The sequence below is a fragment of the Phaethon aethereus genome, assembly GCF_964289735.1.
Source record: "Phaethon aethereus genome assembly, chromosome: 1".
Taxonomy (NCBI): domain Eukaryota; kingdom Metazoa; phylum Chordata; class Aves; order Phaethontiformes; family Phaethontidae; genus Phaethon; species Phaethon aethereus.
In genome coordinates this window covers 109781481-109853569 of record NC_138575.1, presented here as the reverse complement: position 1 = coordinate 109853569, position 72089 = coordinate 109781481, and the positions used below count along the sequence as shown (strand labels likewise).

Below are 72089 nucleotides of genomic sequence, written 5' to 3'. Positions count from 1 at the left end.
CACCTGGACGATGGACAGAGTGCACCTTCAGCAAATTTACAGTCCGTGCAAAACTGCTAGTCGTGGCTGATGCACCAGAGAGTTGTGCTTGCCCATCAGAAGGCTTTTAAGAGAATGGAGAAATGGGCAAACAGGAACTTCTTGAAGTTCAATAACGAGAAATGAAAAGTCCTGAACATGGGAAGGAATAACCCCTTCTGCCAATACAGGCTGGGGGCCAACTGACTGGAAAGAGCTTTGTAGAAAAAGTCCTGGGGGTCCTGGTGGACACCAAGTTGACCATGAGCCAGTGATATGCCCTCAGAGCAAAGCAGGCCAACATCCTCTTAGGCTGCATTAGGCAGAGCATTGCCAGCAGGTTGAGGGAGGTGATCCTTCCCCTCTGCTCAGCAGTGGTAAGCTGATCCACCACATATGGGTTCTGGGTCCGATAACTGTCTATCCAGTACAAGACAAACAGGGAAAATACTGGAATAAATCCAATGAAGGGCCATGAAGATCATCAAGGGACTGGACCATCTGTCATATGAGTAGAGGCTGAGAGAACTGGGACTACTGGGACTGTTCAGCCTGCAGCAAAGAAGATTCAGGTGTACAAACACCTGATGGGGCTAGTAAAGAAGACAGAGCCAGATTCTTCTCAGTGGTGCCCAGTGACAGGATGAGAGGCAATGGGCACAAACTGAAATACAGGAAATTTCATTTGACATAAAGAAAGCACTTTTCTACTGAGGGGAAGTCAAACACTGGAAGAGGTTGTGTAAACCCAGGGAGGCTATGTAAAGTCCATCTTTGGAGATACTCAAAACCTGTCAGGGCATGGACCTACACAACTTGCTCTGGGGGACCTCCTTTGAGCAAGGAGTTAGGCTAGACAATCCCCAGAGGTGCCTTCCTGCTTAAGCTGCTCTGTGTGAGTCTGTGATTCTATGAGACATGGAAGAGCCAAACTTACAAGCAAGAGTAAATAGAATAGATTAATATTTTACCATTTTTCCCCTCTCTCAAAGAAAAAAAAGAATAAGAAAAAAGAAAAAAAGAAAGCAAACAAGCTTTCCTGAGTGCTTCACAAAAATTTTAATCCCTCTTCATTTCCTAAATAGATGCTCATTTAATTTAATTTCATTTCATTCCATTCTTTCTGTAAGTGCTGGAAAACAGGGGCTTGGAACAGAAGTACAGGTTGAGGGACACAGCATGAGCAACACTGTAATAATTGTACCTTACCATAAAAAATAGCTTTACTTTCTGCATTTATTTTTCATGTCTTTGTTCTTGTTTGTTCATGTCTAGCAGGGCTCCCTTGATGGCTCAAACCCTTTGTAGCATATTGGGAAGGACATAAAATATGAAGTAATGCAGTCTTTGGGCTAATACATTTTCAAAAATGTTTCATGCCTCATTTCTCACGTAAATTCTTAGGTTGCATTCAGCCTTCAAAGTGTCGTTCATATTCATGAAGAAAAAAGGCCAGTGTTCATTACTTTCACTGATAAGCTATAAGCACTGTCAGGCTCGCCCACTAGGGACTGCATCAGCGCCCCAGGGAAAGTGTATTCTCATGGCGTTCCTATCACGAGGACATTGTGACCAGGAAACGGATTATGGGCAGAGGATGAAAGTGTATATAGTCGTGCCTTTGCTTAGTTCTCAGGATCCTCCCATTTTCTCTGCATTGTTAACCCAATTCAAGCTCACACCCTTGGGGCTCAACATCCCAGGCAAAATGAGGTGAACTGAAGAAGACCCGTTTTAGAAATGCATCAGTGACACTTGCTCCTCAGCTGGGGGGTTGCTGCTGAGGAACGTCTTCCATGGCTTTCCTGCTCATTGAGAAAGAAGAGCCAAGATCTAGGATGAGACCCAAACATCCCATGATAGAATGCATGGCTCTGCCACTGTACCACATACACTGTGATGTATCCAAGTTGTTACTGACTCCCAGATAACTAAGGAAATTAAGACAGCTCAATATCAAACTCACTTCAGTGGGTGTCAGCTGGTGTGTGTCAGCCGTTGCTTTTATGTGCGTGCAGTACTGGGTTGAAAGGCTGCTGAGCTCTCAATCTGTATTCAATGACACGATACTAGTTATGTTGATTCATCTTATTTATGTTGGATTTTTTAGTTTTACTTTTCTTACCACCTAGGTGATAAACTATGAGCAGTGGATTCCACCACAAGTTCACAATCAAAGTGTGGCTGGTAGCAGTGAAATGGTGAGTTGCCATGAAAATTGTTAATTTTTTTTCATCAGCAGCTAGCAGCCTGGGAGAACATGCTCTTTTAGTTGGATTTCCTTTACTGTATGTTGCTTCCCCAAAAGCTGAAAGATCTTCATCCATATCCGTGCTATTAATCATGATATCTCTTTATCTTTCATAGAATACCTTATTATTGCTCTGCTATTAATCATGATATTTCTTTATCTTTTATAGAATATCTTATTATTGCTCTGTGATTCCCAGGGAAAAATCTGCCTATAATACTAGCCTGTTTAGTTTGACTCTGCAGTCATTTTTGAGTAGCTGGAGTACCAGACTAAAATAATGGGAATATTTAAAGGTCAGATATGTACGGGCAGGAGTACATGAAAGAAGTTTGTACAGTGCTTGTCTGTATATTGGTTGACCATGGATTTACTGACATTTTAAAATATAAAATTTATCGGAATTCAGTGCATTTTACAGAACTAACTCTTTGTATAAATAGAGCAGAAAGTTCTCTATCACCATGTCCTATTTTAATATTTACTATGTGCAGCAAGGGTATTTCTGAAACTTTCCAAAAATTTCTATGGTACAATAATGATAGCACCATTGACACAGTAAACACACAGTGATTTGTGTCTTCTCACTATTACACTGAATTTACTCTGAATTTAAGTGCATAGGTAATCATGATTAGATCATTGCAGTTCTTTGGGAAAGGCAAACCAGTTGAGGAAAAATCACAGAGATTAGACTCTGCCATGACTAAATTCTTTTTATGCTGAGAAGTGACATGCTGTGCAAGGACTTTTATTGAAATTAATGCAGTTACACCCAGGAAAGAGAGTGCTCAACAGGACTGAGATTGCTGGAATCTGACCAACAGTGTTTTACACTTAGCTTCCAAATTGCTGTATTTCTGTCATCAGGTTAATCCTTATAACATTTCAGTGAGCAAAGATTTCTAAGGTATTTAGAATATCTTAGGATAAAGTGGAAACTGTTTCTAAGACAAAATTTAGGTCTTTTTTTTTCTGTAATACATTTTTATAAGTGCATTTATAAAATTTATATTTTTTGTCCATATGTATTCATGCACGCTTCATGCAAATTATTTGCAACTAAAGGGCAGCCTGTGATTTATTTTCTTACACAATTCATTTTTATTTGTAGTGTGACATGATTTTGCATGACTAACACCCGTTAAGCAGGGAAATAAAGAATATTCTTGTTCATGAGGGAATTCTTTCCTTATAGATAGCTTTGCTTATAGATTGGGAAAAATACAAGCACAGCTATAATATTCAAGTGAGCAAATGCTCTGACCCTAGAACATAGAAGGGAGAAAATTTTGAAGTTTTCTAATGTGTTTCAAATGAACAGCTTTTTATGAGTGGAGACTTACTGCTCTGTGCACTGGTCTTCAACATTCCCCCAAAGTTCCTTTTTGGAACATCGTTCCCCTTCCACAGAGAAGAAAGGTACTGGAAAGGAGCGTACTCTGAAGTAGTGTGGGTTACTGGTCCCACCAGTGCATCCTGTTACTGCATTTCCTTCTCTCGTACCCTGGGCAGCGGCAACCAGAGAGATCAGATTACCGGTAACAAAAACAGCAAGAAGAAAATTGCCTGAAACCAGAGCATAGCATTTAACGGGTTTTTCTCACTTTCATGCATGCTTTCACCAAGCTGTGGCTGAGGGGTGCCGGGAAAATACACCAGAAGTGTGAGACCAGGATGGTCAGTTCACCTGATAGCCTGGTTTGTACATCAAAGAATGTTCTACCTCTGTTTGGATAGGCAGCTAAACTTCTGGATTTGGATGCTTAGGTAAACCAAATAACACACCGTAAATTTAAAAGCTGTCCCGTCACTAACTGGTACTGCATTTTTTCTTTATAAAAGGGGGTTACTCTATTTATTATTTAAGACATATGACATTTCACTAACAACAGACTCTACCAAATGAGTGCTTTTAAGGTAAAGAGGATTAGAGTTTGCCATTAATAAAATTATCTGAATAGATTATCTTCCATTTTTCTTGATGTCTCCATGATGGAAATCCCAGATCATAACTCAGAGTCATCATGTTGCTTTTGTATCGTTACTTATAAGTGAACAAATGATTATTACTACAAGAGTTTTTATATTGGAGCAATATTGGCATTTTAAACCCACTGTGATTTATTTTGCAAAGACATCTCACAATGAGAGATTGAAAAATTACACCTCAATTTCTCTTTTTAGCTGAGCTAAAACTGCAGTCCTACTACCCTGAATTTGGAAGAGGGGAGAGGGAGCTTGAAATACAAATCATAACATGACTAATGTAAGGATGCTTGGATTTAGCCCACAGTGGATGATTAATACTCAGACACAAGCTGTAAAAGAACTCTAAGCTGACTAGAGCTTTCAGGTGAATCCGCTGAGCCTTTATCCTACAGTGAAGATCCTCAAGAAAACCTAAAGGGTTTTAAACTCCAAAATGCTAGGTTTTATTAGTCTACAAAATAAAATAACTAATTCTTCAAATGACAGAAATTGAAAGCATCAAGGTTTTTTCTATATTAGTAACTAGCACAGAGTAATATGCAAGTATCAACACAGCAGAATTGTTGGTGTTGATGACTTAATGTCCACGCTATATGCATTATGGGAGATCTACCTGTGTTTCGATCCTCTCTGTTGGACATCTAATAGTAGTTGAAGTTCATCAGTTGAACTTCTGGAAAGCATCTTTCCTCTTAATTTCATCTGTGATGAATTCAGATTATGGCACTTTTTGAGACCGATGCACAACTTACAGGGATAGCTGTGAAATTCACTTAAAATATATGCTCCTGACCAAAACTAAAATATTAATACAGCCATAACTTAGAAAAGACACTGGAGACATGAAAAGGTGTTTACACACAACTTTCTGGCTTCCTGCTGTGTTCTGGTGGTTGAGTCCGGGTTCCCACAACAGTCTGCAGACTTCAAGGGATGTAATATGTTGCTGGGAGTTTAAACCCAAGAGAACTTCTGCATTACTCACTGTGTTTAGTAAGAGGAGGACTCCTAAGGCCCTATCCTTAAGGAAAGAAGTCAGCATAGCTCCATCAGCGTGAATGGAATCATGATGATTTGTATCAGCCATGAAGGAAGCCATTAAAAGTGTATCTAGAGTTAGATTGATTTATAATAAGTTCTTACATAGCTAACAAGCTTCATCAGAACAGTGCCTGAAAGAATAAAATAGTTTCAGATTTTTTTGTGTGTAATTTTACACATGTGGGCATATGTTTATTCCACTAGGTCATGGTTGTTTCAAGACAATTTCTAATACTCTGTTAGTCCGTCAGTCTTAACATGAGGAGGATATACCTGATTCTGTAGGCTATTAATTCCCCATCCCAATTTATTGCTAGATCAAGATGAACTGGTGGTGCAAATCTTTTGATACAAACCCTTTCAAGGTTTGAAATCAAACATCTGAATATACAGGGGAACATCTCACCTATTCTCACTTGGCTTTCTCTGCTTCAACTTACTACAGTTTCAACACAATTGTCTTGTGGCACAAAACTAACCAAATGCACATTAAAAAGTCCTTTGCCTGGGCATAGAAGTCCTGAACGTCTATTTCTGCTTACAGAACCTCATGTCTTTATAGAAAAATATCTGAAACTTTGGCACTTGAAGCACAGCCATCTTTATAAGCAGTTATCTGTCAAGTGAACAGTGGTCTTTTTTTAATCTGAAATTAACATACACCATCATCTCCCTTACCATTGCTACGGGGGTGGATGTAACTTGTAATATGTGAATGCTGGGGCTTCAGAAGTGCTTCATGCTAAGACTTTGCAAAAAGCCTTTAACCCAAATGGAAGCTGGGGAGTTCAGCATCTCTTGAGACCCATCCCTAAGCAGGCTGCCCACTATACATTAGACTGTGCTGGCAAACTCCCTGATTACTTTGTCTTAAAGAATTATGCATATGAGGAAGCAGAAAGGATCTATGATGTGTGACCTATCTGCTGGGGAGAGTGCCATAAAGGTCTCTGCATTTCTACCTTCTGGTAACATCAGCACTAGCACTTAATGACTTGTAATATCACCAAAGCTACGTTGCCACAACAGGCCAAATTCATTATCGGTGTAAATAGGTGAACATCCATGGAAGCCAGACAGTATTGTTCCAAAAAGTAGCCGCTTGCGAATTACAGTTTTACTCATTGGTCATATATTTATTTTTCTTGGTTTTTAACAAAAAGCAGATATCCTATGTGAAACACAGCACACGACTATGGAAGAGAGGTTATTTGCTGTCAAAGTATGGAATTTCTCTCTGAAGCTCACAGAGAAGGTCAGAGTCAAACTGGAAGAGAACTCAGGTGTTTCTGGATTAATTTGCAAGATAGCAGCTGATTTAACATAAGTGAAAGCATGTGAGATGGATGCATGTTCACAAAGTTCCTGCTCTAGGAGCCTGCAGTACCCAAACCTTGAGTTTCTCCAGTAGGACGTTGTTGGAATGTACAACAACAGATTTCAACTGTCATTTACATTATTGCCATTTAATCTAGGAAAGGAAATAAGGCCTTGATTTAAGGAAGACATCAGTATTTCAGAACACACTCCCATACACATTTAAATTCAGTAGCTCACCACATCTGGGATTTCTGTACATACCTAAAATGCTTCTGGATAATGTAGTGGATGCATATATTAAAATGTTTTCTGGAACTAATCCAGAATTAAGTATTAAGTAACACTAGGGTATTATGTAATATGTAAACAGCAATATGAACACTGATCTAAGTTTGATGCCTCTTGTGCCTTGCCTTTTTCCTTTTTTATATCTATTGGTCCCAAGCAAGGAAGTGCTTGACTTTTAAAGAATTGTGCAGATGATTAATTCTTCGAAGCTCAGACTTTGTCATTCTCAAATAAGCACCATGTTATCCTTAGTTTTTATTTGTAGGGTTTGAATACTTTTAATGTCTTTGGGTTTTTGCCAGGGTACAGATCCAGATGATAAAGCAGAGTCCATGGGAACATTAAAACGATTGCAGAAATTGGTCCGAACCAAAAAATCAAGTACACAAAGCTTGGAGGATGTCAAACATGTTTTGCTCCCCCTCAGTAAGTAAAGCATCATATCAGCATTCTTTCCAACATTCGGCATATGACGCTCTATTGAACATAACTGTAAACAATCCTGTCCTGGTCTGTCATTCACCACCCACGATTTTCAAGCCCCAGCTGAGATGTTACTGTGATACCACTTCAGTGCTGACTTCCTCATAGTGTGAAAACCCGTTTCCTGTCACACTAGCTCGAGTTTTGTAACAGTATATCTTGCAAGTAGGGATTTTAGCTAAATAGAATTGTATAACAGTGGGGCCTCCATGCTGGGGACAATTGGTTTTAGAGTAGTTCCTTGGTTTGTATCATGTTTCAGATCAGAAGGGCAAAACTCACAAATGCAAAGATAACTTTCAGTGTTAATCCATGAGTCAGGAGCAGCTGGCAGCGCAAGAGGGTCTGTGGTATGATAAGCAAGTTGTCCTCTCATCATACCTGATTGCCTAGGGCCATAAGACACAGGAATTCTAAATTGATGCTGAGCTCAGGTTATTTTCTCGAGTCTCCTATAGATCGCTGATCTGACAGTGCAGCAGCTCTTCGTCTGAATTCATTTTGCCAACATTAGTTTAACAGCGCGTGCATTTGTTGTACAATGCATTTGTGTATATGATTATTTTTAAACCAATACTAGCAAAACGAGTTTAAACTACCTGATGAACTACTACTGCAGCCAAATCATTGCTTGGGTTGAATCACATGAGGAAATTTAGATTTCAGCAACTACTTTGTAACTACAACTTACAACAGAGGAATTATCCAGAAAAGCTTTCCAAACTTTTCCAGTACTTTAAGCTAAACTCATGTTCTCTGGAACTATGCAGCAATATGACATTTAATTAGCAAAGTTTCATATTCAGTGCAGAGCTGGTACAATTTTCCAGGCTTTTGAGGGAACAAGACAAATTTACCAAATGGAGAATAAATCTTGCTTTTGGCTCAGATGTCTGATCCAGTACAAAATCCTTTCCATCTCACTAATTATCATTATTATTTGTTTTTTATGGAGTCCTTGGTTTTTTCATTATGTAGAATGCAACTGACAGCATTTAAGACAAAAAGTCTGTTATTTTTCTCTATGAATTGCAACATATTATAACAGAGGTATTTGCATTTTTAAAGATACATTAGAAGACACTTACCTCTCTGAAGAGGACGAAGCACTGACTTCTTGCATGAAGCTGACAAAACCTCAGGAAAAGAAGACCTGCAAAGACAACGTGAGGAGAAAAGAAGAGACTGAGACTAGGGCAGATTTTATTTCTGCATCTCTGGGCCGATCATACACTTCCAGACTGAATAACTTAGGAACTATTTCAATCCGTTCGGAAACTGAATTTCACTTGTGGAGTGACTGGAAGCCATTTCCTGATAACCAGCTCTGTCCTTGTGACTTCCTGATTTCAAAACTAGAAGAATGGGAAAACTGTACTTGTTCTTCTCATCAGCCACATCTTACATATTCCCTAACTGATATGGATCTACAGTACTCCTGGGTAAGTGGAAGTGGTTTCTTTTGTGCTGATATGCATAAAAAGTGGAAACTTCTTGCTCTGATTCAGCATTAAAGAGATGTTGTCATCTTCCATGTGGTAATGAAATGCAATAAACCAAATTTATATTTCAGGTAAATGGGTGTGAATGCATCGTTCAGGCTAACACCAGGGGTTCATACAAGCCTAGGTAGTTCGTTTTTAACCATGCAGACATCAGCAGCAATGAGCAGAAAGGCTTTAGGCTATTCTATTTTTCAGCAAACACACCGTTTTTTTCATCTGTACATTAAATACTCAGCCTTCCAGGCTTAGAAAACTTTCTGGAAGATGAGGGTAAGTCAGTAAGGGCCAATGAAGCCAGTGGGCTTGCATCAGGCCCCTAGAGGCCACTGCAATACGAGTAAAGGACACTAGAATTATTTAGACAAATGCCAGCAGTTGAAGAGGCATTGATGTTTCTGCCTTCTTGGATCAGCTCAGCTGGTGGAGCCTATTTTTGCAATTACCTTTGTGGCAGCAAGAAGTTCTTAGGGCCAGATGCAAAGGAGGAAAGTGTGATCTTGGTCTGAAATTATCTTTCTGGGTAGCTAGCTGGCGGAGGGTTTTCTACTTTAATTGCTGGCCTTTTTTAAAGGGCTATTTAAAACTAGAAAAAGAAAACCAAGGAAAACTTTAGTTGGTGAGATATACAAAATATGGATGTTGCAATGAGGCTTTTCTCCCTCTCCTCACTGGGCACAACAGGTCTTCTGGCACTCCACTGGCACTCCACATTCAGTGCTTTCAGTGTAAGCACTGAAAAATATCAAGGAAGAAGTAAAGAGTAGCCTCTTTTCCCTTCATGCCCATTCCTGCTAGAGTGCTCCAGGGACAGAGCTGGTTCTCATCGTGCAGTAAGGCCCCAGGAATGTGCATCTAAACCACAGGAGGCAAGATACCTGCTGAAATCTGCCCTGGGTATTCACATGGAGACCTGAGCGACCAGAACCTTAGATCAGAGAGGCCTCTGCTGAAAACAGGATTTTCTCTAACATGTACTCATGTATCATTAGGAAAGGTACACGCACATAGACATGTGAGGGACAATATAGAAACCGTACTTCTGAATACATGGAGGTAGTCATTCAGTTCCTTTTCAATGACGCAGTAGCTGACAGAACAACAGGCAGTACCTGAAACATGGGATTTACCTAGCTGAATGTAGCCCAGAAGATTCTCCTGGGATTTGACGTAGAAAAAAGAAAGGCTAAAGCTTTGATTGAACGGAACTGTAATTTAAAGGGAGACAAAGCAAACTATCCCTAAAGAAAGCTCAGAACCTTGTGAACCTTGTGAAACCCTGGACAGCCTCAGCACTGCAAACTCCCAGGGAGAGCCCCTGGAGACAGAGCTCTGGGGCAGAGCGTTGGCAGCAACAGGCTGGGAGCTGCGAACAACGACTCTGCTTTGTCTGGTGAGTCCTGTCTGCCAGTAAATGGGACTCTACAGAAATCGAATTGTGTCAGGGATGCTGGGCTCCATTGTATGCCTGCTTCTAATGAAAGCGACTTTCAGCATCCCAAGCTAAGGCTGAAGTCCCAGGGCAAAATAGTAATAATAGATGTGTCGGTCAGATTTATGACAGCGTAAGTATCAATTCAAATAATTTTATTTCATTTTGTCACAAACAGGCTGTTAACGTTCTCTACCCTGGTGAGATTTGTCCTACCCATGTTACTATTAAATGCCAGCAAGAGGTTTAGTGCTTTTTTTTCTGCATTATTGTTTATTTTGCCATCTGCTTTCCTGATGGGCTCCCTGACTTTAATGTATCTCTGTGAGCTTAACGTCTTTAGATTTAGATTACAGGCAATAGCAAGACATCTCATTCTTTCCATTTACATTCTACCAACTGGCTCAATTGAAGATTACAAAGACTGGATTTTCAGTTTTGCTTTTTAAGAATCAAACAAGCTGACACTGGTGGTTTTGCTATGAGAGGATCAGACATCAGGGAAGATGCAGATGTTCTTTCTGGTGTTGATTTACTTACTAGAGTAAAACCAATATATTCCTTAATACTCTTTCTGATTCTACTGGTAAAGTATCATTTAATTTTCTTGGCTGATCTTGTCTTGGCTGCTACTCTATTGTCTTTGCTGTAGCATGATGTGGAGGAGATAGCTTGAGACGTACTACTGAAATGCTAGTTAGTACGTCCTGAATTGAGGCAAACGGGCAAAACTGGTAGATGCAAGACTAAGATCCAAGATGCTGCTATTCTATCAGGAAAATGTGGCTGATCTGATTTGGCGGACAGACATATACCTAGGTTGAATGTGTATTATCCAGACTTATCTCAGCGACTATGCAAAGCTAACTGAGCCTAACGGTAATTAAAGCTTGAATAGCAGATAGTAAATTAAGAAGTGCTCTCCATTGCTTTTCACAAGGAAAAAGATCTGGCTCTCTTTATGATAGATTGCTGTTTAGAGAGATAAAATGTGAGTGATCCTTATTCCTTTCCTCCAGTTCCTTCCCTTGAGTCCTTTCTTCCTCTTCCCCTCTTCCTCCCCAGCACTTTACATGGCTTCCCTTACGGTGCTTCATGTTGCCATTGTTTGTTTCACCTAAAACAATTCAAAGGCTGAGAGAGATCATCCAAGCTGGTTGCCTAAACAAGAGCTGTGAGAACAGACTGCAAAAGTCACATCCATCCTCAGCTACAGCAGGCTCACCAAACTCCTCCAGCCACTCTTCCTTCAGCCTCCCCCAGTTAAGCACACAATAAACTCCTGCGTTTGCTGACCGCCTCCTGCGCAGGGATGTGGCGGCAACTCAGATCTCACCCATCCTGCCCACCTTCAGGTATCATGAAAACATTTTAGAAGCCTGTATTTCCGTCCTTTAATCAAATACAGAACTGAGTGTGCTGCGTTACCATTTGATAACCACCATTAGCAACTTTGTACAAAGTTAACTTAGGCATAGGTCATTTTTTTTCTGCATTGTTCAGCTGTTTACAATATAATTACTAGTTGGTCAAAATTTTGCTAGGGGCAACACAGAGCATTGTTTTTTTTGGTGTGTCAAGATTGCCATGCGAAATTATTGTTACTGATATTCCTCCTAAGGAGATGTAATTTGTAAATAGTTCTGCCTTAGAAAATAGAAGAATATATTTAAGAAAGTACTGAATACTTCAGAAAAAAAATAAAAAAAAATGCCTGGATAGGAAACTACTATGCTGCATATTTTCCTATTACCACAAAGTGATCCAGGCTGGTGTTTGAAATGTTATGAATCAGCTGAAAATCAGGCGGAGGATGGACAAAAAGATTGTCCACATACCACTTTAACAACCACTTGACCTTAACATGAAATGTTAGTGGTTTTTATACTTCTTTTTATTTCTCAAGCTTAGCCGTGCAGAAAACGGTTCTGCTGTCTCTCAGACTTCTTTTTTTCCTTTTTTTTTTTAAACTGTGGTTACTAGAAGCTGCCCTTCTGTTATCGGTATGCTAAGATCTTCACCACCCTAAAGTAGTACACTTAGAAGTGCCATGTCCATCAGCAGAGAGCTATTGGAAGTGGGTTTCTCTTCTTGCAGTATTTTAGAAGCATGGTTAGGTTTAACAGAAGAAGGATTTAGTTGTTGATACCATAAGAGTATTTGCCTGTTGCAACCTGTGTTTGGTATTCAGTGAGAATGAAAAGACGAGGGTCATTTCCCAAGACGAGAGAAGACCTAGGATTTTGATGAGGATAAGGAAAAAATCTAAGGGTGCTGCAGAGCAAGATATCTTTTCTCTCCAATTTTCAGGTTAAGAGGAGAGTAGAAAGCTTCAAAAGATTGGTTTCTATGCCATATAATGCATTACATTGCGGTGGAATTCATAAGTTTGGGAAAACTGCGAGTGAATTTATACCAATATCTGTGTTCATTCTCTCCATATTCCTCTCAGGAATGTCTTATGGTCTTATCGTGGTTACGTTAGCCCTGCTGTTATCGCCATTACAATGACCTTGGGGCTTTTTGCTTTCCTCCTGGTCTGACTTGCTTTCTTGCCCCGACAAGCCATTTCTCAGCACCTCCCTTTGACTCTTAGTAGACATGTTTAGTTTGACTCTCATTTGTTTGTTGAAGAAACACTCTTCTTCTCAGCTCTATTTTTGGACATTTTCTTGTCCTAACTTTTCCTGACATACTCTACTTAACAGGTTCTGCTTCCTGGTTGCCCCGTAACAGCCTTGCTTACTTGCTGTGATTGCTTTTACACTGCACTCTCTATTGCCTCTGCTGCTCCTGATCATCTTGGTTCTCAAAGAGGTGCTGTATATTGCCTTGAGGTTTACACGGGTTATTTGATCTCTTGTCATACCAGTGACTGATCATTGCTCTCTAGGTTAGTAGTGTGGGGAGGAGGAGTATGGACAGCCAGTAGGGAACAAACAAGACGGAGAGTGGTCTTGTGCTTCAAAGCTGAAAGCTGCATTTGACCATTTGCACAGCCCAAAGAATGGCTGTGGGAAAATTTCGGCTTCATTTCAGCCAGCAGTTTCTCCTGCGCACTAGAATGTTGTGGGCTTTAATGGCCTTTCTGGCTGCTGAATTTTCTTAAGCAATTTGACTGTTTTCTGCATTTTTTTCTTTCTTCAACTAAAACCTTTCTGTTGAGGAACACCTGAACATGCCTTAGATGAGCTTTCTCAATTACATTTTGAATTCTCATTTGGCACAAATATAGCACTAAAAAGAATGCCTGGAAATCCCCAAATTGCTTTTCTGAGACACCAATTTTCAACTGCTCCAGTCACTCTAGCTGCTTCAGTGTCAGTAATAAGTGGTCCTTTTAAAATCTGTCTCTCTTACTTTTTCCTATTTCGGTGACAATGTAGGAAGACAGATACTCACCAAGTATAAATCTATTTTCTACTGGTGTTAGGAAGTCCTTCCCAGCTGTACCCAAGCTGAGGCCCAAAGTCTTTGCCCAGGGAAGAGATGAAGAGCAGCTGAAAGGGTGGCAGTAAACAAAGCAGTCGAGACCTTAATGATGGGTGTTCAGGTGATAAGCTGTGGCTGAGACATGAAAACAAGATTTGTTTTCGAAGATATGAAACTCTCCCCAGCTGCTTCTCTTTCGTCTTATCATATCTTCATTTACAAGCCCCCCGACAGGTTTCATGTTTCTTTTTATAACATTCTAGCTAATTTCACCTGTTACCCTGCTCTCCCCATCAGTCCACCAGCTCAGCCCTTCACACTGTGTACTCAGCACCTCTCTTGCAGGGTAAAGAGGTAGCTAGAAACCTTCCCATGCTCCCCAGACTGCCGAATCTGTGAAGACAAACGGATAGACAAAAAGGAACAGTGCTACAGCTAAATCTAGCACATGGTTAAATTCAAAGGCACTTGTAATTTCCCAGTTCAAACCCTGTCCCAGAACCTTGTGAAAGCTTATTTTGAATTTTAAGCCTTGTGAGGGGGTGGGGGTTGCGATATATTTACACGTGTCTGTTATAGTCAAGTGCTGGTGAAATTTGGATGGCTTTGATTTTAGAACTGGGGAAAAGTCAAGATCCATGACTAAATTTTCAGTGTTTACGTTTCCTGGAAATGCCAAGCAAAATATGGACCCAGACAAAAAGATACAAATGTCAGTGAACTTAAGAGCACTCATTTTCCTGATGCTTTGGTGTCTCTAGGGTCTTACTTTGTTCCTCCTGTCGCAGGGAGCTTTATTTAAGAAACTATTACATCAGGAAGTTGGTAAATATTGTACGGCTTGCTTCAGTTAAATATAAAAAGTGAGAGAAAATCATCTCTTAAAGCACGAGGCTTCATCTCTCAATCTTTGTGCGTGGAAGAGAGGAGCCTGGGAGGGCGTCCAGCCTCGCTATAGCTGCACCACTGCACTGTGCTGATAGCAAATATCTGCCACTGCCATTCTGCATCCTACAGTGACTTTTGCTACTTTCTGCATAGTAATGTGAAAAATCCAGAAATGTAGTGTCTTCATCTGTGGTGACTTTGACCATGCAGTCTCAAAGCAGTTTTTAAAAGATATGAAAAATCTGATGCCACTGCTCTTCACTATGGTAAGTCTTGTCCTATTGCATATTTTTAATACTTTACTAGCATTTTCATAGCTATATATGAAATTATGTCACATTTTCCATTAATCGTAGAGGCACGTATACCTAACTCTGTTAAAAAGCTTAACAATTCCAAACTTTTCCCTCCAAACATTGATGGGCCGTTCTGTAAATTTGGATTGCTAGCACTTGCTACTACATATGAGGCAGATCGATAATTAAGTGAAGTTATTTGCAGTAAAAGATATTTTACATTACCACAACATCTTTAATATGGTAACAGATAACTGCAGAAGAACATTTCAATTCACCTCAGCAGATTTCATGGGTTTGCTTCTGATATAGATGCTAAGTACTGCAGAGCTATGGCTAGAGAGAGAAATGAAAAGTTATTTTGGATTACTGTCATGAATGTAGTATGAAGGGGAATATAATTGTTGAAAGTGCAGGGAAAATTGAGCATTACATATACTTATTCTTTGTAAATGGCATATGAATTCTTAATAGAAAAAAGGAATGCTACCTCCCTCATGAAACATGACTAAGAGTCAAAATATAATTAAACTAAATGCAGTTGTTGATAACAAACTGTCTGATGAAAGGATAACTTCCTGTTAGCATCCTTTAGGAACGTCAAAATGATGCACCTTTGCATACCGAAAGAAATAGATTGTGTCATCTGTCTGCTGCTTTATATACCTACGCTGCGATAATATTATCCTTCCATGGACCTGCTGTCAGTCCAGTATTTTATAATCGACATTTTTCTTCTTTTTTTTTTTTAATATTAAAAAAAAATTATAAAAGCTATCATTTCTTCCCCCACACCGTATAAAGCAAAAAAAAAGTATGCATTATTCTGCTTAAGCAGTGCTCCTGCCGAATGAATCAGCTAATACAGGGTGTGTTTTCACCCTGTGTTGTGCTAATGCATTAGCTCCTGGTGCTGGCAGGAACGTTTCGACCAATGAAGCCATCGGGTGCCTTGGGGTCTGCCTATCCAAGACTGCAACATTTTAAGTGCGATTTATCTCCTCACACAAAGTAATGCCATTTTACTTCTGCATAGATTCACTTTTGAAACCTAAACTTTGGCCTGATCTTGTGCCTGTTGAGTTGGTGACAAGCTTCCCATTTGTAGTCAAAATGTTTAATCTTCATTGTGTTTGCATTAGCTCATTACCTTTTATGTGTGCTCATCTTTATTCAGGAGAACAAGCAAGCTTAGCTTCAGATTTCTTCAGTGTCCCCGATGAAGTTGAAATTAAAGTGCTACCCACATGACTAATTCGGTAAGGATTTTGAGGCTAAGGCTTTGGTAAGGAAGCCACAACCTAAGATGACTCAAGGATCTTTATCTACCTTAAGTTACAAGAATACGTAGGTGGTAGGTAGCAGTGCATATATCAATGCCTGATACTCCTTGTCTTCTTCCCTAGCTAATTCACTTTTATTTTAAGGCAACATTAATTTTCTGGAAGTTATGAGATGGTTCAGGAGCTGATTATGTTTGCTTGCTTGTTTCGTGAGTGTAGATTGAGCTAGTTATTCTCTTTGGTAAGTCATTTTTGTATGCTTTAAAGTGTTCCTGTAAAGCCCATTTGTGAAATAAGCCTTCCATAAATCAGAAGAAATTAGTTCTGTTTTCATCTCCCTCACAGAGAAATGTAGGAAAAGTCACATGATACCAGTGCTCAGCAATGGCATAAATGGAAGAGTGAGGATTTTCAGTGCCAGAAAGGCATTAAGATTTCCAGGGCTGCAGCATTATTCTAATGAATGTGTTTCAAAATCCAGTAAAAAAAGTACTTCTGTTGTGACATTCTCCAAAAGTAGGGTATGTCTTGTATAATTGCAAATTTGTTTTTAGAAACTGAAAATTTAATTTGAATACTGGGTTTTCAGCCAGCTTTGAAAAAATAATTGTGGGTAAAATGAATAAGAATAGGGCCTGAAAAATAAGATTGGAAGTGAAACAATGGACACATAGTGGACACACCTGTAATTCTATTAAATACTTTCAGGTATATGAACAGATCATTAGAAGACAAAGACCAGGGCTTTTCAGGAAGAACTGGACAATGATTTGTATTTGAGTATTCTCTTTTATTTTGAAAAGAATTCACCTATGGTAATGAAACTTCTGGACTGACTTTTGGTAGACATTTAATTGATTGAAGAAGTTCACCTTCCCTAATACATAAGCAAAGCAACTTGGAAACTTGAACATGACATAATTGTTGCTGGAAGTGCTTACACTCCAATCCATTTGAAGAAATCTGGCTGAATGTTTTTTGTGAAAGGACCAAATTAATTAGATTAAATGACATGAAACTTCTTTTTCACTTCTACTTACAACTTACGTTTGATAGCATACCACAAGAAATGACGACAGTGAGTGGGAAGTGGGAAAATCAAGAGTTCAAATAGTTTAAGATCATGAGACAGAAACTTTTGCAGATATTTTGAGGGTTTCTATATTTAGTTCCGGATTGTGTAGGTGTTTTAATATCTAGATTTCCTTCCTCACAGATCATCCTTGCTTCCACATAACCCCCCTAAAAATTAATCAGCATGGCAACACAGCAATACATGTGGCTTCCGTTACAACAGGAGGACTAGGGTGTTAGCTGCCATCCTAGCTCTCAAGACAGTTCTTGCTCTCAGGTAAATACAAATGACAGATCACATCCTACAGCAAGATGCGTACAGGTGGAAAAGGGAAAAATCAGTTAATTCTGGTGGCCATTTTAAGATAGGCAGGATATTATTCAGATTTTTTAGTCTGAAAGCCTTAAAGTCCAACTCTCAAAATTTTGCTTGCAGCTATATTCACTCAAATTTTCTGCACATCTAACCACAGGGTCAAAACCTGAGGATTGTGTGCAGTCAGTGATCAGCTGGAAAGTAAATAAGTTTTAACACAATTTCTTAGCATTTTACTCAACTATGACAAAATAAATCCTTATTCCAGTTCTTCATAGCAGCATAGCTTCCTTAAATCTGTGAATCATGATCCAGCGATTGAGGATGTAGATAATGCAAGTTCAATTCCCTGCACTTCTACAGACCTCTTGTGTGATATTAGACAAATCACTTAACTTGTCTGCCTCTGGCTTCATTTGCAAAACGGGCACAGTATGTTATTTTACACATCAGACAGTTGTTGCACGAACAAGAATACACATACCAATTTGTGCGCCATGAGGGCAGGAGTTAAAACAGTTTATTTGAATGCTCTGGCACCTCCATCCATATTAATCCTCTGCACTGGATGAGACAGGCATCCAGGAGAGAAAATGTGGTAAATATTAAAGCTGCATCATTAAAACTGCACTGTAAAACATACATGCATAAGGGTGAGATTCAGGTAACACCGATAGCATTAATTCTGCCTTCCCTTGGCTTTAAAACTTTTTCTTAATCTAATGAGTTTGCATGTGTATGGTACGTGAGGGTGCTATTTTTTAGGAGTTTAGATATTATTCCTTAGTTTATAGGGGTGTTTGAACCCAAAGATGTTTCAAAGATTTTTGTGAACTGTCACTCCCCAAACTAGAGGAGCATAACAGTAACATTTCTCTTCACCAGTTTGTACAGTTATTAAAAAATTACTTGCTGTAAACTAACAGGCCTATATCTAGCTTTCAGAGCTTTGCAGCTCCTGGAGTGAGACTCCTCCCCAATTTGCTGTCTTTAGGTCAGTAGAACCTTTAGCAGATGATGGAGCTGTTGGAGGGAAAAGTTTTGTTGCCTTTTCATCAATCTCTGTTTTCCATGGTAGGAGCAAGGCAAAGGAGACAGAAAACACACAAGAGAATACACGTGAAAGAAGCAGAAAAGATCAGATAGGTGAGAGTAAGAGGTCAAAAAAGACTCTCTAGAGAAGTGGTATGCAAGGAGTGAGTGAAAATCTCATATATTTTCTGGGGAGGTGGGAGGGAAAGGAGTTTGAGAATACAATGAAAAAAGATCACTATTGGTGGAGGGAATCTTGAAGAAAAGTGGGGTGTTTGTGAAGAGGCAAAGCATTCATCTGTCTTTCCACAGAGCACAGAGACAGCCTCCCCTTTCCATTCCCTTCTCTCCCCAAAGACAAGTTACTGACACATAAGTAATTACCTTATACCTACAGAGTACCATGACTTCCGTGTGAGCACTTTTAGCCCACAGCCTGAGATAAAGCCTGTTATCTTAAATCCTTAATTAAATAAATTCATGTGGCTGTGCTTCACTTCATCTTGGTGATGGGCTAAGAGCATGATCCCACGCTGTTAGTGAGGCTCAGCTGACATGGGGCAACTTGCGTGACCATTCAGCCCCAGCCCGAAGAATCCCACGAAACCCCAAGCGAGGCAAGCAGGGCACTAACCATGACCCACACAGGGTGCAGCAGTCACCTGGCCAGCCCTCCCCAGTGAGGGACTCGGTGCCGAAACCCCACGGGAGAAGTCCTCCTCTTCTCTATGGGGGAGCTCAGCGTTGGCTGCAGCTTGCCCACCCTCCATTACCCCTGCGCTGAAGCAAGTGGCTGATGGATCAGGGTAACCACCTACACCTGCCAGACAGACGTACAGAGCAGGAGCCAGTCCTCTCTGCAGTGAGGTTCAGGTCTGCTGACAGAGCTAACCTGACCCACATCCTGCTTCATTTTGAAGGTATTACCATTAATGTTAACACCTGAATCAAGTGTTGCAACACGTAAGCCCACAGCTCTAGTATGGAGTGTTTTAAGAAAAGAAAATCGAATGTAAGATTGACACTAATCACCTATTCTTGATGATGAAGCATTTTTGTGTTTCTGCTGTCTATCAATCAAATATCATATCAGTTAGATGGGTAGAACAGAAGTTTTAAAACCAATTACAAATAAAGCCAACTTGTCCCTCTCCATCTCTTCCAAATTTCGATTTTCACCTACTTGAAAACATGTTCAAGGAGAAAGTAAGAAAAGCATTTTACTCCAGCTGCAAAATGAAATCGAAGCCCTGCAAGTGAATATGCAGTTTACCACGCTTTATTCCTTTTCATGTTAGCATTTGCACAGCAGTCCTAACATTGTGGTGGCACAGTGGCTTGACACTCTGACATCAGTGAAGAAATTCAGCAGGAGATGTTTACTGTAAAAGATGGCTCAAACTACAAAGCATTTCCTGACAGCAGGCTGCGCATTAGAGTTAATCAGAATTTACTTTTGTTGGTCTTGATCCTAATCAGAGATAGGCAGGCAGACATCATGTGTACATACCTTGAAAAAATCCCCTGCTGCACTGCCAGTGCTTGTGCATTAAGCTGGACTTCTAAATGTTGAATGAAGCATGTCGTGTTTTGTGTATGAGATTAAAACAGAGAGCCTACATTTATTTTTATATCAGTTCCCTTCTTTGAAAATCTCGTATTGGGGTTTTCTGAATAGATGTGCAAGGCAACTATCGCTCTTCATCTGTAAATGCATTTCTGGGAGGCTGAGCTTCAGCTGGATAACTATAAAACAAGTCATATAAATCTGCAAATTACATGGGATAAAATGCCCTTGTAGCTGACTAGTAAACACAGTGTTCACTAACAGAATCCATTGAAATGTTCTAGGCATGAACATTGTGATGTAGTTTTGAGCTACATTTTAACATCACTCTGAGAAACAGCGTGCTGTTCACTATGTGTCTGAACCCACAGCAGCATCGTCCCACCAGTTACTTTCTGTTATTCAGTATTCTGCTTACAATAAATTGTACAGGAAAACCACCAGTGACGCACATATTTCTGTTGGAAATTATTACACAGATGCTGGATAAGCCCGTGGCTGCGTTTTACAAGACACCAACCTTGCTGACTTTGCGTTTTCCCAACAGGAATACCTAGAAGATATAGATACGACTTTGGCTCTTACTCTTTAAGGTAATAAGAAAGGGATTTGTTCAACAGGTGAGAGCCAATCTCCTTGAGAATCCTTCTGTCACAATAGTGTAGATTTTTATTAGCGTTGGTGCTAACCTGACACAGTGTAGGTATGACTGATTTGTTCATCTGCTGCTAATGCAAGAGAATGTGCTGGGATCAAAGTTTGAGATAAGTTCTTGGTACTTCATTTTCCCTTTAGGCCAGATGGTGTTGGGAACATGCCAAGGACACAGTCTGAGGGCCCGGCAATGAAACACTTCTTCTTATTCACAGAGTAGCAACTGCTTTTTGTACCAGACACATCTTTAAATTCAGTAGGAGCTCTGGTAGTGACGCTCCATAGCCTGTCCCTGCCATATTTCTTTCTGACTCCATCGACCTTAGTGGCAAAGGATTAACATAAGAGAAAGAAGAATCACAAAAAATATTTTTTCAGGAAAAGAAGGAAGCCAAACAGTCTGAGAGAGGCTGAATTCACAATTCCTGGGATTTGGCATGATGAGGGTTTTCCTGCTGCTCTGCACCCTGACAGATGCTTAAACAAGCTTAGATTCCGCTCTGTTGTTGTTCCCTCATGCTGTTTCAGTGGATCTATTGCATTAAAAATCCCCTCAATGTAAATTATTTAGCAAAGATCAAGTTTTGAAGCAAACTTCAGAAGTCAGTTATTAGCTTTGTTGAATAGCCTGTTTCTGCAGGCTTCGTAAGAAATACACCTTGTAGGGGATAGGAGTCTTCTTGGTATAGTGTCAACACTACAACCAAATCAAGGATGTAAGCTTAAAATATTCTTTAAACCCCTCTCATCTCTCAAAGACTCTGAGTTTCTATAGCATCTTCATTTTTTATTCCAGATGAAAAGCACATAGGAGCCTATTCAATAGGAAATGACACACCCGGTTGCATGAAGCCCCTAAGCATTTTGGACCAATTTTCAGTACTAAGTTCTGGACGCTCGCAGTGATGAGTTTGCAGTGAGTTTGGGAATTTCAAAGATGGGACCTTAAGCATCCATTCCCCAGCATCCCAATGGAAAAACACAGCCTCAATCTTTGGAGTTAAAATTAAAAGTGAGTGTTTAGTTTAAATGGTTATAAGGACAGTCCAGCCTGCAACATCTGGCTTCTTTCACGGGTTGTTGGCAGGGGCGGGAGGGCTTAACTTCACTTTTTCACACTTGTTCCTTCCTTTTAGTTTCTGTACAGTCTTTGCCAGGGTAGTTTATGGAGAGAGCTCTGCTGAGGAGTAGCAGTGACTGTAACCATGGCTGGCCCTTGCTCAGATTAGACCAGGAGAGGGAAGTATCTAGCTATGTTCTGGACCATAATTAATACATATGAGGAAATTGTGTTCTGCTCATGAACATTCCTTGAGGAAATAAAGATTAAATTTGTTAAGTAAATTATTCACTGCAAATTATTCACTCAGCTCCACTTGCTATTCTGAGATTTCTGCAATATCTGAGAGAGCTAGATCATACAGGGAGAGGCATGGTCATAAAAGCAGAGGCTGAAGGCATGATTCCTTTCTTGTACAAAACACAAGTCTTATTTTAATTAAAATAAACAGACTAACACACTCTGGGATTGCTTAGCATTAGGGGAAGCAATGTACAGCCCCAAGGTATCTCTGAGTCTCTGGTTAAACTTGGACCCGATTTGTCTGACAGACAGTGAAAAAATGAGCTGCTAATATGAAAAAAGTCCCATTTCATTTGCTTTTTTGACAGGTGACCAGTATGCTAAACCCTTCAATCTACTTTGCACTCTTCTTTTTAGTTTTATCAGAATAATCAGATATTGAAAGGATAAGTTTACACGCGCAGTTTAGACTGGAAGTGATCTCTCCTTTCAGGGCAAGGTAACGGGATGGAGCCGCTGAGGGGATAGGGCACTGTTGTGGCACTTGATATCATGTGGGAGGGAGGCACATAAAGCACTTGAATATCCAGGACCATTCATCATGGTCCATTCATTAAGACTGAATAATGATAATAATGAGTTATAAGGTATGTTGCCTTTTATAAATATAATGACAGTGGGAATCATTCTCATGGGGTCATCTTAATTATTTTTAAGTGGACAGCCTTTTTACCCCATAGGACTTCCCAGAGAGAAGAGTGACATTGCCTGGGTATTTCAGGATGGAGAAGACAATCCAAGCTCCATAAAATTCACCTGAAAAACTTATATTGATTTCACTGGGGTTTGGATCAGGTTCAAAGACCAGCAAGGAAATGGAATAAGTCACCTGCAGTCATTCCAACAGAAAACTTAGTAAGGGAATTTTTCTTTTAATTTTACATTGATATTCATTCCCCTTTGAAAAATTGGCTTCAAATACAGAGGATATAAGCACCAAGCTTACTATGAATTTTTAATTCAAAAGATCTCCTTTTGAAATGTATTGGTTAACTAAATTAAGTGAACTTAATGTTATATATGTTTGATTTTCTTCACTTTGTTACGTTTTAAAACTAGCGTGGGTCAACCTTGCAAGGGCAAGATCATAATCAGGTCAGCTTTCAAGCTGCTATAATTTTTCTGATATGTGGATGAGGAAAGGAAATAGATATGGGTGCGTACTATATGTCTTGAAATGGCCTCTTTCTTCCTGTTTAACAATAAATATTCTACAGAAAGGAAGCTCATACATTACTCTTCAGATGAGTTCCCATTTTATTAATCATGAAGATTTTAACAGTGGCCTGAGACAGGAAATCACAGTCTAATGATCATCAGAGTCTGATTTAATCTTTACATTTGGATCAGATTAAAAAGAAAAACAATATACTGAAATGTACATCTATGTAGATAAATAACAAGGTTTAATTACTATTAAGCATACATCCAGCTGTTATAACAACATATGGCCCTACTGAATTACTAAGGCTGATTAAATATCCATGGTAAAACCTCCTTACAGTTAGAAATGGACTTTTCAGGTGGTGGTATCAGATATAGAAAAGAAACATGTATCTCACTGTTCATAATTATTAATAATTATTGATTATTAATAAAACAATTATTGATAACTCTATTGGATATGTTATTATTAATAACAACAATAATAAATTCACTGTTCTAGATTAGTGTAGTTGTCATTAAAATGCGAAGTGAAACATCCTGGTTAATGTGTTGAGGTTCACACGTACTCCACTGCAATCAATAACCTAGAGAATAATATTGCATTATATTTGGCAGAATTTTAGCACCTTAACCCCAGTTCCTCCTCCTCTTCTTACCAACCTTGTTCTTAGAATGTCTGGAAAGGAAAACCTCATGGTATACCATTAGCATATAATAATTATTCTTTCATCAATCAGTCTCAGTCCATTCAGTTGCCCATCCCTCAGAATCCAAGGCGGCCTCCAAAACTTTTCCTAAGCATTTAAATAGAAGTCCAAACAGCAAACTGAAATGGGAATTCATCTGATGAGCAATGCCTTATCTGTCCCTGGAGTATTTATCACACAGAGGAAGAAGAGAGCAATTCAGCCAAGAGACTACCTGCCTATCTAGCATTGTCTCCTCATGCACACTTCAAAAAGATAGAAGTGTTTATGGGACTGGGAAAGGCAATTCTAAGAAATAAGATCTGTGCATTTCTTACCAGCTTTCAACCATCAGTTCTTTTGGTTTTCAGTTTGGATGGTTTCTTGTTTTAGTTTTCCTTGAAATTTGAGTTCAACCAGATCTAATATTAAAAGAATGACATAGAGAAAGAAAGGTGTGTGCACTGAGTATTTGGATTCACAAGGACTTCTGAATTTTTATTTGGTGCAAGGGACCTTCACAGTGACTTGCTTTTTTAAAAGAGCTTTTATCTATGCAAAACTTATGAGTAAATGTTGCTTAGAATAGATTTGTTTGAAAAAATTCATTTTGAAACAAATAATTTTGAGAAAGTATTATCAAAATTTTGGAAAAAATAAAGAATTTTTAACGAGGTTTTTTTTCTTGACACTTGCTGTTGAACCTTTTTCTTGCAACTTACTTAGAAATAGATTCCTTTTTCATTTGTAGTAATGTTAAATTAAGATTTAATTGAAGTTCTGTGGGTGGCCCAAAAGTTTGGGGGTTGAAATCGAGAATTTGCCTCCATCTTTCAGCAAAAAGTTGGGAATTTTTCATGGGTTCAGGTTTTGAAGCTCATGACTCACAACAAATAAGTTTGACTTAGGATACTCAAGACTTCCGTTTGTTTGGCTTTGCAAATAATACCAAGCAAAATGAAGCAGAAATTCAAAGCTATCCTAATACCTCCACTTTCGCTTAGCCTCTGGGCTGTTTTTCAAGAGAGTATAAAGGACCTTTGTCATTCTCCTCTGTCTCTTTGTTGTAAGTCTTCTGTTAGACTTGCTTTTCCTCCCTGTGTCTTTGCCACCAAATCAAGGACAACAGAGGACTGAAAAGTGCTACTTCAGGGAGTCCAAATTCTGTGATGAATGGCAAAAATTACTCCACCATGCAGAAGAAAAAGATGGCTTTATCAAACTTCCCTTCTCTAGCAAACAGCGACCTTCAGTCTCGTTGCTTTTATTGCATTACTGTAGGGCTGAGAGAGAAAGGGAGGCATTAGGGGCCAGCTACACCGTGTACCACAGCACAGTGCCCATCTCCTGGGGAAAAATATCCCTTGGTCTTCTGAAAAACAGCACGCCTTCTTCACATTTGAGTCACAGCAGCAGTTGAAAATGAAGGCTGCAGTTAGTGCCACAAGGCTGAATGGAGAAAATGAGAGCAGAAAAGAGGACGATTTTCTTGAGGTTCCCCAAAGTCTTACTGAGGCCTGATGGCGACGTAGGAGGAGGTAAAGTCTGAAAGCATTTCTCACTCTGAACCCTCTCCTCATTTGCAGCTTAGTGCACCTCTCTCGTTCTTTTCCCCGTCACTTCCTCCCCTCCTTCCCCGCTCCCTCCCCACACGAAGGCTTCAGCTCGCTCCCATGCTGCTAAGCAGCTGCGTGAAGTCACATCCTGATAGAACGAGGAACCACGTAACCGACGTACACTTGTGCAGTGTGCTGCGTTGTACTTAGTTGGGTTACGAGCCAGTAGCAGTTGCACATCAGCTGGATAAACCCGAATTAAAAATGTTGAAGAGAAAACCATCTAATGTGTCTGATAAGGAGAAAAGTCAAAAGCCAAAGGTAAGATTGTTTAATTTTTATTGTCAATGAATAATAACAGGAATTCTTAACAATTTTTAAAAGGAGGATTTCCTTTTAAATCCTAACTTCAGGATTTTCTGATGTGCTAGCAAGTGCCTCACTGGTATAATCTCGGCAATCTATATACTCACTTTATAAACATAATGATCCGATTTAAGGAATCATCATTGTGAAGCTGCTCTAGCTATGCTAAAGAGTCCTGGCAGTGGACTTTGTCTATTGTTATATGTTCTGTATCAGTCTTTTAACAGAGGGGCTCACAAAAATCCCGTCCCTCCCTTTCTATCTGAGAGATGAACAGACGATGTCCCACAAAAGAGTTTGAGAACGAGTGAAGAATTAGAAAAGCTATTAAATTTGTTCCTTATTTTAATGAATTTGCTTCTGCATCACCATAACCAAAGGAGGAGAGGGAGGGTACTTGGCAATCAGGGTTTGTCATCTTCACTTTTCTGGGAATCATTATACTTTCGGCCCAAAAGAAATACGCTGAATAAATTGATAATATGCTACACTGGACACTTTCCACAATCTGGAATTGCAAGAAAGAGAGAGTTTTGCAGGATGCATAAGGATGCTAGAAATTTATTTTCAGCCCCTGGACTGGGTGCAGAATGACCTTTGCAAGTATATTGTAAGCCTGAAGACAAATGGCTACTGCTAGACCTGAGTGCTTCAGTATCCATTTCCGCCTCAAACTATCAGTGCTGAAAATTTAAATAAGAGATTAGAGAAGTCTTTTAGTGTATCTCTGCTCTCAGTAGCTCACTCTCCCAGTTTACAGATCCATCTTCTCATTGTTTGGGAATACATCTCACTTTGTGATTTCTGGGTCCTAAATATTATTGCAGACACTATTTCAGCAGGAATGTCTTCTAGTTTTACTCAGCATTGGCTTTTGTGTATTGCACTTACAGTTTTAGACTGTGACTCATTAACAATTAAAGACAATTAATACGTTTTTTCCACGTATTTGAAACAATTCTGAATTTCCCATGGATATGAATGTTTTTTTTTAAACAGTTCAGTAGTTGGTATGGTATGTATTTTCTTCTGTTCAATCATCATACTGTTTTTTAAAGACAGGACAGAAGTACAACTAATATCTAATTACACTATACATTAAGCAAGAAATGACCACGAGAAACTCTGTGGACAGGCTTTGTTTTTGTTTTCCTGTCTGTTAAACAATTGCAAAAGCAAATTTTGGTCACTCTCTTCTTCCAGAATAATACATTCCTTAACAACCAGGACATCACCCCCCCAGTTAGTTATTCATTCATGAATGCCCTCCATGCTATTAAAATGCTGGCATTGTGGCTTCTCGAAAAATATACATATATATCATGGTCATGGATTTGATTCACTGTATCTGTAAAGCAGGAATAAAATGTTTACAAAAATGGAAAGGTCCTGGTGAAGTGGCTCAGGATGTCTTTCTGCCTTATGAAACACTTGACCTACTGTAGCCCCACTTTTGTGCAGAATTGTGTGAACTTTCCATGACGAGAATGTTTTTGCTGAATGTGCTATTCACAAATGGGAGGAGACAGCCCCTCGTCGCACTGAATAGAAATCTTAGCTTGTTTCAAAACATGCCCCGCGGAAGCAACGCAAATACTTAAGTTGCTTAATACAGAATTGGGTAACATGGGGCGCAGGTCCTTACCTCCCGACAGAAGTTACAGGATTTCACAAGCGACTTCCCCAGATCATTTCCTGGCTGCCTCTGATCTGCACAGGCAACATTTGGTACCTCCTCATACTTGCAGGGCAGGGTGCCATTGTCTTGGGCTAACTCACCTTGCCTCTAGGTGGCCTAGATGACCCAGGGTCTCCAACACATCCATACGGGGCTGACACAAGACCTATGGGAAAGCCATGAGGTCTCAAGTATTAAGTGAAAATCAGGTTTGCTACCTTAGACCCACAAAGAGGACATCAAAAAAGATCTTTTTAGGTAAATAAATCTTACCCATATTGACTAGTTGTTTTTATCACAATTGGATGAACTTCTGTGCATTAATTCCAGTATTTCACCAGGATTTTCTTTTTAATCCTTTTTAATGTGAAGAATATCAGCATCTAGTTATGCCTTTTGATAAAGATGATGGAATACCATGCACAGCTGGTGTTAAAAACCTTCTTAAGGCAATTCTCTGTCCCTGTATAAAGCCTCTATAGTGGTGGGCAAGTCAATGACCAATGCAGGGATAATACAGATTTTCAGTATCTAACTGACAATTCTCTGTGTGCAATGCATTTACTTTACTTTATTGATTGCAGTGGTGTTTAAGGGACTTCTGCAGATGCATTAAGTGCTCATAGACAAAAAGTAGCATCTTGCAACTCTCACTGTCTGCTGTGAAAGGGTTGATACTTTTCCATTGCCATGAAATAGTAGTGTTGAAGTTTGTTTCATTATACAGCAGGATTTCTGTAGTGCTGCAGTCATGTTGATAACGACTTTGCATATCTGGCAGCTTTTGCATATGCATGGGTATATATAACTGTATGCTTTGTATGTAAACTAAATAAATAAACATTCATTACTAGGCAAAAAAAAAAAAATATCTACACCTGGTGTCATCCCAGAAAAAATAGGGAGAGAAATGTAAGAAAAATGTTTTCAAAAGACATACTGGTGGGATTGTGATCCTTTGCCAATGTTTATCATTGTAGCTGCACGTACTGCTGTGGAACTGTACATTTTTACCTTGTACATCAGCTGAGGACCCAGATAGCTGAACTATAAAGGAAAAGTCCCAAGGCTTAAAAATACCCTGTTTAATATTGAAGAAATGAAACCAATTGAAGGCTAAGCTCTCTATTTCAAGCCTCTCTAATCTAACCTATCTGTCTATCCAGGACCTTAAATGACTTTCTGTCACAACAGAGCCTGTGCACCTCCCATCAGGGCACCCACCAAGAGGCAGCCCTCTCTCGGCCCTTCCTTTCCGTCCTCACCCGACCCCCTTGCTTTTCGGTCAGACGAGACATGGCTTGGTTTATGCGGTGTAGCTCTTCTGAGCTGCAGCGTCATTCGTGGGCAGTTGAGGTCAAACGAACAAGGTCTTGCGCCCAACCCTGAGGTTCGTGGTCACGCCGATGGCTGAGTCAGCCCAGCCGTGGCAGCTCACTGCAAGGGAGAGCGTGTGTCTCCTGCACTGCTGCAGCTGCCGTTGCAGAGTGGGAAAGTACTGTGGCAAGTGGGGAGAAGGGTGCTTTTACGAGATGTGTTTCAGCTACGAGTTTGTGCAGTCTGTCCCACCAGCCTTTAGAGAGCTGGGGAGAAGGAGAGCAGTTGACCTAGAGGATGAATCGAAGACCCCTAAAATCACCTGGATTTTGGCCTCTTTGGGCCTTACGACGTTACAGACGTCAGTATATCTGGGGAGTGGTATGAAGAGGATTTAGAAAGATGGTAAGAAAAAACTTTCTAAGAAATTAGACAGGATCTAGTCTTCTCTTTTCTATATGCTTCAGGCAGCACCATATCCTGGCACTGTAGAAATAAAACACCATTAAAGCATTTCGCAGCTACTCTGCATTCCACTTTGCACTGGTTTACACATTTGACCAGGCGCAAATGACAATGGAAGGTGCAAATAATCTGTAAAACATCCCCGCATTGTCTTGCCCACTTCACAGGACGTAATGTGCTGGTAGAGCCTCTTTCTTTCTCTCCCTCTCTCAAATTCCTATGGACGTAGCAAACTTGAGAACTGCCCGATGATTCTTGGCTTTTCTTTAAGCTGAAGCAAAGATGACTTTGTGCCATTTTTTCTGGCTTGACCGAAGAAAGTCTTGTGTCATTATTCTACATGACAGTTGATCTATGCTTATGCTAAAGGTTTGAGACATTTTTGTTTCCTTACTCTGCTTCCAAATGCGTGAACCTTAGCTTGCTTCTGGTGTGTAAGACAATTCAGGGCCAATACCTGTGCATTTTGTTTAGGCAAAAATATCTCCAAGTTTCTAATTAAATCAATATTTGCTTATTTAAGTGATAGACTGTTATTTATTTTCAGGGCTATGAGAAAATAGTGGCAAATCCAATGGGAGGAAATATTTTAATGTGCAACTTTGTTCCCTAGTACTATTTTACACCAATAATTTTCCTTTTCATAAGCTTTAAATTAAACCCTGCCTCCATGGAAATCAATGCACATTTTTGCCATATACTTGAGGATTTCCCCTTTTTATATATTCTTCACAGAAGGCCTGATCCTGATTCTGAAAACACTTAAATGAATAAATTAGCTGTGATCCCATTGATTTCAGTGGGATTTATCCTCCTGAGTAAAGTTTATTGCTTGCCTAAGTGTTTGGAGCCTGTAGTGCAGACAGATGCTATAAGCAAGATTCTTGGTGCTGCTTTTTTCTTAGACAGTGGCTTGTGACTCTCCAATGGGGAATACTTATTAAAGAAAAGAAAATAGAAAATAGGTGCAGCAAATCTAAACACCAAAAATAATTCAAGATGTAATTAGATCCTCTGTAGGACAAGATCTGCAGTGAAGAGATTGCTCAGTGTTAATGAATATTAACTAGGATTTATCCTTGAGTGGGGAAAGCTGAGGGTTTTAATTTTATTTCAAAGGTAAAGACTGGTAGAGTTCTGAAAGTAGCAAGTTTTATGTTCTTTTCTTTCCCCCTGAAATTTTGAGTGCATAATAAATGAGCCACTGCTAATGTCACAGATGCTAATTTTCACAACCATCACTGAAGTGATGTTCATTCCCATTTGCATTTCATTCTAACAACGATGAGAGGTGATGAGTTGATGATAAGCTGTTTCCACCGTACTGCCTGCCTGCTGTGCAAATTTATGCTTATAGGCAAAGATGACACATAGTTCTGGCATTAAAGGTCTTTACTGTGTTGCCTCTTGAAGAAAGACTGTTTGTCAAAATCCATTTGAACTCCCCAGAAACAGAAGACAACATCTGGGAAGCAGTTTTAAGAACCTGGTTCATAGTGGAAATACCTGTGGGCCTTTATCAGAGAGGGTTCAGAGAAAGAAAAAATGATACTTGTAATAACCATGTATGTGTAGATGGGGAAAAGGGGATTGCAGGTGACACTTCAGAAGATGTTTCCTGTCGGGCTTCATAAAAAACTACAACAAGGTTAGAGTTAACCTTGGGTTATTTTTCTTGTGTGAGTGGAAGGCTCTACAATCATATTACTGCTCCTCCTACCTCTGGTATTTTTTCTGTGTTTATTTTATCATCTTGCATCTTGATCATCAGCAAATTTAATTTTTTTTCAACAGCGGTTTAAGAAAGTTGTTTGTGTCTTAACATATATGTTAGCATATCTCTTCTAGTAAGGTCTTGAAATTTGAGGAAATTTGTTTTCTCACCAGAAAGTAAGGGTACAGAGTTTTGTGACAGAAAGAACAGCCATCTCTCTCTTGCCCCTTGCCAGGAGGCTGATTAGGATGACCAGACTCCACATTTTGGTGCTTAGATCAACACACAGGCTTGTTGAGGGCTCACACAACTCTTGAGTAGCTCATGTGAAAAAGGAAAAAGTGACACCTGTGGCTTGGTCCAGTCCTGGCCTCTTTTGTGTGTTCCCTTGATTACAGCAACTTTTAATTTTTCACCGATGTTGCGCAAAATTCAGGTAATTTATTATTTCTTCCCTGGCCTTGTTTTCCTTCACTAGCCAGGCATAAGTCCTTAATAGCAGAATATTTTAAAACAAGTGAGAGCAAATTTCCCGAGGGAATATTTCCACATTAATATTAATTTTGCTTAGAGCAACAAATCCAGTTCGGTTCTTTCTTTGTTTTCCTAAGCTAGCAAGAGCATTTCAAGAAGTACATCTGAACCTCCTTCTCCAGCCGTTTTTAGAAACCGGACTATCAACCACATCATTTATAATGGTACTCTCTGACAAATACTGTAGCACAACTACCAAGGTGAAATAAATCAGCATTAGTTGCCTTCTAATTCTTTAATTAGCTCTATAGAGCAGTTGAGTTACTTCAATATTGTGTTTTTAGGGAACCCAAAACACCCCAGATTAAACATTCGCCAGGATATCTGTCATTACTAGAAAAAAGCAGTAACTATATACAGGCAGGACAGGCAGAGGATGTGGCCTACAGTGTTCTGTAGATTTCAACACTTTTCTAGTAATCTATGTGATAGCATAGATCCAGACTATGGTCATTATAAAGCCATCTCTGGCCAGCTTGTATAAGCAATTTGCGGGTGGCTACAAACACCTCAGCCGGAAGAATCAACCCTTCGATATGTGAGCAGAAACCCCTGGCAATACCCACTTCAGAGAAGGAAAAAAAAAGTCCTCTAGGCCTCTGTAATCACAATATCCCTTAACCTTTATCTTCTGAAAGCTTGCAACAGAGACAGCAGAGTTACTTCAGCTGTTAGTTATATTCTCTTCCACAAACTAGCAATGTCAGTATTTTTGCGAGACAATTTGCTGCTTGGCACCACGCTACAGATTATATATGTTCTGAATATTTAGCAAGTCATATGTCCTTTAAACCATCCTAATGGAAAACTTTGTTTTGTGCATCAGATGAAGGTGTGTTGTACATGTGTTGATATTCCACAGGAAGATGAATGACCACCTACATTTTTCCCCAGGTGAAATCTCTCCTGTACACCTGCTTGCCCTTACCTTTCTAACCTTTTATATCTTATTCCACTTACAGTGCACCCAAGAGCATGTTCTCACTTTTCTTCTTACCAAACTTGAGGCTGAAATTCCAGCCCCGGGAAAATATTGGAGATTTTTAACTGCTTCAGGGAAATTGCTTCTTTAACTATACATATTATATCCCGTACTGCCACTTTTGTTCCGACACCTCTTTGGCTTATTCTATGGACACGCAGAAACCTGGGTCTTCAGGCTGCTTAAGTGCCAGTTGTAGTAGCTACTGGCATCTTTCTGGTAAGCTGAATGTCAATAGCAAAGGATCTGTCATCTCTAAACATCACCCAGCACTGAGGCTGATACACTTTCTCTGGGCAGAACATCTAGTGATCCACCTACTGCTTTGCACAATTATGTCTTCTGGATGGAGTTTTAGTCCCTTTCCTATCCTTTTATGTTTTCACCTCTTCTATCATCTTCACAAGAACAACCAAGTTACCTCACACCCCTGTACTTGATTCCATGGGATGCTGAATGGTTGCTTCCCTGAGAGCTGTAGGAAGTCATAAGTTCCTCTACTTGGTCATGCTGACCTCATTTAGAAGGTGTGGTGGGTTTGCTGTTCTTTCAGGTATGTTGAAAGGCAAGTGAGATATGAGGCTACTGGAATACTCGAGTAGTTGGCTGTAGGTTTTTCTGCAGTGTTTCTCATGGCTTCTCCAGGGAGAAGAGAAGCACTAGAGGACTGCTGTTCAACCAGAAAACATGGAAAACCTATGGTGCAGTTCCATGTCTTCCCTCTACCATTAAGTCTGAGACAGCGGTGGAGCTTTGTCACTGACAGGCTGCAACCATGAGATAAAGAAATCGGCTTCCCTTAACAACAGCACAGACAAAAGCAAATGTGTGAAGATGAGATGACAAAGTGGCCGAGACAGCTGAATGAGCTCATGCAGCTTGACTCTCTGCTGCCTTCACCTGTGCGAAGCAGATGCTGAGAGTTACCATTCCCGAATTGCTTTCACTCACCACACCTGCACTGTTTTTCTTATACTTCTGTCTGTCTACCTCTTTTTTAAAGATCAGATGTTAAGTCCAAAAACTGCTTCACAGAGCTGGAAAGGGGACATGGTTCCCTGATGCATGAGCAGCTCAGAGGCTGTGAAGAGGTTGCACAAAATGACTGATGATGATAGAGCAGGCATTCAGCTCCAGTCACAAGCACATGGCCAGGCTCTTCTGATATTGTCTATTGGGTGTTTCCATTATTTTCTTCTTGTCTCTATAACAGAGTTTATATTTGCTTGATTAATGTCTCTTGGTAATTGTGGTAAAATGTTTGAAAACTTTGTGTTTGGGATTTTGGTTAGTATCTGAAGGAATGGGAAGATCTTAAAACCTTGTAGCTTGCACAATTCCCTTTGTAGTGATAGACCAGAATTGAGTAGGATTTGGAGCATGGCCTTGAATTTGGGGTTCAAAGAACACCTCAAAGCCCTCACTGCTGTCTGTGCCTCGGTAGCATCATCTCATCGGTGAGTGTCTCTCAACTATGTGTCGTTTTCATGGAGGTTGCGGGAGCAGGGGAGGGTGAAAAGCTCAGTCTCAATTTTGTCATGTGTCAGAAGGAAAACACACTTCAAGAATCTGGTACGTTTGTTTTTCGTGAGATGAAACTATAGTTTTCCACTGAGCTGTGATTGCAATAACCTCACTGCCACAGAGCTAATCAGAGAGAGAAGAATTGATATGCCCATACTAGAGTAGTCCCATTTGCTGTGCCCAGTACCCCCAATGAGCTGTTGAATGTATTAATTCCTTTCTCATGTAAAAGTGACCTGAAGAGAATCAGGATGATATCTTGTCTTCAGACAACTAGATTTTTTTTCCTGGGATTGCAGTTATAGAACTTATGCTACAAAGAATACCCAGAATTTAACACATTATAACGTCTGCACTAAGAAGTATTCTTATGCAGTGCTAAATCACAAGGAAATCCTGAGCTGGAAACCTTCTTTCAGCTTCTATACTGGTTGAAAACCAAAAGTTTATTAAAATTATTTTATGAGTTCAAATTTCCAAGGAGCATATTTTCGATTTCCAGGTATATGTTGTGCAAGCATGTCCAGTTTTTGAAGCCTGCAAGGCTGCGCTGAAGTGTCACATGTGCTTTCTTCAACTGGACAATAAGGATAACTTTGGCCTGTTGATGGCAATAGGCCAACACTGGAGCTCAGCCTTCCGACAAGGGAGGATACATGAATGGGAAAACAATGGTGCCACTGGTCATCATTTTAAAGGAGTCAAAAGTTAACCCAGTGTAATGAGTACAGTCTTTTAAATTTTTTTTTTCATGTTTTCTAAGATAAAAAAATAATGTAAATAAATGGACATATAGATTTGATGAAACACTAACATTCACAGTGACTGATGAGAGATACTGCACTGAATTTTGTTTCTCTACTGCAGTGCATCTCCATTAAGGCAATTTCAGCTAATCTCACTATGGATTCATTAATCAAGTGTATTCTGGATGTCTGAAGGGAGATAATGAGGGAGAAAAAAATGGCCTATTGTGTGGATCTTATTCTTCAGCTAGTTAGTTTGTTTATCATGCTCTATAATATTTGTATCCCGATAAATAAGCTCCAGTCGCAATTAGTTATCATAACAGATAACTAACACATCTTCATCTACTTAAAAGTTCAAAATTATTTCATAAATAGACCAATTAACTTTGCGTTCTCTTTACATCGCATGCCTGTACAGATTTCCAACATGCAGTATCAATTAACAGTGAAATGGAAACAAGGTGGACCAGTAGCACTTCAATTTCCTCCCTTTTAGCCAAAGGTGCAAGCATCCATGGAGACAAAGTCCTTAATCCTACATCTTTTTCTCTAGGCACTAACATCCTAAATGCATACTGCAGTATCAGCAGTCTCTTAGTGCCTTCCAAAATTTCTCCTCTAAAGAGCCTAAGAAAAGATTTGTTCATTTTTTACTCATTTTTTACTCATTTAGGATTACATATTGTATATCTGCTGCACATAAAGCTGTCACTATATTACTTGCAAAAAAAAAAAAAAAAAAAAGTTGAGGTTCTAAGAGCCCAATGGGGTTGGAGACTGCTGAAGATGGGAATGTTTATAAGCTCTGTGATATTAACTGCAGCACTCAACCTCAGGTGACATAAAGCATGCAAAAAAGAACTTTCTGTCAGTTTTATTATTTCTAAAAAGGTTCCCCTTGAAAGAGAAGAGTGACCTTGCTCTGCTGAGCTGACATATGCCACTGAATTAATGGCTAAGCTTTGCTGTAGGGAAGCTTGCAGAAACATTACAACTCCAATGGCTGAGTTTGCTGTGAACATTAATCAGGGGAACCAACATGATGTATCAAACACTCATTTAAAAGTAATAAAAACTCTCTTTCTCCCCCCTCCCCCAAGTTTCTTGGAATTAGCTTATTGTTGGTCATTACCTGTTGTCAAGGGTAAGACTGCAGGACAGCAGTAAAACTTGTGTAAGGGTTTTCTGAAGTTTGCTTACCCTTCAGAAAAAACAAATGACCTTTTGGGACAGCCAGATTTAACCGTGACTTTGAGGTTATTTTTTAATCTTGTTTCCCTTTGGAAGGTCATTTGAAGGAATGCCTTCCACTGGAAACGTGCCTCTCCCTAGCAAGGAATGCAGAAGCTACCTTTCGTCCTCGGTGACTCCCTGGGAGCAGGACTAGCTCCCACGTCATGCATGAACGAGGCATAAGATAGACAAGGCGGCTCTTACTGCCATTGAAACGACCCCTGTGAAGGATCTGGTACGGCTGTGGTACAACGGTCGAGTCGCAGAGGCTCTGACCAAAACACCGTCGCAGCAGGCAGGAGCGTTTTTTGCCTACCCGCTGCTGCGCCGCTCCGGGGCGGGCGGGCGAGCGCGCTGCGTTCGGCAGCCGCGGCAGCTCCTCGGGCTTGTCGCCAGGAGCAGCAAAGCCCTCGGACATGCCGTGCCTGCCCCCGCCGCTCTGCCTACGGTCGCGGTCCAGCAGGACGAGGCCGGCAGGCTCCTCATCGCCGCTCCTGCTCCGGCGGGGGAGCATCGGCGGCGGTGGCGCGCCGGAGACTCCCCCCTCCCGCGGGGCAGTACGCTGCTGCCCTGGGGCCGCAGGCTCCTCGGCTTCTCTTCGGGCGTATATATTTTCGGCTTCACTTCGTTCTGCAAACATGCGAGTGATTTCTCTCGCGCGAGAAATCCAGCTGCAAGGTCGGGACCTAGATAACACACAGCGTTAATAAAATTGCACTGTGTTAGTAAGCAGGGAAATTGAATTAAATTCAAATTAATTGAAGCAAGGTGATTCGTTTTTAAAACATGAGAATTCGTCTGTGAATTCATCTGGTTTGGAAAGGAGAAGGTTTCAGGAGAGAAAAGATGTTGGTATTTGAGGATTATAGACCAAAGCCTGCAATGCTTACATAGTGTTTAACAGCCTACTCAAGACAGCACTCCCTTCTACTGCAGTCACGGTTCTGTGGAGGGTGGATTTCCAGACTTGTCCCTCGATGTTTCTGCCTATGTGTAAATGAAGGGTAAAAAAGGATAGCAGGGAGGTAGAAGTGCGCATCATGCTGAGTCCTTAACATCATTTTCATAGCTCCTCTGAATTTGTCACACATCCTTAACCTTCTTTTAAAGTCATTTGCTTTTCATGGTTTTGTGTGCCACTGAAAGTCACTTTTAATTAAATGTCATATAAATAATAAAGTCTTAATTACATAATTATTGCAAATACCTGTGTGCACACTCCCAGAATTGGACAGACTGCCAGAAGAGCACTTGGAGTGACTTTTCTCACTGGGAACTGAGAGTGCTCTGCAGCAACAGGGCAGGAACGATGGTATTCAAAATTCAGGGTCAATGTGCATATAAAGGAAGAGGAGTCAGATCCCCCCCCCTTGCACATTTTGCAATAGCCAGTTGCAAAAAACTTTCTTAGCGTTAAGATCGACGTTTCTTAAATTGCTTCCTTATTGAGTTCCCCACAAGCTTGTTTAATCAACACAGCACATTTCTTGCCAGATGAAATGGCCTTTTTGCTCAGACTTCCTACGTGGCTCGCCTCTTCCCGAGGAAGACTCACAGACCTTGCAAACCACCGTGCCCTTGTTTAACTTCATGAACGGTAGCTTCCCCCTTGCTCTCAGCCGCGCCGGTGCCCGCCCTGCGCAAGGTGCCCTTTGAAAGCACTCGACAACGGAGGTTCTAGTGGAAACTCTGACATGCGGGCTGGGTTATCGGGAACTACGTGCTTCATGTCAGCGGTGGTTCAGGCTTGAGAGACCGAGGCTGGTACCAGATAGCAGTACTGATAAAACAGACGCTCGGTGTTTACTTTGGAGAGTGAAGTTTGTTGACCTGGAGGAGCGTTAAGTACGATTAACTCACTATTTTGTACAGCTTTCCTTTTCTGGTCATTTTCTGTCATTAGAATTAGGGTGTTCCCTCTAACGCTTCATGATGGCAGCTTTGGAGAAAGACCACTTTGCTCTACCTGCCTCCCCACCTCCATGCAGTTACTGAATACCAGACCGCGATAACCATCAGTCCTTTACAGAGTCATTTTTAAGCCGGTTAAAAATGCCATTTCAGTAGATTGCCCTATTTGAGTTAGGAAGAACAAGCTGTATCTTTTTTATTGCTTTTGACTGGTGAAGTACAAAGTTTAGGCCATGTTTCATGTGCACTATAAAGTTATATTAATAGCCTGGTTAGTGGTCAGAAGTTCTATATGTGTAACTAATGTGTAAATAGGAAAAAATCTCTGAGATAGGGAGGTCACGATGTCTTCTCTTTTTTTGCTTCTCTGTTGCCCTTTGGAGACTTATGGAATCTTGTATGCAAATTCTCATTCTTTATACAGAAATTAAGGGGGTTTTGTTGTTGTTTTTTTTTTTTCACAGAACACCCCAAAATCTAAAAATTGATATCTTGCCTTCTGGGAAAGTAGCAGACAATTTCTTTGATTTGATCCCTATGCCAGAAGATAAGCTAGCAGAGTGGAAATAGTCATTCCTATTTTGGTAACTCTTAATTTCATTCTCAAAGTAGTCTCCCCCTTCTGAAGGGACCAGGAGCATCAGAGAATACAAGAATACAAATCCTGAGCTCCACTCATCTCCATCGATCAAAGCAGCACGCACAAGCTCCCTCTTGGGAGCTGCTGTGGCTTCTTCTGAGCAGAGAGGGAAGAATACAAGTGTCTGTGGCAGGGAGGAAATTGGGCAACACGCTGAGCTCCCTTTTTGTTACTCACGGTGACCGCGTTTGCCCCTATACAGCTTACACGGTCTGGGTAGGCTAAGGATGAATGGAAGCTAAAAATGAAAATGCATGGAGGAATTTGAAGAGATTTACTTGTGTGAGAGGGTCAGTACAAAGCCATTGCGTCATGCTGGACTTAAAAGCTCTTTTGAATAGGACTTGAAGCAAAAACATAATGGGCCAGAATTTCTCGCAGCAGGGAACCAGATCTCTGAGAAGTGTGAATTGTCCAAAGGAAAATATGAGATGAATATCACCCATAATGATTATTTAGCAGGATAACTGCTGTCAGTTTTTGCTCAAAGGTCGTCTGTAGACATGGAGAAGCTCTGACTAGTTTATCATAAGAACTAACTGGCTTCTCCTATGATACGCCCTACACGGGAAGGATGTTTTATAACAGAAAGGCACGGATTGCAGAACCTCTTCTCGTTGTTGTTTTTCTTTTTTCTACCATACCATTTTCTGGTTAAAATTACAGGCTATTTACAAACTAGATCACCAACTGCAGACTGTCCAAATTAAAATAAACAGCAATTACATAGCACTTACCCCTTTAAAATGATTATTTAAAGTTCAGGAATTCAAGGAATTGAGGATATAGGAAAAGATGGAAGAAGGATTTAAAATACTGAATAATATCTTTGATATTTTTTATTAAGCTAATTTGGTATACCAAAGGGGAAGGGATAAAAGTTAATGCATTGATTTGTAGAAAATATTTGATCAGTCCTTGTGTGGGAAAATAAAACTGTTTCTCCCCTGCCCATGCTCGCATTAGATTTTACTGAGCAATTTCATATTTGCTTAACGTATCCATTGGTAGCTCTTGCATGAATCCAGCCAGAAAAATCACTTAATTTTATAGGATGCTGAATCCTGGTATCAAAAGTCAATAGCATTTTTTCTCCTAGTAGCTTCGCATTTACTTTAAAAGCTTCCCTTCTCCTGGAAATAAGGTCTGTCTGTATCTTCACAAAGTAGGTGTTCCCTGACACTAATGCAGTGACTGACACTATTGAAAGTAATAGTCCTGTTCCCTTTGCAGCCCAGAGCTCCTAAATCTGCTTTTTGTTATCAGTATAATGGGGTTGAATACATTTTTAAAAGGTGGTAGCTATTGATTACTTAATGGAAAAATTTAGTATAGAGAATTGCTGAAGCAGCCCTATTTAGTGCTCTTCAGTGCAACAAGACCATTATCTAGAATAGTAGAACTCATCCTGTAACCCTTATTAATATTTAATAGGGATGCAGCAATACTGAAGTACACTACAAAATAGCCCAAGGCTTCTGCACATGTAGGATATAAGGTTGTTGCAAGGGTCGAAAAAGAGTAACTGATTTGCCTCAAGGTGTTTATAAGTAAGACCAACAATAAATAGTGTTTTTCCTCTTGTTCCTTTTAAAGTATTTGCAGCACATCTGCACTTTAATATACAGTTATTCCTACTAGACATCTGGAAGTGATTGAATGCAACAGAAAGGTCACTGTATGTTTAGAGATCATTGTGTGAGACTATTTTATACTTTCCCAATATTGCTGTGAATCCCAGCCTCCCTCTTTCTATCCCTCCCGCTCCATGCTGCAGGGCACATTTGGTTGGGTTGACAAGCCAGTGAAAGGTGTTAATCCTGTCTAATAGAACCATAATCCTTGGGGCTGTGTTTTTATATCATACTATTGAGCTAACCCCTTGTCACAGGAGATTGTTCATCTACTTAATAGCAAAGTTCTTTATGGGAATTTTAGATAAAATTAAAGTGTACAATCCAAATTGTCCTTTTCAATTTCACAGGGTAAAAACAAACAAATAAACCACAATGTTCAGCCAACAGAGATTTTCTGAGAGATTACAATCAATTAAGAGGAGAGCTGTGTGATTTTTTCTTTTCTTTTTTTTTCTCCCCTCAGTGAATAATAAATGTCATTTTACTTGTCCAAAAATATTCACAAATCTGGGTCAGCTTCTTCAAATAACCTTTGGCTGGAAATATTTTTCAGGTTGGATGTGCTCAGAAATAGTGAAAAAATTATGTTATTTCTTTTTCTCTTAAGCTGCAGTGGTTAGAACACGGACCCAAAGTGTGGGTACACATTCCTCTTCCATCTGGCAGTTGCTCAGGCCTCTCCCACTGCTATGTCCACATTATTATTATTTTTTTTTTAATCTTTTTTTTAGCGGATGGAGCTGGTTAAAAAGTAAGTGTGGGAAACCAGGGAAATGAAGCAGCAAGGAGACTGTAGTTTCAGCTGTGTTCCAGGGGATGCTGATTTTCTTCTTCTCAAATGGAGTCTTTTAGACAAAGTATTTTCACATGATTTCCCATTGCTCTTCTTTGTCTTATCTTTTTCCCTCTGCAAACTATTTTTAGTTTAAAAGTGACTGCATGTAAAAGATAAAGGAGCTAATACGGGTAGTAACCCTGTGCTTTATGAGCAGGGACAGAATAAGATGGGGTCCTTCCCAGCTGGAAACACCCGGGGGAGGTATGCGTCTGCTCCACGTAGCTGGTATCGTTTTGATGGAACTCCTTCCTTACGATCACGCTTGCAAAGCCTGACTACCACCTCGCCACCTCCTGCGGCACCAGAGTGTGACCGGTGAGCCCCGCAGAGGACTGACCGCCGCCAGGAAAGGAGAGCGTAAGGAGGCAGAGCAGCAAACGGCAGCTTGGTGGCTGCTGGCAGAACAGGTCCCGGCACGTACCGGCACTCAGAAGGTTGCTGGCCACTGAAATCATTGCACAGGTCTCGGCTCAAATGGGTCTTTGGTTTTCCAGCTTTCCAGAGGAGAGCGCTCCTGTGGCATTACCAGCCCTGCCGCCCGCGTAGGGAACTGGAGGAGGGGAGCAGCAAGGGTGCTGTTCCCGGCAGCACTCGGTGTTGGGCCAGTTCTGCTCCCCTTACCGTCACCAAGACGGTAAGACCACCACTTCCTTGGCTGGAAGCAGGTTCATGCCGGCATTAAGCATGTCTGCAACATGAAAGCAGGCAACGGGACATTAAATTAAACCAGTCCTTTTCTCCTCCTCTTTTCTCACCGAAAGGATGACCTACCTCAGTTGCCTCTGAAGCTACTTCATGAAAACTCTTAGCTGGTAGAGAAGATTGGGAAGCTGTAATGGCAGAGCAGAGCCAGGAGCTCGCAGGGCGCTTTGAGGCTGTGGCGTTCCCAGGTGGAGAGTGAAAGGAGGTAGCTGGAGATGCCGGGAGAAGAGGGAACGATGGGTGCTTTGGAAACCTTGGGGGCAGATGAAAAGATGGCTTGTGTGGCTTGGGGGGAAAAAGGCAATGGGAGCAAGAAGTAGGTTTGGCTGAAATCACGTGGGCAAAGTAAATGGATGAATAACTACAGGAAAACCTGTAGCCAGGTAGCCTGAAACCACTTATTAAATCATTCAGGATGTATTTATTTCGTGGTTTACTACTTAGTTCAGTGGGTTTTTTTCCTCCAGAGGGGATTTTGAATACTTGGAAATATACTGAGATGATATTGCATAGTGTATGATATTGCATAGTGTAAGCCCTGCTCGAGAACTCTGATACTTCATTGAAAAACTTTCATTTAGTATGGAGGAGTGAAAAACTTTACAAAAAAAGGAGTTGTTCCAGATTTAGCTTTGAGTATTAGTGAAGGTATAAAAACAAACTCTTAAAGACGCTGTAGAGTTGAGAAATGTCCAAATTCTGGCTGTTGTTAGGGCCACGCTTAAAGGGACTTCTGACTTGTCATCAGCACCAATTCTAAGTTGTTTGCCACCATGGGCAGTGCAGTGTCAGACTCTGCCTGGGCATATCTGGCAGGTATTTCTGTGTGACCTCTCACAAAAATCTGCTGTGCCACTTCCCACCTTACCATGCCAATTATCCACACACAGAAAGGGTGAAAATTAGAATGAAGACCGTTCATGGTCTCTTAATGCACAGCTCAGGTAATGCAGCCTTTCTTATGTTAAGCAAAGGTGTGTCAAAGGGAAAAATTGTACCCATTTACCTTTAGGAATCAGATTTTCAAATTGGAGGATTGGGAAGAAAAACACGGGGCCCACCTGATTATTCCATTGCTTACTCCCTCCACAACATATGCATTTTGGACAAAATGTATTCATAATCCTCAGTCGTCTTTGCCGATTCCTGTTGGTAAAGACCTGTAAAGAGTCTCCCCAGCTGCGAAAGTAAACTGTATAAATTGCCACTGTTTACACCACCATAACCAACTCTATACCTTGTACAATATTTATGGAGACAACTTTTTTCCTAAGTTCATGGACAGCAACTTTACCTAGAAGTAACTCATAGATATCTGTGTATAAGTAATGTGAAACTGATGTAGAAGAACTCATAATCCTATCCGTTACCTAATTAGTATTTGAAGCAGTGTTGTTTCTCTTATTCATTTTTCTGCTCCTGGCTGTACAGTCACAATTTTTTTCCCCTATAGTCACGTCCTAGTTTGTTTCTAGTTGGATGTAGCAGTTCACGGTCCACCGATCTGGGAGGAATTTTTAACACAAACAGGTGACTTGACAGTTGTATTTAAGTCTTAATAACAGAACAAACCATCATCAGTGAGTCAGGGTTTGTCGTCTTTTTCTTTACAGCGCACAAGCAGCTTTGGAAGCTTTGACCGTTTCAGGCACCACTCGATATCAAAGACAGATGATTCAGCTGAGGTCTGTATAACACAAAGTTTTTCTTTCTTCAGTTCACTTTCCCACAATGGTTATGCAAAAACATTGGGAAATTATTGTGTAAATTTTACACTGGTGAGAATTTTGCTTGTGTACCTGGACCTGTCTGGGTGATTGAGCCCTTGCCAAAATGAACAAGAGAATCACACGTAAACTTGGTACTTTGATGTGAAGATTAGAAACAATTTTTCAAAAAGACAAAAGTGCATTTCACGTTGGTGCATGCCCAAAGTAACCAGCACGTGTATGCACATGTATGTGTAATTTTTGTTTTCAAGACCCCTGCAAAAATCCCCTCAATTCTTATTTGGATTAAGGACAATAAACAATGGGAAACAACATTTTCTAGCACAAAATGTATTTTCTTTCTGTCATTCACACACACAGTGGTATACTGCAAATCAGTTTAGGTACGCGATTCCCCAGGAAAATGGCTATGACTGACTTTTGTCACCTAACTGTGTTGGTGTCCTTAATATTTTCCTGTAATTCCTATTCCACTACTTGTGGAATTTCATTTTCATGGTGAGTTGTCGCTTACTTTTTCATTTCAAATCAGATATCTGAGTTGGAGACCATAAGTGACATTGGAGAAGCAGTACAAACTAAAGCTGCAAGTAATGGAGGAAGTTTGGGTAAGAAGATGAGAGCCATTTCCCTTACCATGAAGAAAAAGATGGGTAAAAAGTACATCAAGGCACTCTCTGAGGACATGGTAAATACAGCTTAAGACTCTTGTGTTTGATGATAATACATGTGCACAATGCTACGTGCATTTCTCCTGTTCATGTTTCAAGCAGCTGTTAGTTATGAGAATCCATAAAAACACAGTTACACATACTGAATTAAACCAGCTTTTAGTATGTACCTTTTCTTTCCTGTGCATGATAATGTATACACATATGCATATATACAATTACAACATCACACAGTAAGGGCCCAGGATGGACACAGGAGTTTTGCAACATTGAATTTTGCTTTTTCATCAAGGAACAGGTCTATAAGCATCACAAGAAAATCTCCTGATGTGGACACAAGGGAGTATCGGATGAACCTCATTGGCAGTCTGATACTCAACCTGTACAAACTGCTTCATTAGAAGAATTTATCTTTCAATACAAGAATTATTTCCAAAGTCCGTTTTGTAGAGGTCAGTCAGCATCCTGTCGTAGAGCATGACAACTCATACACCTTATCTGCTCTTACCTTATCTAATCTTAGTGAACCTATCTTTATTAAACATAAAAAACATTTAATATTTCACACACTGCAAACCCTGTTTTCTCTATATCTTGTGTCAGTGAGTTCCAACTTTTAAAACACATAAGGAAAAAGGACTTGTCATACTTAACCACCCTAAAGAATCTAGCCAGTCTGCACCCTCTCTCACATGTGTCAATATCAAATAAGTAGAGAAAATAAGTAAGAAACTTCACAAGTAGAAAATAGTGTTTCACAGGATACCTTTAGACAGATTTTGGAGGTCAAAGCAAGGATTCCTATTTCATTAGTTTAGTTTGCATTTTTTGCTAAAATTCATGAGGTTGCAATCCACAATTTTTATATTATAAGAAAGAAAAATCCAAGTTTCAACATTTGCCATCTGCACGTTTACAGCAACTATTCACATGACAGAATTTTAATGAATTATCTGGTTGGACACACATATAGCGTGATTTTCATTCCTGCAGGACATGATGACAATCAATACCAGTCCACTGATTAATCTATGAGTTGTGCTGCTGACTGGTGTAACAAGCACTGTCCTTGTTGAAAACCAATATAGTCGTTCATTTCGATGCTATGCCTTATACATACCTGTATGGGTCCCTACCTCACAGATGCATAGTCATCTTTGCTTGACTTCATCAGTCAACTGATGAATAATTAACATTTCCCCAAATATGGCATAAGATCCTAAGTACTGCAGATTGTTTCATGTGCATCAGGGTATCACGCACATTGACAATGTGATGAAACCTGCTGAAGAAACTCCTTCCTTTGAAAGCTCATCATTATTTCATTTAGCTGTTACATCATCCTTAACTTACCTGTGACTGAAATATGGACCTTACTGTTTTGAATTCATTAAGTATATAAGCTGTGATTCCTGTTACAAACTCAAAAGGACAATTTCATACACCATTAGATTTTGTGAGAGAAACATGCATCTGTTAATTCTGAAATGCACTGGATTTCGAGACCAATGTGTAGGTGGGGCAACATAGTGAGCGTGGTGCTAGAACACATCGATGCCATACATGCGTGCAAGCTGCCTCCTGAATGCCCTGGCTAGGGTTCCAGCCTGCTGTCAAGTGCCCATGGTTTTCAGAAGTTCAACACAAAACACAGCTGCCTCAATTAGCACTTTACCATGTGCTTTTAGAATTAAACTTTATACTTCCTCCACAGAGACAATCAGAAAAAATCCCACCTTATCTGGCTACCTGTGAATTTCCCGTCACAAGCCTTTGTCACTGCTGTGGTATATTGCAGTCTTCTGAGATGGAGAATCAGTTTAGCTGCTTGAGCGGGAGTGGAATGAAGTGAATGGGGCAGAGAGGAGACAGGGGATTTCTCCAAGATCATAAGGATCACCAAGAACAAGTGGTGGTGCTGGGCATCCTTAGTATCAGGCATCAACTTCTAAAATGCTTTCTCTCTTACAGTGGTTCTTCATAAAGTCTAATGATGATTTAATCTCCAGTGATTATTTAAAAGAAAAAAACCAAATGTTTGTCTAAAATACATCTCTTGGTGATTAACATCTGATTTTTGTGTTAAAGAACGAAGAAGGAAAAGATGACAGTGATCCTAGTGGTGGAATACACACTGAGAAGGTCTCCCTAAAAGCCAGTGACTCTATGGAAAGTCTCTATAGCCTGAACAGTGGCCAGAGCTCATCTAGTAAGTACAAGATATCCATACTTCTTATTCAGTCACTGGATCAATATTGTTATTGTTTAAGTCTGAGGTATCAGAGCTGGTGATCAAAAATGTGATAGTGGGGAGCTCTTCAGTCTGGCAGACAAAAGTATAATTTGATTAAATGGGTGGCAGCTAGGGTAGATATACCTCTCTCCAGAAATAAGCTGAGTGTTTTTAAGAGTGGAAATATTAACTGTAGTAAAAAAATAACATGGATTATAGGGGATGTTGCTGGTATACATGCCATAAATGTTTTGGGGGGCTATCACTGCTATGATGCTGCCACCCATAGGGTTGCAATCACTGGGTACAGCCACACAACTGTCCTGTCTGGGGTAGTGGCCGTGAGTTCATTCTTCGCTCTGCAGATGTGAGACAAAGCGAGAGGTCTCTCTGAGATGATAGCTGATGGGGGCCGGACCTGGCGACTTCAGGTCATGATGCAGAGAAACACAGTCTGCTTCTCTACAAACCCACTGAAAACCCTTCCACAACGGGGTAGTCTCAGTTGGAGGGCAGATGAGTCTCTAATGAGAAATGGAATTTGCCTCCACTGATCTATCCATTGCTCTGCTGTAGACATTTTCTGGGCAGCAGGTGACAGCTGTCCATGATGAAGTTGCTGTGCCATCACTGCAGGCACCACGTGAACCCTAAGTGGAGACTCGAGTTGCAGTCCAGACCATTTGCACTTAGTAGTTAATCTGGCCCTGAGATGGAGATGTGCACTTAGGCAATCATCTCAAACAAAACCATTTTTACGATCATTTTCTATGATGTGATTTGCGAAAATTGTATATGGGAGTTTACTTCCAACACACTGCTGCTCTTATCTAAAAACATATTTGGATGGAATATTGCAGAGCTTGCTTAAATTTGCTTGAATTATTCTGCTGATATTTTATTGCTCAACTTGGGTAAAATGACAGACAGAAATGTTGGTAAGATTAAAATTTCCCTCTGCAATGCAGGTTCCTTTGATGTTTCAGCTAGTTCTGTAATGAAATAAAATAACTTCTACAGTACTTGTTTTCATTTCTCTAAATAAACAGGAGAAGTTCAGCAGAATTAATTCCCTAAATTGCACTTTTAGAGTACATTTTATTAATCTGCAGAGGTAATATTTCAAAAAGTCTGTAAGTAAAAAGTGTAGTCTATTAGTAACATCATCGGAAAAAGATTACTGTAGGGAAGATGTTAATGAAAGATCTCCTACCTATTTTCTTTGGTCTCTTGTAGCATGCTTTTTATTGAATGTATTTTTCCTGGAATGTGTCAAAACCACACAGAGTGCACTCTTTCTCTAATTCTGTAGTTTTGAACACTTTCCTCTCTGCTGCTGTGCAGAATTGCATGTCTGGGCATTTGGTGCAGGAGATCTCAACCTGACTCTCTTTAAGGTGGGGTGACCAGCTGCTCGGATGGAACGAGCAACAGGGACAGCCTCCGATTTGATGATGAAGTCCCTTACAGTGGACCCTTCTGTGGTCGAGCCAAAGTTCACACTGACTTCACACCAAGTCCTTATGACACCGACTCTCTGAAAATTAAGGTAAGACAACCATCAGGATTTGTTCTTTTCCAGCAAGAGTGCCGGGGGGCATTTCTTACATGTGAGGAGTACGTTTTCTAATGCATTTTTTGACTGTTAAGTACATGTAACACTCTAAAAGCAAGACTGATCTGGTTTTGCAATGCTTCTGTAAGAACTTAGTTCAAACGATGCTGGACAGCCAATGTCTGCTAAAGGCTTTTTAAGGCACGGACTCCGGATAGGTACCTCATCATTGTATCTACTGGGATAGCATGGCTTTCCTCAGAGTAAAACACAAGTTGCTTCCCACATGCTAGGAAGTGTAGAAAAATAAAAACCTGAGTCTCATGGGATGTGAAGTTGCCTCCTCAGCTCTTTCAGTCACAGCTGGATATATCAAGAGCTCAGTGTTTTTTGTTTTCAATGGAAACAGTTCACTTCTCCCTTAAGCCTTTCTTTAAGCATACCTTTGAACTATGAATTTTCTCTGGCCATGACAACATGGCAGGAGCGTCCATCTTGTGTGAGTGAGACGAAGGATCGCCAGATGTGGAGCCAGTTGAACGTTACTAAAAAAGCCCAGCTTCTTCCATGCAGAAGATGATACATTCAATATCATCTTCCCTCAGACTACTCAAGTCTGTAATCTGGTCTTCTTTCTTTTCCCTCTTTGTAATCACCTTCATATCCAGCTTATATTCACACTTCAGCATCTTTTCTTCTTCTTCACAGCCTTCACAGTTTTTGTCAAAATCCTCATCTGTGTCTCACTGCAGTCTCCTCCTCTCTGGCCTACCTTACAGCCATTGCTCTGCCAGTACTTGCAGTCTTCACCACTTGCCCTCCACTTCCACCCACACTAGGGCATTTCTTTCTAAACAGTTTAACTGGTCACAAAATGGCAAATGTCTGCTGGCTCACATAGGTTCATTTTTTAGTCACTGGGGCAGTGTATTTTAGAATTATAAACTAGTGCTTAGGGTTGAAAACCCCTAAAATTATCTCACAAAATTTCAGTAGCCTGAATCTGAATTCAAAGTGCCTCTGAAGCTTGGCTTAGAGCCACTGCCTAATCCTGATTTGCATCCCCGTCTGAAGTTCCTGAGCCTCCATGACTATGTAGAATAATACGTGTGTTTATAGAGCTTTAAACAAACGTTGTTTAGTTTCCATTTCAAAGGTGCTGGTAGCTCTAAGCTCCATATTCTAACAAAACCAGGTCACTGGAACACAGTCGATTTCACACTTGGGTTTATACCAAAGCTAGGATGACCGCTTTACTTGCAGTTTCTTGACCAGACCAGAAAAGAGTTGAAAGTCTTGGAGCTGTTAACAGATATTTTAACAAGCTGAGTTTGATTTTTAACTTTGTAACAGAATGGCAAATGAAGTGTGTACGTGGGGATTTGTTGGACAACTCTTTAAAGATGTTCAACATTGTTTTAAGTCTGTGGTACCTGCCCAGAAGAGAGGACTCAATTCTGAGGTCATGGGAGGAAGTTGCATAGCGGGTATGACTTACAAGGGAGCCTTTTTACTACGAGAATTACTCAGAGTGGCTGTTTTGCTGAGCTGAGACTTTGGTTCCCACGGCATGGCTGTGAACACCTTTACCAAAAAGCCCTCTTGAAGAAGCTGTGTTGTCACTCTTCTTTACACTCACCCTTGTGAGTGAATGCACAAGTGTGGAGAGCTGAAGCCTTTAGATCAGTCTAAGGTGCCATCCAATGTTTCCTCAGTCAACAGAGTTAATAATAATAATAATAAAAATTTCTCAGTACTTTGGGAAATTGTACTGACAAGAAGATATTAAGGGAGTTAAATGCTCTTTATTGCCTTTCAGAAATGTAGCCAGTGGTTTTTACTGTAAAATGGGTATGAATCCACCTTTCACATAGCTCAGCTATCAGTTCTTGAAGATCCTTGAGATGCTGGGGAGTAACATTACTGTGTAAACGGTTTGGCACGTATTTGGAAAATAGTCTCACAGCATTCCCTTGTTTTTTGCCAAAGCTATGCCCGTTAGCCATTGCAAAAGTTGATTACTGATGCAGCCCTACCTATTTCAAGGACCAAGTGGAGAACAAAAATGGTGAGAAGGGCTGCTTATGCTCACCTCTCCTTTGCAAAGGTTTGAAGATAAGGATCAACTCCATTTTCTGTAATTATTTTTTTTGTATTTTTATAAAAGTAAAGGAAATAAATCTAGTTAATTTTTAAAAGTTACTTCGCACTGACTAGTTAGGATTCTGTGCTGTCTGTGCTATTTTTGGTCCACAAATGAAAAGCTACATATAACAAACCAGATGTGTAAGCTGTGGTATGCCTTTTTTTTATTGTTCTAGAAGGGAGACATTATAGATATCATCTGTAAAACCCCCATGGGTATATGGACAGGCATGCTGAACAACAGAGTAGGAAACTTCAAGTTCATTTACGTGGATATTATCTTGGAAGAGGAATCTGCACCCAGAAAGATAAAGCCACGCAGAGGAAGCAAAAGGACCAAGCCAAAAACGTTGCAGGAACTCCTGGATTGTGTCCACCTGCAGGTCAGCCAACACATTTCCCAGCTGTTTTTGAAATGTTTCATTTCTGTGTGCCTGGGTTTGTATGTCATTTACAGGCTGGAGTAGAAAGGCAAGTTTCAGCAGTTTTGATATCAGCAAAGCAAAGCAGCTTCGTGTCTGTCTTTTATCTGATGTGAGTGGATTATAGAACTGCATTTTACCACATCATTTGGTTAGGCTGAGACTTCATGCAAAGAGGCACGATGGTGACCTGTCAAGTCACCATAACCTGACTGTGATTATGTGCCTAAGGGTAGGAGGTGTGCGACTGTGGACACCTCAGGGACAGGACTGCAGTCTGACTCCAGCACCAACCTTTAGAATTTGGGCTTCTAATTTCTCATGATAGTTAGGGAGCAATAGTCTTTTTGCATTATGCTCATGTTGTGCCTCTCTCCCTCTTTGCAACCCTAGTTCTCAACTGAGTGTCAAAGCATAATTTACAGGTAACATTTTTAATAATGGTTATTGTTTTGGTGCTGATGCAAACACTCCTGTCCCTGGAGTACGCACAGAGCTTCACACTGCATCGACACACAGCTCAAGGGGGACCATGTGTGGCACAGCACAGCTGAGGGCTCCCTCAGCTTCTCACCCTCGCTTATATCGAAAGGCTCCTTCTGTGCAAAGGCAGAGGATGCCCTTCCTCAGAGGGCCTCCTAGACCCAGCATGGGAGGCACTCATGGGGTGACCCACAAAAGTCCAGAAGCTCAGCCCATTCAGCCATTTCTGGCAGAGCTCTGTCCTTGTCCAATTTGCTGCCAGATTCTCTTAGACAACTCAGCCACAGATGCTAGGATGGTCAGGAGGTCCCCCAGGCATCTCCGCCTCTGTCCTCTCTTGCTCTCCAGCTCTGGTTTTATGCCAAAGTCATGTTGATCGGGCTGGAGAGTGAAGCCCATTTCAACCTGACAAAAAACTAAAAGAGAAATTGTGTCTATTCCTCTACTAAATATAGTGCCTGTTTACATGAGAGGATTTGCTTATTTCTTTTTTGTAGGAATATGCCTCAACCCTCTTGCTAAATGGCTATGAAACTCTAGAGGACTTAAAGGATCTACAGGAGAGCCACCTGATTGAATTAAATATTTCAAACCCAGAAGACAGGGCACGATTGTTATCAGCAATTGAAAATCTACAGGACAATGACAGTAAGTGTTTAAGCTTTGTTAAGAGTCATGTGCAAGTTCTAATTGAAGAGACGCCTTTAAAGAAATAGTGATTCTCACAGTGATCTGTTAAATTATTTTTCTTTTAAATATGAAACATGGAATTAGATGGGTTTTTAATTTGTTCAGACAGCAAACTGTATATCTCTTCTAGATATGTAAATGATTAATATACTAGTAGCACATGAACAATTTAAAATTTTTTTTTATAGGTCCTAAACTCTAGATTGGTAGCAACTATTGCTTGAGAACAACCTTATTTATGGTTGGGGAAGCAACCCTCAAAGAAGTTAAGTGACTTCCCAAAAGTCACAAGGTCTGTGCAACAGCAGAAAATATAACCTCCCAAACTCTGCACTAGTATCTTAACCAAAATAGGACTTATTTCAAATAGCTACAGTAAAGAATTTTCTTTATTTTTTTAAAACAACATTCTCCAGAAGAATACAGTTTTTCCTCCCTTACTTCCTCCCAAACTTAAATCCTTACCCGAATCAGTTTCATTTGTAGGCAGGTTTTGTAAAAAACCCAAACAAACAACAGAAAACCAACTAATAGCTGGTTTGCGTTCTTTTCTGAAAATTAATCTGACTCCAGCTTCCAGTGAGCTTCTGAAATCTGATCATACGGTGCGTATATACGCATGTGTATCAGTCACCACTATGTTTTCTTCACTTGTTCTTTTCACTGGGAATGGAAAAGCTGAGATAGAGAACACAAAAATACTGTTCTCATGATATTTTCTTGATATTTCCAGCCTGACTTCTAATTTTAAATAATTTATGTCAAGTTCATAGAAACCTCATCTAAGCGTCTACTTAATTAGACACTCAGCCAAAACAGAAGATGTTTTCCTCTTCATTAATGTTTGTGCATACTCACTACCTATCCTGAGCAATCATTTCATCTGATGCACTCACAATTGAGTGACAGAAAAGACAGAAAAGGCAACCTGGAAAAGCAATGTCTTCCTGGGATATCTTAACACCAGTTCTTGTCAGCTGTCCACTTTTTCCCTCCTCAGTAGTGAGGCCACTTTCCACTTTTCACTCAGCACATGTACATACATATGCACATACCTGCATGTACACATATACCCTATGTGAGTCAGTACATAAATCTCTCTGGGTTTCTAAGGATGCCTTTGGCTACCTCCTCCATTCAGCTTTCCCTGCAGATGCTCTCTAATCTCCCTCTTTGTGTCTTTGCTAACCTTTTTTTTTGACTATTCATTTGCACTTTTTTGGGACCCCATTTGTACATGCAGGCTTTTCTGTTCTTAGTCAGCTTCCAGGGAAAGGCAAGATTATTTCAAATATGTTGGAGAGGCATTTAAAGGGTTTCCTTTGCTCACTAGGATCAGAACTTCTTTCTGGTCTATAGCTTGGTGAGATGACAGGCTAGAAAAAGACTTTTGAAGGGCTATTTATGCAGAAGCAGTGATTGAAAGAGTGAAACCAGAAAACAAAGTCACATTTTTGAAGAATGGCATTGCAGAGATCTAGCTGGAAATGGTGTGAAAATACATTAATTTCCCTAGTTTGCCCTTAAACCGAGTATACGTATATTTGTGTGTATTTCTTGGTAACTAGCCTTACTGCACTTTCTGCACCTTTTATTGTGTATGTTTTTCTATATCAATATTTAAGACAAAAAAAAAAAAGAAAAATGCTAGACTGTAATTTTGCAGAGTTTTGCATCAGTGTGAAAAACAAAACCAAAACATAATGTTTTTTAACAGACCACGTGAATGCCAAATTATTTAGGAGTAGCGAGGATATGTTTTGCTATTTATATTCCTTGTCTAACAAGTGCATAGCAAGCAGCCTTAGACACCTAACCTTTTTAGAAGATGACACCAACGTTTTATTTTTCTGAAGGTGTCTTATCACTTAATATTCTGCATACACCTGTACAAGGACCAAACCTAAGAAGGTTCTTACATGTCCCATAGAATGAAAGTTAAAAAAATTCATCTTAATTATCCAAATAGGGTTCTTCCTAATTGGCAGTATGAGATTAAGACACTTCTTCAGGCAAAACAGTGCCCCTCATGTTATCTGTATGGTAGTTTAGGATTTTAAATTCTTGTCATGGTTCTGGAAATAATAACATTAAATCTTATAAAGTAGCCCATGCTTCAAAATCACTGATGGCATTGTAGTCCTAGATGAAGAGATGAAATTAATATTTGCTTCATATGCACTTTAGATAGGTATAGCCACTACTATTCAAATTCAATAAAATAATATTCCCAGAATTTATGAATACTCACAGGGACCAGAACCAAGACATCTTTATATACCATCCCAGCTATAAGCACTTGTTTAAGTCTCATTGAGTTTCACAAGACTCATGTATACTTTAAGGTAAGCCACACACAAATAATTTTCTGGTTTGGGATACTGTCTTGAATGAGGGCTCAATCAAACCCTTGCCTTATCTCTTTGTCAAAGGTTCATAGCATCTGCCACGTGACTGGCAGTGACAGAACAGAATTTAACAACTTTCTCTAAAAAGGAAGATACAAAAGACTAAAATTGATAGAAGCCATCTGTTAAGTTGTTATAATGAAAGATGGGGAGTCAAGATGATCTTGGGGATAAGCTCAGCATGAGTCTGACTTCATCCGAATCGTTTGACCTCTTTGTCCTTCTGTCAATCTGATTGGAAAATTGGGTTTAAAGAGCTGGGTGCTACTGTGAAAGTGAATTCTGCATCTTAACGGAACTTTCCTAGGTCAATATATATTTTTTTTTTCCTAAATGGGCATGACTCAGTCCAGCATAAATGATTTTTTAATTAAAATTGATTTTCTGCATTGCTTAGAAGTGAGCAGCATAATTACCCACAGCTACAAGGTAATCTGTTTACTGGCCAAGAGTATTCTAGACAGAAATTCATCACTCTTCTAGGTAAATGTTCACTCTTTTTATAAGCTTTGTGAAAAAACATACTAAGGCCATAGACCACACTTACTGTTCTAAGCCCATCTTTCTCATAGAGTTTGGAAGACTTTCATGTCTTTGCATTACATTCGTGCCTCCATGAAGCATGTGTTTGATTAATGGGTGGAGTCTCAGGTATGGTCCAGAGTTGAAATGCAAGGGTTCCTGACTTTTTGTGACCCTGCTATTATTCAGAACAGCCAAGTGTGCTGGAACATAGTCTCATTTTACTAGATTCTACTACAAATGTAGTAAAACATGATTTAGTATTTCTTTAATGTGATATCAGATATTGTGAAATGTCCAGATGTTTTTACAGGGCTTTTAATTTCTTTTTCTTTCCTTGGCTTTTTCTTGACATTTATTGTATGTTATACTAAGTGATTTCTTCATGACACATTCTTGTGACTATATAATTCATGTTGCAGAACAAACAGTTATTGAGTTTTCTAACCAAATGACCTGCAGCAATAGATTCCATATTATATGCTTCCTAAAGCCACCCAAAATGTAGGATTTCTGGCAGTGAGAATTTTTTCATCCTAACATTTGATTTAGACCTGAATTAATTTGAAAGGAAAAACTTTACCCATCTCACACCAAGAATTAAAAAGTAAGTTTTATTTAGGAAATGTTACCACATAGTGTTTTTTAAACAGATTTCACTTCCTGATACTGCACCATCTTCTTCCCACCTTTCCTGGGAGTCCAGGCCCAAATTCACCATCTTCAAGTACTTCACATAGCAAGGCTATCCTAGAACCGCAAGGTCCTGTGAGCTCCTCACAACCTTCCCTACACTCACCCCCCCAATCTCTTTTTAGATTTTCTATAAGTTAATCAGACCTATATATTTGGGACAAAAGGATTGGTTTCCATGAATCTATGGCTGGGGAGGAAAAAAAAGCTCTTTTTCATAAAGTATTTCTTAATAGCTTTCCATTCTTCTCCCAGATGGCTTCTAGACAGGAGATGGATGTCTGTGCTTTTGTAGGATGCTATTTTTAAAGTGAAGCAGTTGCTGGATGGTTAATGAATAAAGTAATAAAAAAGTTTGGAACTTTTTTCTTGACTGCTTCCCAGGACACAGGTTTTTGTGTGTGCAAAATAGCCTTGATTCTCACTTAGATGATGCAAGTCAGGAGGTTCATTCCTGAAGTCCAGTGGGTTACATTAGTCTGAAGCTATTATGAGTTAAAGTAGTATTAGACTTCATTGGATATATGCCTACAGTTCATTATAAAGATAAAAAAGGTGCATATGTGCAATTTGGGGGATAATATTTTATGCTTACCTCCCCAGATCCACTTTTTTAGCTTATTTTTCATGTTTAAGTGCCAGATTATACTCTAAATCCCATTGCCAGTACCAGATAAGGTTTGTTTCTTATATATTTTACTTGGACAGCAAGATAGTAGATAGCTGAGGACATGACTTTCAGTTCTCAGTTGCATTCCTTATGTGAGGACCTAGCATCAAGAGTATCATTTTACACTGGAAAGTCCCTTCAAGTACGTGGGACTACACAATATCATGTCAAGGTCAAATAGTGCTCAAAGGCAATCTCCCCATCTGTAGTGTGGTACAACTCATTGACCTGGACATAATATTTCCATATTTCCCAAGGAAGCTCATCCTTGCATGAGTATTAGTATTTTTCACCTTTTTTCAGTCACATCTGTTTGCTTCCAGATTTTAGAGATAATTTCTGTTTTCACCATAGAATTTCCTCTCACACCAGTTAAGTACCCCTCCCAGAAAAGCTATGCCACTGACTTCAGTGAGTACAATTTGTTTAAATTGCATGTCTGTAAATATCCACAAAAGTTTTACTTCTTTGTGTCCCCAAAGTGTTGCACATGTATACAGATCCACTTCAGGCTTCTCTGCTTCTTTTTCAAGAAGTATCGCCATTTACTGCTTCAGAATGATCCTTTTTGAGTTTGATGCTTTGTGAGTTTTCATTTAATTTTAACACTTAGGTGGTCTAACTGGTACAGGCACTACAAGTTATTACATGGCCTTCATATGTACCTAGGAGGTCTGACATCAGCCTTGAAGACACACTTTGTCTATTTAGTTACTGTATTGCGCTGCTCAGTATGTCACTGCTGCACCTTCCACGAAGGCACGCAACTAACTCAGCCTAAAGCATTGTGCTCCTAGCCCAGTTCTCCTTCTGGGCAAAAACACATGGAGGCAAAATCTCAGAGGGCACAGTCATGACGTATGGCTTGCTGCTGGGTGACCTTCTTTTTTTCCCCAAGACAAAATCCAGGCCTCCTGCCACTCATCTGGTTTAAACTGACATAACCTCACGGCAGTCAGTGTGACCTCAGTACATTCTTGAGCTGAATTGCCTTAAACCTAAGCTTAAAGTGCCTTCCTAATCAGGGCTTTGAAGTCATTAAAAAAGGGAAAAAAGCTGGTGAAGAGAAAAAAGAGATCTATCCCTGCATATGTCATGCACATCTATGTCATTGAACAACAAATATTCGTTTCAAAGATCTAAACAACAAGGAAGATAAGTATGCCTAACACATCTATAACCAAGGCTAAAGGCCTCACATTTTTTTCAGAAGTTTGAATATAATCCTACTGTCTAAAGTAGTATTAGAATATATGTGTCAAAATGATGCATATCTTGGACTCTTCTGGCCATATCATAGGCAACAGTGACTTGAAGCTATTCATCTTATATGAAACTGCTTTACTGTAGATGATAGGACTTCCATCTGTTGATAAGATAGTTATTTCTGATGATTCTGCAACACGTAACAGCCGTTTAATTTTATCAATTCCTGTTTCCTGTGCATTGTATCTTTCTTCTGATGTCTGAAAGACTAAGAGAGCAAACTTACTTTACCTTTACTAATGTGGAACTTGAATAGTTCCACATTCAATGCTAGAGGAAGGAATTTAGTAGAACTGAATGTAAGAGCCAAAAGCTGAAAAGAAAAAATTTTAAAAAGCATAGTTTCTTTTCTCATGAAGCAACACCTAAATTTGTATGCTACATATGTTTAAGATACTCAGTATCCTGTTCAAGTGGTTTAGTAGTTACTGCATAATATTTAAGGCTGCTTTAAAAAGAGAAAAAAAAAAAAAGCACCAAAGTTTGCTTTCACTTTTTTCTTCATAAATATGTTTGTATTACTTAACTTCATAAAAAAGTTCTTCAACTTTTTCTGCTCAGAATGAAAAATAGAAAATATAGTATTTTCACTGTCTCAAACATCTGAACATTTTTGGTTTTCAGGTTTTCATGTAAAAAATTCTTCTAGTGTTATGGGAAGAGACAGAAGTTTTACATTTCTGTATGTTTTCTAAATAGAAACTTCTTATTCTCATAACTGATCTAAATTCAGGTTTTAAAAAATCTCAGTCCCAGTCTTGTTTTTCTTTTTCCCTGAAACACACAAGGGAAAGACGTTGCTACAAAAGAATTTAGGATTGTTTTTCCCACAGGAACTACTCAGATTATCAAACTAGTTACAGGACACTAATACACTGACTGAAACTGCATTTTCTTTTTAATCCGCAAGTTACTTGGTCTTCTTTCCATTGTAAAACAAACAAAGTGGATGGAGGTTCCTCTTTGACCTTGAAAATGTACACAGGATTAACACTTTTTAGGTCACTGCTTGCCAGGGCAGCAGATGATGCTAGAGAAGCTGATAAAAGTACCAGCAAGCAGCATTAGGCTGATGAGGGGATTACAGTGGGGAGCAGGGGAGTCCTGCCCACAGCTGCTCAGGAGGACTTCACCCAGCCACGGGCTGAGCTCTGTCAGCCCACAGTGACCAAGACCTGGGTCATCTGGGCACGGGTGGGATGGGTGCAAGGAGCTAATGACACAGTTTAGACAAGGCTTTACTGGGGCATCTGCTGTTATTTGTGCTAAACTACTTCTGTTGCTACTAATAGCAGCAGTAATACCTTCACTGGTGTAATGCCTTTTGTAATTCCTCCCTGACTTAAATCAGAAATCAATTGGACCCTACGTGATCAAATATTTTCCCTGCAGAGAGATAACATTTGACATGACAAACTGTGCTCTGTAAGGTGAGGAGGAGATCAAACAGTTACAGATATCAATTAAATCTGATGAAAGGTGTACTCTTTCACGCAAGTGCAATTAACCATTAATTTCTTTGCGAACAAGGTGGGACTTCTGTTCCTTGGCAAGTATTTAAGATATTTAAGGTAATCAGAAATACTTTTATTTTTTATTAAATACATAAGGTTATACCTATAACCTATTCATGCACAAATGATTAAGTTGAGATGTTGGATTCATTTCTTCAAAATCAGATTAGTTTATTAACTTAATAAGGCAACTGAAAGTTAGAAAATATTAAACAGAATTAATCAGTCCAAGCAAATCTACAAGACTTCCATCAGGACCTAGAAATTTTTCTCAATATAGCAAAATGCTTTATGAAATAAGTTCATTGAAATCTCACACAGTGAAGAAAGATCTTGACTCTCCTGCTGTTCCGTTTCAATATTTTCAGAGTGAAACATTTAAATTTTTCATTTCTAATTTAGTCTTTTTTATACAGTATCACACAAGACTTTTAAAAAATAATAATCCAAATTGTAAATCTTTCCCATGTTGCCAACGCTTATAATTCCCAACAACCAACGCAAATGTCAGTATGAATTTTCCTTGTGGAAATTTTGTAATTCTGGGATTCTACCCTGGAGCTAAACTAGATTAAGATAAAATCCTTCATGTATTATGACTTCCATTCTGCCTGTACTTGAACTGAGACAGCTTAAATATGACTGAAGATATGAAGCTAACTATTTAACCATGGAGTAACAAGTCAAGTGAAATAAGGGAACATTCTTTGCAAAAGCAAAAAGGTACCATTTTTCCGAAGGGCTAAAATCTGGACTAAAACCATCTGTTTCCTGTGAGATTTGTTCCTTACACTTTGTTTGGAAAGCAAGCCACAGTTTGAAGTAAAAATACAGTTACAGGAGGGTGATAAGGAAAAAGAAGAGTATGAAAGATTTTATATTTTATAGCTTGTTTTCTAAAGAACTTTACTGTGAGTAAACATCATGTATTTCACAGCCAGAAAATATGAACACGAACTTTAACCACAACATACATTAGATTCATGATATACAGGTACATCCTCTCTGCAAAGGACTAGTTTGTTGAGCTTTTTTTGAGAGGTCTGTTGATACTCTTGAGTTGCAGATTTTTGAGTTTGAATAGATTAGTTGTACAGCAGCTAAACAAGGGCAAGCTATTTGCAAGATAAATTGCTTCTACTTAGTTTTGGAACAGTGTTCAAAAACCATACAGCATGAGTTAGGCATCTTAGCTTTCTCTGAGGCCCTCGTGTTTTGGAAAATAGGCTTTCAGACATCAGGCTGAGCTTGGAACTTTCCATCAACCACTCACTCCTGGTCCAGTACTTTAGAAAACCTGACTACCACTTCTTTATGCTGAGCACTTCTGAAGACCAGTGCATTGTATCTCACCACACAGTGCAGGGAATAGGTAAAATGGTGGGGGTTACATTCAAAAGACACCATGTCTATAATGCCATGTGTAATAAACAAGATGCAGTAGGCTACGTGATTAATTGCATGAGCAGGCTCTGGAATACAGGAGTGTGGGAAGGGAAAAGCTGCCATCTCTGCTGGGGGGCAATGGTGACCACACATGGTGACTGTTGCACCTGTGGACAGCCTAAGGGACCTCAGTCTAAAGGATAAAGCCACAGTCTCTGGCATTCATCTCTGAGCAAAATACCGCAGGATCAAAGCCAACCTCAACATCAACTTAGATGTTGTTATGCTCATGTAATCATATTTTTAGTTCTTCCATGCTGAGGTTTCTGTTTCTGACAGATGAAGGATATTGATCTAGTCATGTGTACATTACCAACTCTGTTTCTACACTTCTTCAAGATTAGTCATGTTTGTATCTCAGACTCTCTCCCAGAACACTTCTTTTGACAATTTTTTTCTTTCTTTTTCTGTTCTTTCCTAGTTGAACAACAGAAAAATGAGGGTGGTCAGGAGACACGGAGCTTCAGCTCTCACCATGGCTTTGACAAATCACAGTTAAATGACTGCCCAAGAGATTCTGGATGTTACATCTCATCAGAAAATTCAGATAATGGTAAAGAAGAAGTAGACCCAGAAACCCTGTCTGACATGGTGCAGTCAATAACAATCACTGAGTCAAACTGATTCAGTCCTGCAACTTTTCTGCAAATTTTCAGAAAAGACAATCAGATTTGCTGGTGTGATGGCACAGAAGCAGAACACAAAATATTCTCAACACCAAAAATCTACTTCTGTCTGATGTATGATGCTCTAGACTGTTTAATATGTGGACACTTGATGATTTGTAGCTAAATGTTAGCTGATAATAAGAATATCTCATACTTTTCTTTTCAATGAATCCGCAGACATTTCACTGAAAAGGTTTATACATATGTATTTATAAATATTTGTACAGCAAATGCATTTTCTATAATAACAGAGAATTGTTTTAGGTAGTGGTACATAATCTGGACATGTTCATTTCTGGAACTGTCAAAATATAAATATTGTACATATTTATTTAAAAAATATATGGATTAATCACACTGTTTTTATTTTCAGATGTGTTTTGCTGATATTTGTACAGAATGTATTTTCATTTATATATCATCATAATAAAAAGGTGGATACATTCACAGCCTACTTTGAAAAGTACCAAGCAAATTTTCATTAATATTAAAGCTGTTTCATACCATTCTTCTCCAAAACGGGCTCTAAAGTAGACTATCGTCTCCTACACTTTATCCTGGAGGTAGGAAAGAACTGTTGTGTGAATCTGAATCAAGCTCTCTGTGTTCATTGTCTGTTAGAGAACATAGCCATCTGAATGGCTTATGCACTGGCAATTTCTTTATTGTTACTTTCACACTTGTCCTCATTCTTCCCAAGCAGTACACAGAGAATGCAAGCTCAGACCAAAAATACTCAATATCAACGCTATGCTTTTATGATAATTTTTTGTGAAGTTCTTTCTTACTTTTTGTGTGTGGTGTGAAGTTTGTGAATAGAGTATTTGTTTGTACTCAGAATCTAATATAGTTGTTGTGCACTATTGTCTTTTATATGAGTTTTTATTGTCATTTCCCAGTATATTTTGCACTGGAATACACATTTTAACTGCCTGTCTTCTTTTAGAGTACTTCCTTCAAAAATAAACAGAATCATGTGTTTGAGCCCTTTAAAAACTACTTGATTTTTAATGCAGTCATTACATTTCAGAGTGCTCTGTTCTAAGACTAACATAGTAAATGGCAACTCCACTGAGCATTTTTATCATGCATAATAATCTGTGTATCAAATCAATAGAGAAATTTTTTGCTCACCAATTATTCACACAATTTTCATAATTTAAAGCATTTTGCATTTATGTTAACAAGTTTCCACATATTGCTGACAACTTAGAAGAAAATCACCTTCAAAAGAGATGAAACACGGAAAGTTCCACCCCAAAAAAAGTGTTTCTTAAGCAGCTGTAAACAAATGGAAAGCTTTTCTCCCTTTCTTTTTTTTTTTTTTTCCAATGGAAATGCTTTCTCTAGTTTTCATGACCCCTCAAATGGCTACTGCTGTCAGACTCCTAATACACATCTGGCTTTGAAGGTAATGGTATAAAAATGGCAATTTCAGAACATTGCATTAACTAGATGTCAAAGATTTGGAGTAAATAAAGCCTGTTTAGAAAAATAAACAAGAATGGGAGATGCTAAGATTTGTTTCTGGTTTTAGCTTACTTTTTATGCTGGCAACAATTGTCATCATTTAGCAGCAAGGACCCTGTATTGCCAGGCGTGGTGGGGATGCAGAATTCCCTGAAGGGATGAAGTACATGAGAGCTTGTATCAAGCAGCTAAACTTGTTTATTAATGCTTTTCTAACCAGTGTGTCATGACATGCAGTATTGACTTTACTTAATATAACTTTCTCTGAAATATTGTTGTTGGATTGGCTTCTATCATCTCCTCATCTCAGAGGAGGACTAAAGTCGGCTTGAATTCCTCTAAGAGGGGCTTATCTTTTGGCTTTTGCAGCAGAGGCACCTAAGACTTAAGGTTGCTTCTATCTAGACATCTGTGAAATTGCTGAACCTGTAAAAATGCGTTGAGGTGAGTTTAAATATGATTATGACTTTCAGGAAACAGCTAAGTTAGCTGGGTCAAGGACTAAACCACAGAGACCAGAGATGTACCATGATACAAATACTCTGAGAAATGTTTATTTGCATAGGTTTGCAAATTAAAACAGGCCTCCTTAACTAGTTACAGAGACAGGCAAGGCTTTCAACAGAGCAAAATACCCAAGAGCTGCAATTATTTTACAGGAACCAAACCCTGCATAACTTGGGCTGATGGCAAGCGGATAAAGGTGTAAGGTCAACTAGCTGGTAACTACGGGCATGAGCTGTGGTTTAACCACTCAGGTCTCTAATCAGTAAAGCTTTGTCCAAAGGGCTTCTTGTTTAGAAAAATGTGTCAACTGAACGCTTGTTCAAGACATTTGTAACTTCCTGTGAAGGCAGAGCAGATTAGATCTCAAACTGAGAAACTTCCGCTCTCTCGAGCTATTCTGAGAAAAAGAATGAGGAAATTTCGTACGACAAAGGAAAAAAAAAGTGTATTTCCTACAAGAAGCATACACAATCTTCTTTCATCTTTCAGTGGGCTCATTAATCACAGTGATCATGGATTAAACTCTTGGTAATAACACAAGCAGTCCTCTGATTGGCTTTAGTGCTGGATAATCTGAATAAAAGATAATTCTAGCAAGTCTGGTGGAGAACTGAGCTACTTTTGAGGAATCTTTAAAAAGTCCCAGAGACAGGGAAAAGAAGCAAGCAGCAGAGGTTTTGTTCCTCTCTGTCCCTTGCTCAATGTCGTCACGTCCCTTTTCATTTTTATTAACCTTTCTCTATGATTAAGGAGGACTATAAGGTTTGTAAGTCTCTTCTTTGGAGATAACTGAGAGCCCACTCTTCCCCGCAGTTACAAAGCGTACAAAAAGATGCAAAACCAGCCAGTAATAGTAGAGGCGAAGCTAGCGAGGCTAGTCCTACCAGCCTGCAGCCGGTGGGGGTTTCCCCCGCCGCAGAGGGACACAGCGCAGGGGCAGCAGGCTTGGCCCCAGGCTGCGGCGCTGGGGCCGGCTGCTAGCACGTGTGCTGCCGCCCGCCCAGGGCAGAAAGCCGGTAACTCCGAAAGGCTCGGGTGACCCGCAGAAGAATGCAGGTGATGGCGGGCACCCTCATCCCCAGGGAAGAACCCCCTCTGGTCAAAGTTAACGTCGTTTTTAGTGGCATTGCCTCGTGCTCAGCTCCGTCTGACTGCCATTCGCAGCGGGCATCACGTTGAAGGAGGGCTGCTCTACCGTCAGAGGGGGTAGCAGGGTGCCAGGCTGCAGCCCGGCCATCCACGCGGACTAGCCTGCAGATCCCGGGAGTCAGCATCCTGCTCTCCAGGCTTTGTAACAAAACTTTTCAAAGTCAGTGGGCACAAACACATCAAGCATAGAGGTTAGCAGCAAGGAGGGTTTTGCGTTCATTTTGCTGAGGTGTCAATGAGCACATAAAGCATAAGGCAGAACACAGGAATACCTGTGGAAAATCTGGAGGAGGCTGACCACGAAGGGACTGGCTGCCAGCTGGGCTTTGCAGCGCTCACACAGCCATCTGAGCACAGCACTCCTGCCAATTTTGCACCCACCTTCCCGCCCAGTTATCCATCCCATACTTCACCAAGCCCACAGCTCACTAGCTATGATACAAAAGGGGCTTTTATACCATAGTGCTTGCTCCCAGGTAGTGGCAATAATTTCTGGCATTGTCAGGGGGTCTGCATCACACTGGTGGAGCCATTACAAAAGAAGGCTGGTACAGAGAGCACAAGGCAATATTGGAAGAAAAAAAGGATACCTTGGATGCTGTGAACCGGACAGACCATTTTCTAGATGTCACTAGGTTCACAGGATGAATACAACCTGCCCCTTTCCCCAGAAATTAGCTGTTCCATCAAGGCAAGGTCAGTACAATTCTTTCTGCCCACAGGTACATAAGTATACACACAAATCTGAGGTGCTAACAGTTAAAGAAAGAAATGCCATGTACCCTTTCAGCATCTTGGGTCACATTAGGAGCTTGGTGTCTGTCCTAATACAGCCGCGATGGCAGTTTTGCAGCTGAGTCACATGTCATCATAGATGGCTGAGCCTTCTTCCATGTCAGAGGGAAGTAGTTCCATCACGTCTAGTAACAGCATGGCAAAACCTCTGCCTCCTTTTCACAGCTCAAAGCTGAGGTTTTGGATAACACTGAAGAGGTTATATATTTGCATCACACTCTGATGTCTGCTGGCTGTGTATGTTGTACTACTGCTTTGTGCAATGGCTGTCTGGTCTGGTTACGTAGGATGGTATAAGCATCTTCTTTTGGTCTAAGAGCTCCTGCATGAGGTGTTCACTTGCACCCCTGATCTTTGCTTCCTGGTAGGCAATGAGCAGATTTTTCCCTACATCTCAGGGGAGAATATGGAAAAGGCTGTAAAATGGCTGGCTAGAGCATCCAGTTTGTATGTCTCCAGTGTTTTGTCTTACATGATAAACCCATCAGCCTGTAGCTCCTTGTCTGCCTCTGAAGTCTTGAGGGCTGGCCAGAAGGCTGGCACTAGCTAGCATCCTTGCTGCAGACTGATAACCAGCCAGTGATTCTGTCAAGCTCTGTATTTTACCTGGCCCTAGAAGAAGGGCTTGCCTGTTCACTGGAAGACCAACAAAAGTCGTGTCAAATCTTTTATTTCCTCCTGTCTAGGAAAGGCCAAGAAATGCCACTACTAGCACATGGCAAAAGGGAATGGGGGATAACAATGGGTAATACATTCAGGGAAACACATCTGTGAAATCTACAGAGTCACATCATGGATGTGTAATAAACAGCCGTCGTTGCAATGAACCTGAACTTCTTGGGAAATATGTATTCTCTAGAAGGAGGAAACAGGTGGGAGAGCATTCATGGAGGGGGTGATCTGAGATGGTCATTTAATTCTTTGTGGCTAACTGGAATTTGGTCTGACATGCCTAGCAATCTCTGCTAGGCATGAGAGCTGTCTGCTGAGAACTAAGAGCACAGAAAATCTGCCTGTGCCAGGAAGTCATGTACAAATGAGGGACAAGAGGGCTGGAGGGCAAGTGGTGTTCCTTAACTGTTCACATACCTTGGCTGCTTAATTTAAACTTGGCCGGTGTCCCACAGTGCATGTGTTCTCTGGGCAGAGCCCAAATGTCCTCACCTCCTAAGGCCCATTCTCCATGCCAACCAACTACATTAACACCCACCCTACTCACTGGTGCTCTGACGTGGGGCTGTGGCAAATCCTGGGCTTTCTCAAATGATCCATGTTCAGAGATCTCAGATTTCAAAGTTTGATTCTCCATGGCTCCTTTGTGCTCGCAGTGAGTGAGGATTGGATGCACCCTTACTGCTGTCCCATTACTTTCCCATTATAGAAGCTGTGCAACACAGTTTTCCAGAACACTTGTCTCTCTTCCTCAGTCATGGTTTCTGGAGGTGTTCTCAACATATGGAAAGGCTGTCTTGTTGTGTGCCATGTGTGGATTTCTTTGGGTGGAATATCAAAGGTGTAGAAACGTTGTGCAACTCAGCACTGGGACACGGAGACACGTCAACAGCGTGCGAGGCCATGGTTTAGTTTTTTCAGACTGTGGGCAAGCTGGTTAACACTGTTTGGCTACCAGTCATGTCCATATGGCCGAGGGAAGAAGTGGAAGGACTTCAACCTGAATCATTCCCAAGCCTTAGCTTTCTCCTGCAGAAGGAGCCAAACTATGTGAATCATAGCTACTCTGAGTGCAAACTAACATACAAGCATTAAGAGTTACTTGGTGACTTGGGATCGAGTTTGAGTACAGCAGTATATACTCCGCCCTCTTGACAGACTGCCTCTGCTGTTTCTACTGTTTTGTTTTTTGAAGCATCCTCATCTAGACACTACTGATGTGCTTTGCTTAGATGCCCAATACTCAGTGCAGGTCTTAGGGACTGCCCCTGGAGCTGGTTATCTCAGAGCTGAAAATCAGGCCCCAGACTTTTGCCACTTTTCTGCGACAAGAAATAGGTACTTGTAAGTCGTGTCTGCGATACACATTATATTAGAAATCTCCCTAAAATGTTCACCATCATATTTGAGAGCAGTCCCTTGTGGGCTATCAAAAAGCCATCCTCCAGGGAAAGCACTTCTTAAAATACTATTGGAAATAACCTTACATTTTACAGAGTGCAAATGTAAAAGAAATGGAAAGAGAAAGTCATTCATGTGGGGAAAATACACTTCAGAGAAAAATGAATACAGCAAAACTGAGGAACTTGCATGCTTTCAAAGAAACCTCTCTGTATATTACCTGACTACTTCACCTCCTAAGCTTGCTCTCATCTCTAACATAAGAGGTGAATGACTAGCATCATTCTTTACACTGGCATATTAAAATAAAATGCAACTTCCTGGAAGAACAGTTATTTCTCTTTAAGTACCTTTGTGATAAAAATATATAGTAAATACTTATTTTATTTCCTTGCCTATCTGTCTAGTTACATGGCGATTTAAAGACAGCAATGAAGTATCAGAAGGAGCTAGAAGATTATTAGCGTAACTGATAGCTCTGCACCACTCAATTAATGCTATGAACACACCCACAGGACATCTACCTGTCTTCACAGCTCTGCTTTAGTTTTAGACAAAATGTATTAGCAATCTTTGCTCATTTTAACTTTGTTAAGCAAAACGTGCTTTGTAACCTAGAAAAGGCTTCCATCTGGGGCTTTGGAGGCATTGCTTTTTCATTTTGCTTTCACAGTGAATGGAAAGCCATCATTAGTGGAAGTGGTTGCGTAACAAGCGACTTTGTCAGCTATGGCTTCCCTTCATTAGAGAAAAAAGTGGAAAAATAGACTGGTTTGGACTGAATTTGTAGACACATGTAGAACTTAGTTATGGGATCAAAAATACTGCAGGCCCTACAGGTGATTAGTGAGGTCTATGAAAGGAAAGACAATGCTGAGTGTCTAGCAGAACAGGATGCATGTATGAGAGAAGCTGTATATACTCTGACTTATACTTTTAATATAGCAGTGAATATGTGTTTAATATAACACTGGTTTGCCCTGTGAGGCAAATCAACTATTTATAATTCTTGCAGAAACTCAGCCTCCACAGTACCATAATTTCATGTATTACTCTGGAAAAAGACCTAAATCTTGCACAACTGGCAGAGAATTTAGACATAATTTGCCAAAAATAAACAAATCTGTGTGAGACGCGATTCAACTATTTAAGATCCTAGATAACAGGATTAGCTACACACTGTATAGTACTTCACAGTTTCAAAACTGAGTACAGGGGATCATTTAATTAAAAACTATTCAACTGAAAATCCTATTTATCTGAAACAAATGTTTGTCCTATCTATAATATCAACAAACTATTCACATGAGCAACTAGCAATAAACAACAGAAAGATGCACAATGAATGTCAATTAACACAATTTGCTTTCAAATAAACTTGCAGTTTATGTATACAGCTTTAGTACTGTCCTGTGTATCCATTATAAAGGTCAATTAACCTCAATTGCAGCTAGTCAGCTTGTTCTAAAACAAAATCAGCATAAGATACCTTCTTCTTTTTTTTTTGAATCAGCATCTCAGCAATTCATTTGCCTGGCACTGAAGAACTTCTAAATTGCTAAAAGTCTTTGCTAAAGGTTTTATGTTAGGGAATGTCAAAAAAAAGAAGGAAAAAAAGAGAGGAGATTGGCTGAGATTGGTGAGATGTCACAGTGTGGCTGCATAAAGCTTTTAAAATATATTAATTATTCAGCATATAATCATATGGATTTGGAACAACAAAGAGCTTTGGTAAGTGTGTGCCTCAAGGATGAAAATCTTCCTAAGTAAAGCTTTCGATGCACACAATAATCCAAGACTACACTAACAAATCTCTTGAAATGGAAATCCTTGCTGAAAATGGCCTGTGTGCTTTAAGCACTATCAAAGATTTTTTTTTCCCCTCTCCCCTTTGGCTGCAGAATATCAGCATTTATGGTAAAAGTCAATCAGGTGCTCGCTTGTTCTGCTTAATCAGGAAGAAATGGTACCACGTGAGCACTGGGAGCTCTCATCTGGAATTGCACAAGCATCACTAACTCAAAGGACCATCAATGTTGTAGAAAGCAAAAGCAAGCGGTTAGAAGTCTGACATACTGGTCTGTGAAGGAGGAATACATGCAACACTTTAAATAAGAATATTTACAATCACACTCAGGAAAATACAGGTGAATCACTGGACTTGGAGAAAGGCTTGTTTTCTCAGACTTTTCTTAACCTGCCAGTGCTTGAGAGGCAGTCTAACTCACTTAAAAAATAACATGAAATGTGGTGGCTGACATTATGAACCACAACTCTGGCCCTATCGGATGCTTCTACAGTCTTTTTGAAGCTGATAATAGTTATAAAATGACTACAGTGGTGTGTTCTCTCTTTAGAAAAGAAAACATACAAGACTGTACAAAGACCTAGAGGGGAAAAAAGATTGCTTTCTTGGAGTGTACTAAGAAACCTTCATTCACAGAAGGTTAACAGAGGCTCTGTGCTTTCTGCGTCCTTGATGAACTTCATCTTTGCTGCAGACAGACAGCGTTCCATGCTACAGTGCAACTTTCCCTGTGCTACTGCTACTGAGGCTCATGGAATACAAAAAAATATGCTAAAACTCGAGAACATAATTATACCAGACATAAAACTGTAGGAAAATGCTTATGTTTCTGGGTAAAATTCACCTGTGTCCCTAAGGTCTATGAAACACTTGCTTACTATTGCAGCCTGAGAACTGCAATCTCTTAACTACATTAGGGTATCCTGACTTGCTGCTCCTTCCTACTCAGTCCTTAAGCCTTCCTAAAGGTGATCTTTAGTTACCATTTCATTGCGATAGCAAACATCAAATCCCTTTACACTGTTTCACTTACTAAGATTACATCAGTAAAAAGAGCAACTATTCTTCATAAAAAAGTAAGTCACATCCCTGGCTGATGGGTACATGCTTTCAAAATTCAGCTACAAACATGAACAACAGTTCATGACTACTGAAGAAGCAAAAAATTTTCTTTTCATTTGTTCACAATGCTAAAAGAAGCCCTCCTAAAAACAACTCAGTGTCTGAATTTTAGCATTATGGTTCCAACTTGAGATAGAGTGAAAACAGATGCTTGGCTTAGTTAGCTAATAATGAATGATTAATCTGTACCGACCAGACTAGAAATCTTCATCTAATCCGTAAGTTTCATGTAAAAAGGGAAAATGTGCAGTTATTGATCCAGGATATGCCAAGATGCTGCAGTTCCTTCAACTGAAAAAAAAAATATTTACTATGATTTCTCACTAGTTGAAAAACTTTGCAATGAAACGGTTTTGTACCCCCATAAGAACTATTTGCTAGAGGAAAACATGCCTCATAAATCATGGGATTTGATCTTGTAACATTATAAGAAATAGACCATCTGAGTCAGCCAGCTTGGAGTAAGGTAATATCTCCTAAAAGGCATCCTGAACATCATCAGGGTCTTGTGAAACAACATTTTGATTAGCTAAGTGAAAATGAATCACAACTGTTGGCATATACCTATGCTATCATTTTATTCAAAGAATGATCAATTGGTAGCAGAGTGATGAAACATTAAACAGAAAGATCAATTCAAGACATTACAGTCTTACAAGACTCCTAGATCCTCTACTCAAGACCTGATAGCTTCCACAAGACTTATCAGACACGGATGATAATTACAAAGATATGGTAATTGAGGACATTAAATCAAGCATGTGAGCTAGATCTGCTGTCACAGCAAGAACTTCTTCATTGAGAACTGGCAGAGAAGGATTTTCTTCCCCCTCGACTGGCACAGCAGGATCCTTGTCCAGCCACTGGCACAGTAACAGGTTCTACTTTAAATATATCCTACCTACACTCTGTTGAAGTAATTCAGTTAATTGCGTGCATCAGTCTTTGGAGAAATCTTTCATACTGCTAGTTATGTCCTTGGATGAGTATGGTAGCAATCAAGCACTGCAGTGGCACAATGCTGCCTGCTAGATCTGGGATCACCGCTACAGAGCCAAGAGCCCACTTAAGCACCAAAGAACCAAGAAGCCCACAAGATCATTTCACCTTTTAAATGCTATAGATTAGTTAAGAAGGGATGTGCCATAAGCATAAGTGTTCACCATGGCACAAAGCACTATATAGGGGGAAAAGCTAGTCAGAGTATGACTTGACAATTTAAAGAGTTTGATAGTAATGTTAGTTTATTAAATTTCTTTTTTTAGCTTTAGGGAAAAATGAAAAGATAGGAAGAAAAGAAAAGAAAGGAAGAAACGAAAAGAAAGGGAGAAAGGGAGAAAGGGAGGAAGGGAGGAAAGAAGAGAGGAAGGAAGGGAGGAAGGAAGGGAGGAAGGGAGGAAGGGAGGAGGGAGGAAGGGAGGAGGGAGGAGGGAGGAAGGGAGGCCGAGTAAAACCAAAAGAATTGCAAGGAAGGCCAGACAAAACATTCACCCAGACAGCTGAGACACAGTTATGCTACAGACTGTGCCAATATTGACTTCCACATAAAGTCCTATTTTTTTATAAAAAGGTTAACCTTCCACAATTTACTTACTCATGAAATATAAGGTGAACAGAGACACTGATGCAAATGATCCAGTATATTAAAAAATGTATTGAGCCAGGAAACATTCAAAGTTCTGTTATAAATTATCTTTTAAGGTCTGTGATAGTAGACATAGTAGCTGTGCCAAGCCCTATTAACTGGAATAGCTGGATTTAGAAGAAATCTGCTTTTGGGGTTGGTCTCTAAAAGATAGAGGGGCATCCTGTCCCACTCATCCTTTAATTTTTTTTTTTAAAAGGTTATAGATGTTGTTAGAAGTTCAGTAGCAAAGTAGATACAGAAAACTGGAAGTATGTATTTCAAAGGAGCAAGGTATAATAACTGTTTGATCCCTTCCTATCCTGTCCTGTCCTGTCCTGTCCTGTCCTATCCTATCCTATCAAGGTTATTGCTACCATTTATAAGGGTGGGGAGAAAGAGGCTAAGTTGGCTTGGTTAGCTTTTGATATGAACTGAAAATGTTAGGCTCTGGTGTTCTCCTTCCCCTAGTGCCCTCAGACAGCAATCAGACAA

General features: G+C 39.9%; 1 protein-coding gene across 1 annotated transcript; it reads left to right on the top strand.

Annotated features, from left to right (window-relative positions):
- Window positions 1-25905: 25905 nt before the first annotated feature.
- Window positions 25906-61003, top strand: SAMSN1 (SAM domain, SH3 domain and nuclear localization signals 1; the record flags this gene model as incomplete). The annotated part of the gene is made up of 8 exons (XM_082001187.1): window positions 25906-25962; window positions 43545-43616; window positions 44194-44349; window positions 46421-46541; window positions 47963-48114; window positions 50442-50648; window positions 51668-51818; window positions 60801-61003. 8 exons carry the CDS (start codon window positions 25906-25908, stop codon window positions 61001-61003), a joined length of 1119 nt encoding a protein of 372 aa, XP_081857313.1.
- Between the last annotated feature and the right edge of the window lie 11086 nt (window positions 61004-72089).